The sequence below is a fragment of the Cryptomeria japonica genome, chromosome 7 (genome assembly GCF_030272615.1).
Source record: "Cryptomeria japonica chromosome 7, Sugi_1.0, whole genome shotgun sequence".
Taxonomy (NCBI): domain Eukaryota; kingdom Viridiplantae; phylum Streptophyta; class Pinopsida; order Cupressales; family Cupressaceae; genus Cryptomeria; species Cryptomeria japonica.
Genome location: NC_081411.1, coordinates 218,323,114 through 218,395,202, shown reverse-complemented (window position 1 = coordinate 218,395,202; position 72,089 = coordinate 218,323,114).

Here is a 72,089-nt window from a genome sequence, read left to right as displayed (position 1 = left end):
AAAGGGCAAAAAGGCATAAAAATGAAAGGTAAATAAAAGCCAAGTAGTGGCTATTCAAGGACAGCTTGCCTACCTGCCATCTTTAGTTTAAACTTCATTTAACAAAAGAATTCAAGAACGCTAATTCTCAATTGACTGTTTTGCAGGTGACTCATCCGCTGCAAAAAACAAACCATAAACGGCGCTTAAAACTTAACGTAACCGTGTGTGGTAGAATTGTTTGGGATATTATGGGATGGTACTGTTTGTTCTATATCTAATAGTGTTGTCCTAGTGGCTTTGTTTTGTCAGTTCTCATATGGTTTGGGTGGTTATAGTATGGGATGGTTTATGTTACCTTTCCTTCATGTTCTTCTCATATGGTTTGGATAGTTATGTTATCAAAACGTTTTATAAAAGTCATATTGTTATGAATGTAATAAAATCATTCCAGTGATTCATATCCCGAACAACTTAATATTATGATTATTATTTGTGTTAATATTGTTTGATCATAGTTTAGCTTTCATCATTTTGAATGCTCTTTTATTTTCCACCAGGTGTAGCATAATCTTCCAGGCTCTGTTCATTTTCTCGTTTCAATGTCCTCTACAACAGATTTTATGTTATATTCCTTTCAAAACAATTTTTTATTTTCTTGTGGGTTGGGCTATATAAGTTATTATCTACATATCTAGCAATTTGAAAGTAATAGATGGTATGTGGTTACTACAATCTATATAGTAGAATATTACAAATTACATAAGGTGTCATTTTGGTTAACACCTACAAGGCATGTAGGTGTAGGTGTAGGGTGGGACAGATGAGATGAAGCCAAGATTGAGGATAGATAGGATGACACAAGGTTGACGTAGTTGTAGAAGACTGGGGGAAGATGGGGGATGATAGGATAATGAGGATCTATGGTGATGGATGTGGAGAGAGTGGAACGATATTGTGTTCATTCTAAGGAAAGAGATCATCCAAAGATTGTGAAGTAAGAGGAAGTGGTGGTGGGTGAGATGCGTTGGAAGTGTTATAGGTGCATCTCAATACAACAATATCAAAATTTGATAAGGCTTGTGCGAAGAGGGATGGTGGAAGAAAGCATACAAATAAAACATGAGCCCAAAGAGATAGCCTACAAGCATAGATTAGTAGGTTATAGGTGGAGTTGATACAAAGGACAATGTAGAAATATGCCCTCCAAGTGGAGACAGATGTGGTGGTGGTGTGACAAAAGTGAGCAGAGGCTTTGACTCTTAATCAAAGATAAATAGTAGAGGGTCTTATGGGTCTAGCTATGCTATAGATTTCTAGGGAACCTCAGGAGAATGTGTACTATAGATTGCTATATAAGGGGTAGTGCCTAAATAGAGATAATCCCCTAGCTATACTCTAAGTAAATCAAGTAGGTCACAATCATAGAAGTCAAATAGTGAGGGTGTCATCTTGCCATGGCCACCATGAACATCACAAACAAGATCATAAAAATAGACAAGGGCACTTGAGACAATCAATAGGTGCAAGACAACAGTCAGCCATCAATTTAGAGGGTATGCGATCCTCTTAGTATTTTGTTTATATTTTATAGATATTGCATCATATTGTCTATGGGCTTGCATATATATTTCTATGTCTCATGAACGGTTCTACATACATTTGTGATGTACCCTAACATGTTTTTATTATGTAAACAAGAAGAGATCATACTTTTAATGACAATATGCATGTTTATTTTTCAAGATCATGATTATTCTATGATAATGAATATATATATATATATATATATATATATATGCATTCTTTATCATGTTTTTCTTATATGATTGTTATGATGTTTATATATGTACATGTATGTTTGAAAAAAAAAAATTAATAGTGATGCATATTTTACTGATGTTGTTATGCTATGAATCATGTTTATGAGAATGATGTGGTATTGTGATGTAAAATATTTTGAACTAATATTTTAATTCTATGGATGATGCTCCATGCGTTATGATTCTTATATCTATTTCAAATGTGATCTATATATAAAGGATTAATATGATTCATAAATATGATAGATATGTGTATATACAATTGGTCATTATGAAATCAATAAGTATGACACTGATAGATATATAAACGATTAATATTGTGCTTTATTATTATGTTGATAAATATGTAGAGAAAAGTCCTTATTTTAATATAGAAAATATATATTATGGAATAAGGTATCAGGAACCAAGATGAATTTTTATCCATTGCATAGGAAATTAATCTACAAATGAAAGAGTTGTCCTTATTTATACTAGATGGAAAAGAAAATTATCTAAATATTTGAGAAAGTTGGTCTTAAAGCATGATAGTCCTAGAGTAAAAAAGTTATGAATGCCCTTATATGCAAAAGAAAAAATAGTATGCTAGAATACATTTCAAGACACATAAAGAATGGATTTTTCACAGAAATGTTATGAGAACATTCACAAATATGACATAGGAAAATAATGACCATTCCATATTTTCATTTTTTCTTAAAATACTAAGATATACCGAAGTCAAGAGGGCCTTGATTTATCATTAGAATGAGATAGAAAGATTAAGAAAAAAATAATGAATGACCAAAAACAATCAATGGTTGTTGGATAAGGATAATGTACTCAGGTGTATAATATTCTCAATTTTATTGAATGGTACCCCTTTTAGATTCTTTTCTTTCACACATGGAATTAGACAATATGATCTAATTTATCCTTCTCTTTCCCTAATTATTGATAAATATTTATGTTGATCTAATGTTGTCCTTAAATTAAACTTGAAATGCTAGTGTAAAAAGGATAAGTTCTTTTGTGAATTACAACACTTATAATATTTTATAGCTTATATGCTTCTATTTGGCCAAGAAAGATTTGATGAATCCAAGGAAAGGGAAGATTTTATTTATTCTTATGATCTTACCTTAAGGAAAGATATAAATAACTCAAAAGAAAACATATTTTTTCTCAGTATTATGCATAGTATCAAAACTAGAAATTCAAAAATTTGGGGTTATTCTTAAAATTGTCTTCCATACAAATACTTAGCCATCCATCTCTTCTCTAGTATAAATAGTTCCACCCTTTAGAATAATGTTATTTCCTCAATAAGAAATGGGATTTACCAATGGAGGAGTAACTAGCTTACAATTGTAGGCAAAACAACCATGTAGAAATGATTTTTAGATGTTATACAAATATACATGATGTCAATTTTAAAAACTTCTAAAGGGAGACTATGATGGAAATTGAGAATCAACTAAGACTATTTGTCTAATTAGACAACCTACATAACTAAAAAATATCTCTATCATGGAAAGAAATTTAGACCTAAAACATATTTGGAATAGGTCATAATAGCCTAGAAGTCTAGAATAGAGTTCTTGATGAAAAGTTGATATGAGGAATATAGTCAAATACATATGATAAATGGTATAAAATTATGAGACATAACTATTTAAGTCTTGTGCAGAGAGAAATAATCTTCACATTATCTATCCTTCCAAATGGCTCAAAATATTTGAAATTTCTATTGTAATATTATGAAATGATTATCCTACATGTATCTTAGGTAATTTATAATGTTCAAACTAGAGATTGGAATTAAGAAAAAAAGGTATATTTAAAATAGTACATGTGTTAAAAATTCAAGGATTATTTCCTTGTATATTTATCTATATTTCTTCCCAAAAGTCGATGGAAATTAATGAATTCTCTTCCTTTACCTCAACCATAAAGAGATCACTTTAAAAAAGATAAATAAAAGTCATGTTTTCCTCTCTATAGCCAAAAATAAAACAATGATAAAAAAAGGAGCCTATTTTGTGTGCTCAAATTGGTCTTCCCAATTCCAATTTCCTCTCATTATGAGTCAACATACTAGGAAGAGCACATAACTCTTGGAATCATTCTTTCCACCCATAAACATTTTCCCTCTATTTTGAACTATTTAAAATTGTTACAAGATGCTTTTGTAAACCATTCTTATTCATCATAAACTATTCAAAATCCTACTTACATACCCTTGCAAGTTCACTTTGTATGCCCCTTTTGCATGGTACCACATGTCATGGTTTCTCATATAGATATTGCAGTGTCAAAGATGCTCTTACATGCCTTAAATGACCTAGATACTATTACACATACCATACTATAATATTCAAGTGGTATTGCTATCAAAAAAGTTTGCACCCTTGTTGAGCACTAATGCTCAACAACCTCATGAAACATGAAAAAAAACTCTGAGTGTGGGACCTTGAACATGTGAGGTCGAATCTTTGAAGAATGTTGGCTTCCTTTCCCACCAGGGTGCAGTGTTAGACCAACCCAACACTTGTAAAGCCTAATCTAATAATTGATAGTGGAAAAGGGAATAAGGAATTCTAAAAGGAAAATGAGAGGTGATGCACGTAGATTAAAATGTGTTTGTTTCCCTCACTTGTGAATGCACAAGACATCAATAAACCACCCAAAAGTACACACAAACCTCAATCTAACAACTATCTCCAAAGAAAACTAAAAGGTTAGAACCTAGCTAGATGTTGAGAGGGACTGAGAGATATCCATAGATAACACATACAAGCAAAATTTAACACAAATTGAAATCAAGAGAGAAAAGGAGAAAGATTATAGAAGAAATGGTGAATAACACACAATGTATTCAAGAATAGAGATAAGGTAAAATAGATAGTTTATTAACATAAGGGAAAGGAAATTACAGTTGCAAAAATCATAGAATTCTGTAAGAGAAAAGGGAAAAGAACCCCTATAATATGTTACAACTTTTATAGATCAAGCATAGATCAGATGGAACATTCCATTTGAAACCCTAAGCTTACTAGGGTTAGGTCATAGAGGAATGAGGATCATATCTAAATAATTGATCTAATGTTGCATGCCTAAATATATTGTGCATAGAATTGGGGAAGAAAAACAATACTCAAATTTGCAGTGAATCCCTGCACTAGGATGGCATATGATGTCTTTGTCAGGCCCAAAAGTATTTTGTAGGTAATAAATGTGCATGAGCAGCTGAGAGAAATGTCTGTAGTGGCCATGTAAAGTAATGACAATCATCCATTAGCCTCCTGAAGTGGTTGAAATCACATCCGATTTGGGTCGCCGAAGAAGTCAGAAACTGATTTTCAACCTATTAAGTTGGTAACCATTCTCGAGAACTAATTTGAATTTCAATGCTCACTTTAGGTTTAAATTAGGGCCACCCCATCATCCTCATGCACAACTAGTTGTCCGAGATTGCACCACAATAAACAAGCTGGCCCTACTAGCTCAACAAGCTTTACCACAATATTATAGTCAAGGATAAAACCTTCTCTTTAACCATTGTGATACAGCGATGTGGCTTTACCTTGATCATCACCAAGGTTACCATAATCTCATAGGGGGAAGAAAATATCATCCCCAAACTATCACAGCAGTGTAGTAACAAACCTTCACACCACCAAAATCTAATCACCATATCGCAGGGGTCAAGTGGTGGTTAGTCACAACTATTGTGACCCCAAGATAACATAGCTAATCTTTCCACTGTTCATCTATTGCAACACCGCAAAGGTCACCTCATGACTACTTCAGATGGTTGTAGTAGTGCGATAACATCCAATAGTCAACAACAATGGTCACTGCCATATTGCAAAGAGAACCTAGCAATCTCTTTTTAATGTAATGATATTGCGATGAATAACTAGTAGTTATCAAAAAATCATAGTCATGGGTCAATCTCTTGCTATCATTGTGTTGTCATTGATGTGAACTGGTATGGGATTACTACCACTAGTAGAGATATATGTGCAACACTATTATGAAGGAGTACAGGATGTGATATCTTGGATATCACCGTGTGCTGCAGAACACCAGTAAAGAAAGAAAAGGATGTCAATGGATAAGTGTTGTGTTGACAGTCTATGGTTACCAAGGATGGGCAAGCAGGAAGGGCAGGATGCTTGGATGGTGTTTGTGATGAAGAGACAGAATGTTACCTGAATCACATCAACATCGGAAGAGAAGATTGAATAGGTCACCAGTATGATGTGATGTTGCAGAAAAATAGGACTCCCACCGGATGAAGATGCAGTCATCATGAGAAACAATGATTGACAGTGAAGGTGCTCTCATCAGATCACATGTGCCTATTTGAAGAGATGTTGCACAAATAGAGAAGTCACATGAAGAGCATTGCAGGATGCAGAAGACAAGGTGTTACTCCACCAAGTAAGTGGAGATTATCTCCTATTATGAATTAAGGGAATGCCTTAAGTACATGAGATCAGGGTTATGCACTGGACCGACCGAGAAGGCATGATGAGATGCTAGTACAGGGAAAGTGTGAAGTGTTTGTCACCTTGACAAACCGGCTGAGGAATGAACATAATTGACTAGGGAGAAAGGAAAGGCTAAGAAGATGTAGTCAGAAGTAGAAAGACCTAATTGAGGATGGAGTCTTGTGAAGTTTGATGACATGGTGTCATCAAGAGTGGTAATTGGTATGTAATTCCACTAGTTATATAAGCAAGGTGCAGATGCAGAAGACTTCCCACTTGTGGGAATGAGAATACTTTAGATATACATGTCTGGAGACTAGTTTGGAAGTTCCACAGGTAGTTTAGTAGAGCACATTCATAAGGAGGTAACCAGTAGAATTGTTGAGACCGAAAGGATTAGCAAACCAATAGAGAAAAGGAACTGGTATAGTGTTTCGGTTGGTGATCCTGTCTAGACCGACTGAAAAAGTCAAGTTAATAGTTGGATGATGTGGATGCCACAAGGAGTCAAGGTGGCAAGCTTGCAAAGGTTGGTGAAGTGTTGTGTGGAGTTAGGTATCTTGACAGGTGTGGACTGAATGTGGATCTTGTGATTTGTGGATCGAGTCAGGAGCATGTGGCTCGAGGAAGAATGAACCACAGAGAAGAATCAGGGAGTTGTTGGTGCCTAAATCAAAGGAAGAAGATCAGACTGTAAGACAACCTCAAGAAGGAAACAATAGAGGCATTAATGGTGCTTAGATAGATACAGGTCGAGGTAGAGGATCATGTTTCCTATATTTGGAAAAGATGTATTAGAAGGTGCATCAATGGCAGAGATGAATAGATGGATGTCACGGAGATTACATAGAGCAAGTTCTGATTGGATTTGGTTTGCCTCGAGGATGGTGAGGAAACCCTAACCGCCCAAATTTTGAATTGGTTTTTGGTGGGAAGTATGGGCTATAAGTATGAAGGCCAAAGAGATTGTTTATTGCTACTGAAGAGAAGAATATTGTGCTATTGTGAAGTGGAAGACTTCTGCAAGTAAGGGGAAATCAACCAAGTGCTCAACGAGCATTTTTGAAGAGAGTGGGCATGAGAGAGAACCTAATTGAAGCATTCAACCTATTGGAGAGAAGAACCGGTAGTTCTCATACTGGTAGAACAAAAGTGAAGGAGGCTGCAGAGAAGGTAGATAGAGAACCGGTAGAGAATAGTGGGGAGGAGATTCAGTGAGAGTAGAACAGAAGAGAGATGAACTGGTAGGGCTTACCGGTAGAGAAGCAGTAGGTGAAGAGTAGCAGAAGAGTGAGTCAGTGTAGTAGAGAAAGTCTCTCACTGACAAAGTAAGATGTATGAAAAGGTTGCAAGATTCACTTGTAACAAGAAAAATAATTTTGTAATTGAAGTTATCTTTGTGTTCACTGAGTTGTAGCTCAGTGCAGGGGTTGTAGCTCCTTTGGGTTGTAGCCCATAAAGTCAAAGGTTTGTGCTCCTTAGGTTGGTGCTCTAAATTCAGGGGTTGGTGCCCTCAACTTTGTAACTGTGTTTTCATTGTGAGGCTAGATTGGAGAAGTAGACTCTAGCAGCATTGCTCACCGAGGTTTTTCCCATCTTGGGTTTTCCTCATATATTCTAGTGTTATGTGATGTCCTCACTAACCGGTAATTCTGCATTGAGTTAAATATATCAACCAGTATGCTCACATAGGATTGATAAAGGGAAAAGATTTGAGAACCACTGATTCACCCCCTCCCCCTCTCAGTGGTGCATTGTGTCTAACATCTCTAGCTCCAACCACTGCGATACTACGATAAGGTAGTTATATTATTATAAGCACTTTGTCTGCTAGTACTGGGTAAAAGGGGTTGATAGAAGAATGAATAAGCCCTCCTCTAGCTAGTGGGCCTTAAGTGAAATGACTACCCCAACCGATCAATGCAGAAAAAGAATAAGGGCAAAAAATCTAAGGAAAGAAGCCTTAAAGGGTTTAGGTTTTAGGCCCTTGGGAAAGTAACAGGGTTTTAGCTAGTAGTTTATTTGAGACCACTTATATGCATGGCTAAGGGTGACACAAAAATGGTTAACATTTCTGGTGATTCAGAGGAGATGACAAACCTACTTGGCATATGATCAATAGCTTGGTAGAAACTGTAGTCACACAAATCTGTCCAGCTTAATTAAATAAATATTTGCTATTTATTTGATTAAAAATCCACTAGCCATCAGTTAATTAAATTAATATTTAATTAATTCATCCCCAAACATTCTTCTATTAATTAAACAAATTATTCAATTTATTTTAATTAATTCATTAAATCAAATTCCAATAAATTAAATGAATAAAATCTATTTATTTAATTAAAATCCCGCTTTTCCTCTTTTAAATAAATTAACATTTATTTAAATCATTTAAAACCCCCCCCCCACTTCCATTTTCCTACAAATGCAACTTGCACACATTTATTGAAATAAATGAATTTTTATTTTAATAAAATCCTATTTTCCCTCACCCACCAAATCCACTTGCAAATCTAATCCCCTTCTAGATTCTTCTAACCCCTTCCTAATTAGCCTAATCCATCCCCTAATTATTGTCACATTCCTAAGCAAAATGAAGTCACTTCTCAAAGACTCCAAAGTCTTTGAAAAGCATTTAATGCTTTGTGTGTTCAACAAATTAACCCCCAAAGTCTTCCAAGACCACTAATGGCTCTTACATGACCATTTATGGCTCTTACATAACCATTTATGGTTATTTCAAACTTGTCTCCCCAAACATTTATTGTTTTGACCATATTCATCCATTTCACATTTGCACAAGAATTTATCCATTGGATAAAAGATTTATTCTTTGAATAAAGAGTTTATTCATTCAACCAACCTTGACTTTAAACTCCCAAGGTCATGTCAAGCATTTAATGCTTATTCCCTCTCCTCTCAACCTATCTCACATTGACACTTGTCATCCTGGGATTGGGTTGAAAGCCCTCACATGGATTTGAAATCATTCAATCCTGACCCTTGTTGAGATTGCTCAATCTCAACCATCCATTGCTCCACTTTTCCTATAAATAGAGCCCATTTCTTCATAATCCAGATCCTGAAAACTTGTATTCATTTAACCTATAGGCATTTTAAGAGAGCATTTAGCATAGCAAACTCATGTATTGTCATTTTGGTTAAAATAAATCATTTTAGCATCAATAGCTTAAATATTAGCTTTTCATTTTACATTTAGAGCAATATTACAATCTCAATCCTCCATAAGCATCTATAGTGCAAAAAGCTGCTGAGAGCTACACTATTTTGGAACTTGGAGAGGAGAGGAACAAGGGAGAAAGAAACTAAGAGCATGTTAGGAGGTATTTTGAGATGCCTCATCATATTTGCTTCTTTAGTTAAATATGCTTTCATGTTTTTAGTGTCTCTCTTGATATGCCTGTTTAGATTAGTTTTTGATTGACTAACACTAACGATTTTCTAGTTTCTTGTGTTGTTTATCATTGACTAACCTTGTCCATTTAGGAGGGCATCATTTGGTGAACCTGACGTGAATCGAACCACCAAAAATATCATTTTTAGCAAACTAACATGTCTGAATGTTGAAAGTGTCACACAGGTTACGCATTGGCACCATTGAACATGTTCTAGCGCTACCGACACTTATATTTTTAGCACTGTTTTTCTTACAATAGCGCTATTGTAAAAATTTCAGCGCTTTTGAACCTATTTTGGTGCTTTTGTAGTTCTTTTGGCACTATTGATAATATTTCAGCGCTTTTGCCTCTCTGTCTATTCCATTCTTTCAGTACTTTTGTGTTAAATAGTGCCTCTGTTCCAAACACAGACTAGCGCTATTGTAACAGAATGTCGTAAAAATCATCTTGTAACCAAAATCAGAATTTAGGCTTGTGTAAGCCCACACTAACATTTGATCATTGACTGTGTGCAGGTTCTAATCTTTTTTTTGTGCAAGGGAAGGAGTTAGTTTAGATGCTTTAAGTTTTTTTTTTTTTACTTTCTTTCAAGAAAAGTTGGTTAAAAAGAATCCATTCTCCCTTCTTGTACAAGTTAAAATAAACCTCACATTTTATTTTGGAGTGCATAAAATGAACCTCAAACTTGTTTTTGGTGCTTAAAAGAAAATTCATATTTCTTTATTGCAAGGTAAAAAGAACAACAACTTCAAATTTGCTTTCATTGCAAGTTAGGACTAATTTTCTTTTGGTTCTTAAATTCCACAAACAAATTTGATTTCCTTGCATCAAACTAAAAGATTTACAATCCACACTTCAAATTTTGGTGCACATAAAATACACAATCCATTTGTTTTTATTTTTGCAAAGCAAATTTTACTTCAAGCAAATGTGTTTTTCATTAAGTTGACCAGGATTTTCAAATTCTAGATTACACAACACATTGCTTTTGAAGTTAAAAAGAACACCATGGCTGTTGGAGCAACATCTCCAAATAGTTATATCACATTGCGATGATGGATTAAAAAGAACAAGTGTCTTTCATACTTGGCACACTTGTGCAAAAAGTCAGTCGAGTGGTCCTACCTGTAACACACACTATCCTCTCCCTTGGCTTTCGTGGTCCTAGGTGCAAGAGAAAAGTGTTAGTAAGACTCAAATTTTATCTTTTTAAGAGAGGCCTACCAAGGGATCGATACTCTTGGGAATGACCTCAAGTGGTAAATCCTTCGAGCCGCTATAGAAATCAGGTGAGAGCAAAAGTTGTAGCCTTGGGTATAGCTGTTCCTACAGTGTAACTGGTTGAAAGGACAAATGGGCCCCACCACCAGTTACAAAGCTCTTAAGTGAGTCATTGCAGAATGAACTTATGTCAAAAAACATCGAACATGACTAAACACCTTTAAGTAGTAGCCCACCCGTTCTATTGATTGAGGATATTTGCGATATAATTTAGTGCAAGAGCATAGATGGTTTTGCTCCCAAGATACTCACCATACATATTTCCTTGAGTAGAAACATAGCTTTTTGAAAAGTCACTTGTGACTTGATAAAAGTGGTGACTCCCCCATCATAGGGATCATCTATTTGTTATGCTCGTGCAAGACTTAGTATATCACATCCTTGCCACAGCGGGATTCATAAGGTATGCAGTACCAAAGTCGAAGAAATATCAAGATGTGGGCTAAATTTATCACAACTGGCCATTTGACCTTAGGGATAAAAAGTGTTTGAAGTGTGTTCGTTTTAAAGACCAAGTGCAAATTGAGCCGACTTCAGGCTTTGGAAATACACCTTAAAATACATCTAAAGGAAGGGTCATATACAAGTCCAAGGATTGGGTTGATCTAGACCCATACTCATTTGTGCCTTTTAGGCAACATTCTTCTGTTTGTGTGCTTGCTTTGTTTTCTTGTCAAAGAAAAATCAGAAAATCAATCCCAAAAACAAAGTATTCATCCAACATTTCTCAAAAAACAACCAAAACACATAAAAAAAAAAGTGCAAACAATGAAGACTCAAATTTTATGACCATTCTTCACATCTTGTGAAAGAAGAAGCATCCTCAGAATATCGACTTGGAAAGAAGACCATTGAGCTCAAAGGCTTTGATCAAAAGGAGGAAATTCTTCTATATAAATAGACAAATCTTTATCTCACATAGAGTCTTTCTGCGTCACATGCGTCTCTACCTTCAAGGAAAAACAAACGAATTTGATTCCGAATCATTGAACCGTAGAGTTTTTATGCAATATAGAGCTCTGAGTTATCACAAAAACCAAGGAGTAAAGATTAATCCCAACTTTTTCCCAAATGTCTGTATCACATACAACATAGCTTGAGAAATACCACCAACACCCGAAAGGGAAGAGATAGAGTTTGTCCCATTTGTGACACAAAGTTTTTATTGAAGTTGAAAACATTTTCATCCATCATCTTACTCATACATCATCATTTCATTATCAATCCGTTCCAACTCTCAAAACATTAAGAGGTTCTTGTCCCAAGATTCCTTTTAGATATTGCTTGCATCAAACACATCACATCACTTTTTAGATTATTTCTACATCTAGGATAAGCTCATCCTAAGAGACACATCTACGCAGGTTAAAACTAGTTCATGAGTGAATCCTCTCATTACTAGGTAGTTCAATCTATAACACATCTCAGATTGTTCTACACCTTATCACATCAAAACTTATCAAACAAGCAAGCAATTCAAAGAAGGAATTTCGGTTACATCTACCTTAAAAGTGCTAGAGATCTACATGCAACACAAATCACCAACCATCAATCTTTCATTTCATCAAACAACTCATCATCATCTTCAATCAACTTCAACAAAAGCTTGCAAGCAAAATGGCTTAAACCCGATCACAGTCAAGGCAATGAGAAATAGAAATAGAAGAAGAAGAAGAGGAAAATCTCAATGAATTTCAAGAAGCACTTGGAGGAAATGTGAATGACGAAAACCCAAGTATTCCTACTCCTGCAACAATAGAAAGGGCCCAGCATAACCCTCTCTTTAACAGACTATTTGATGAAATACTCAGGAGCAATGCAGATGCTCACTTCTTAAAGCTCACTCAAGAAGGAGCAAAACTCCCCCCTGACTTTGATCTTGCCCAATTAAGACAAGCATCAGAAAGACAAAGTCACCATGAAGAGGAAAGAGGTAGAGATCCCATCAGATATAACATTCCTTGAGGTAACCCACCACCTCCTCCTCCAAATGAAATAGAGATGTTGCGGCAACAAGTCGAGAATCTCGCCCAACAGCTTCATAGTGGTGTTAAGACCAATCAATTCTCACTCAACGACATTTGTCCCTATCCTTTTGATAGGAATCTTTATATGCCACCCTTTCCACGAGGATTTGAAACACCCAAATTTTAAAAATATAGAGGAAAGAGGGATCCCCGTGATCATGTTCGAGAATTTCATTCTGCTTGTCTTGAAGTGGCATATTAAGACACATACCTAATGCACCTTTTCCCCCAAAGCTTGGGAGGAACAACCACATCATGGTTTTCCCGACTACTAGGTGGCATTAGAACATTTGAGGAACTCATCCAGAAGTTCCTAGCTCATTACTCTCATAACATTGAACGCGACATCACCATGGCTGATCTGTGCAACACCAAAAAAAAACTAGGTGAACTATTCTTAGTATTACTGCAACAATGGCGCCAAATGTCTAGCAGATGTTCTCTTCAGTTACCTGAACGAGAACTAGTGGAAATATTCATTTCCAACTTAAACGAAGAAATGGAATTTCACTTGGATGTCAAAGACATGGACTCTTTTAATGATATGATAACCAAGGGTTTGAAATGTGAACGGGCACTCATCAAGAAAGGACTCATCAAAATCTTTAATGAACCAAAAGATGGTCCTTGCCCACACTTCAATAGTGATAAACCGAGCTTTTGGAACAAAAACAAGAATATCATCAACGATGGGGTTGTGGATGCCCGGACTATCCAAAATGCACAACCTGTGGTTCGGTTTGCAGGACAAAATCCTCCACCTCAGAATAACACAAATGTTCCTTTTAATCAAGGTCGCATCACATCTCATGATGAACCAAGACCTCGTTAGCAAAAATAGAAACGAACATACACTCCCTTAGAGGAACCTATTGAAATAGTATTGCGACAACTCATTTCTCAAAATTTGGTCACTCTACCTAAACTATCAAACTATGAGCCTCAGGTCAAACTGGCATGGTGGAGAGATACTGAACACTGTGAATTCCATCAAGGAAGAGGACACAAGACAAGTAATTGTCACCGATTGAAAGATCTCATCCAAGATCTTATTGATCGAGGAGAAATTGAAATTGAAGGACATGACCCAAAAACAACAAATAATGATCATTTGATGTTCAAAAATCCACTTCCATCACAAGATCAAAGGGGTCCTTCCACTTCTAGGTGAGGCACTGATACCACTGATTATACACAAGCTGCGTATAATTACACTATAAATCATCTGTATGATGCCAATGAACAAGTTGCAACTATAACCTTCAAAAATCCCAACTCAAATTGCAATGTTGTTACATGTCGTCGCAAGGTCACCATCAAAGCAGCTCCACAAAGTACCACCTCCATCCCAAAGTAGTACAATCTTATGGAACAATTAGACAAAACCCGTGCGCTTATATCCATTTTAGAGCTATTGCGCCTATCACCATCTCATAAAACTATCTTGGATCAAGCACTCCAAGAGGCGTCAGTCCCTGCAAACCTGAATACAGACCAATTTCAAGCCATGGTTGGAAGTCTAGAGTCATCACCTTGTCTCACTTTTTCCGAAAGTGACAACTTTTCCTTCCAGCAACCTCATAACGCCTCACTCCACATCGAAGGATTTATTAACTAGCATAGGATCAAGTGAGTCTTGATCGATAATGGAGCAGGCCTGAACATTTGTACACTATAGTTGGTCACAACATTGGGATATGCGATAGAATCAGTGGATCCTCGTAAGAAGATCACAATCAAAGCCTATGATGATGCAGAGTGTTCATCCAAAGGAGCTATGGTACTACCAATCCACGTGGGCCCTGTGGTAAAGCACATCATCTGTCAGGTTCTGGACCTTCCTCTACCATACAATCTATTGTTAGGGAGACCTTGGATACATGCCATGCAAGCAGTTCCATCTACCTACCATCAATGTATCAAGTTCCCACATAACGGTGTAGAGATCACAATCCTGGGCGATGCAAATCCCTTTACATTTTGCCATAATATCAGTCATCAACCAGAGATTACTATTCCCTAATAATAGAGAAGCCATTTCCTCCACATCATATATAAGTCTAGCCTCTCTTGCTAGTTCAAACACCACTATACCAAAGCAAGAAAAGCTTAAGATGAAAGTAGCAGAGGAAGGTCCTGGGGAATACAACTTGAGTCAACTCTTTTGTGTGGGACAAACGCCCACTTCTCCTCGAACACATGGTAAACCATAGCAGTTACTTTAGCAACCACTAATCACGCCAGCATGTGCTTTGATGCCTTTCATCCTTGGAAAGAGTCAAGAGGAAGAAACCCAAGATGAGGACCTAGCAGAATGGATCTATAAAGATCCCATCACCACTGATATACCACAAGTTAAACTTCCTACGGATCAGTATGGAAAAGGTCTCCTCATTATGCAAAGAATGGGGTATGATGGTCAGAGTGCTTTGGGATATTGCAAACAAGGATGACATGAACCTCTGCTACCAGAATTAAAGCCCAAAGGTAATACAGGCCTAGGCTTTGAGAAAGAAATATTTTCTAAACTCAGATTCAAAGGAAAACCGAGCAAACCATTATGTCAGCCTACTGCAAAAAGGACACCTTTCATTATCAAAGCAGCATCAAGCACCATCACAACTGCTCCACCGAGGCTCACAAACCCAACGCAACCATCACCAATGCCATTCATTCGACCAAGCAAACCAGTAATCCCATCAATAACACCAGTAGCAGCAATAACTGTATCAGAACCCGCAGCAGCATCTATGGCACCAACCATTCCAGCAAAAGTAACTGAGTCAATATTACCGATACTCCCTGTACCAGATTCTTTAAACCCCATCAACCTTCCTGCAGCACCGATCACTACAAAGGTACATCAACCAATCACACCTGTAGTATTTAACTCAAAGGACATCCCAGTATGGTATAGTAATCAGATGCTGGAAAGTGACTTAGAGAATGACTCACATGAATGAGAATTTGATTTTGTACAACTTAACACTTCAGATGAGGAAGACACATCACCACTTCCGCCACACAAAGACATCCCTGTTTACAGAGAAGCACAGATAAAGACCACTTGGGTTCCTGAACTGGAAACATCTTCCACAGACCCTACGTCTCATCCTATGCCTGATTCTGATAGGGAGAGTACCATCAATGACCTTCACCATAATGTCTTGACCCTCACTGATACATCTAACACACTTAACCTAATCGATGAAGTAATGCCTATTATCCACCCTGAACTCATCGAATGGAACCAACAAAATCCCCCATGTCTTGAGTTCTTCCAAAATGATGAGGCCATCATTGACTTTTTGGAATTAAGGGATAACCTAGCTGGATTCGCCATTGAACTTAATAGCGCAGCATACTTCGGGGTGGATGCCAAACCTTTCAGCTGCAAAAATATAACAATAAAACATGGATCTTCCTGTGAAAACCACACTGTGGGACTGTTTGATCCCACAAAAGTAAAAAGAAAGAGTGTATCCAATGGTGAAAACCTCTCTGAGGTGCTTGAGGATGAAGGGTTTGACATTCTCCCTACTAGTATACAACAGGAACGATCAACGATTCTAGTCGAGGAAACCAAAGAATACAATGTGGGGACTCCTGAAAATCCTCATCTCATACATTTGGCATCTCTTCTCACTCCAGAGGAATAGCCTAAATTTATAGAGTTCTTCCAGAAGCGTCAGATCAACTTTGCATGGTCATATGCAGACATGCCTGGGCTTGATCCTGATTTAGTCATGCATCACCTCACTGTAGCAGAAGGAGCCAAACCTGTCAAGTAGAAGCTTCGTAAGATGCATCCCTAGATTGCAGTGCTAGTCAAAACAGAACTCAAGAAACTCCTAGATGTTGGTTTCATTAGGCCAATTGACTATGCAGAATGGATCTCCAACATTGTGCCTATCAACAAACCCAAAGGGGGCATCTGCATTTGTACTGACTTCAGAGATCTGAATAAGGCCTGTCCTAAGGATGACTTCCCCCTTCCAAATATCGACATCATAGTGGATCTGACAGCAGGACATGCCATGCTTTCACTCATGGATGGCTTTTCAGGATACAATCAAATAAAGATCGCACCAGAAGATCAACATAAGATAGCCTTCACATGTCCATGGGGCACATATTGCTGGAATGTAATGCCTTTTGGTCTAAAGAATGCAGGAGCAACCTATCAAAGAGTAATGACCACCATCCTCCATGACATGATGCATACCATGATGGAAGATTATGTTGATGACTTACTAGCAAAATCACTCACTAGAGAAGGGCATCTCCACATCTTAGATAAAATCTTTGATAAACTGGAACAATACCATGTTTGACTCAACCCAAAGAAATGTGTCTTTGGAGTGACCTTCAGGAAGCTTCTAGGATACATTGTCTCAAGCAAAGGTATTGAGGTCGATCCAGTAAAGGTAAAGGCTATCATGGACATGCCACCACCAAAGAATATTAATCAGCTAAGGACATTGCAAGGGTGGCTTCAATCCATCCGAAGATTCATTGCACAATTGGCTGATAAGTGTCACCCATTCACACACCTGCTACACAAGAACATCTGCTTTTAGTGGGATGGCCGATGCTAACAAGCATTTCGGATGCTTAAAGACTATCTCATGAATCCACCATTGCTACTGCCACCAGATCCAAGTTGACCATTGTTACTATATATCTCAGTAACAAGTACAGCATTGGGTGTATTACTGGAACAACATAATACAGAAGGAAAAGAGTGTGCTGTTTACTACATCTCTCGTACACTGGTGGGCTATGAACTCAATTACACACCTATTGAGCGAGCTTGCCTAGCAGTAATCCTGGCAGCTACTAAACTGAGGCACTATCTGTTAACGCATAAAGTACAACTCATTGCAAAAATTGATCCACTCAAGTATTTACTCAGCAAAGCAACATTGACAGGCCGCTTGGCCAAATGGGTGATGATTCTAAGTGAATTTGACATTGAGTACGTGGATTGTAAAGCTATCAAAGGTCAAGTTATTGCAGATCAGTTGGCCGATGCACCACTCATAGGCGATCATCCTCTCATTTCCAATTTTCTAGATGAAGAGATATTCATGATCACAATAGCACAACCATGGAAACTATATTTTGATGGTTCATACACTAGGCATGGCTCGGGGGCAGGCATTCTGTTTATCACACCTCAAGGTGATAGCATCCCAAAGTCTTACAGGCTCACATTTCCGTGCACCAACAACATAGCAGAGTATGAGGCCTTGATCACATGACTCAAGCTAGCCGTACAATGGAAATTACAAGAACTACAAGTATATGGTGACTCCCAACTAGTCATTCGACAAGCAACTGATGAATATTAGACCAAGGATGATAAACTCATGCCATATAAGCAAATGGTGGACACTCTAAAGACATCATTTATTACTATCACTTTTGAGCAGATACCAAGAGATCAGAATCGAGCTGCTGATGCTATGGCTACTATCGCATCTCTCCTAGATCTTCCATAGAATTCTACACGCTACGAGTTCTTGGTAGAACAGCTTTGGATTCCCACTTATGATATCCCCGAATCAAAATGATATGTCGCCTTGTCAGTTCTGAATCCCCATGGTACGGTGAATTCTACACCTATCTCCATGATCACACCCTTCCTTCCAACCAATCAAATAACCAACGTAAAACCTTCATTTTCCAAACTGCTCGATATACCATTATTGCTGAAACCCTATACCGACGTAGTCTTGATGGTACTCTCCTTCGATGTTTGGAACAGGATGAGATAACAAAGGCCTTAGAAGAGGTACGTGAAGGAATATGTGGAACTCATGCAAGTGGTCCTTCACTAGCCAAGAAACTCATGCGAACTGGATACTATTGGCCATCTATGGAAAAAGACTCCTACTACTTTGTCAGGAAGTGCAAGAAGTGTCAAGTTCATGGTGACCTGATACATGCACTAGCCCAGGAACTACAACCAATCACAACATCATGGCCTTTCTGTCAATGGGGTCTTGACCTTGTGGGTAAAATTCATCCATCTTCATCTAACGACCATAAATTCATTATTACCGCCACCGAATATTTCACAAAGTGGATCGAAGCTATTCCACTTACCCAAGTCACCGACAAGCAGATCGCCTCGTTCATCCTCAACAACATCATCTGCCGGTATGGTGTGCCCATGTCCATCATCACAGATAACAGTCTTCTTTTCAAAAATCAAGATGTCCATGAACTTTGTGAGAAATTTCATATCCAACACCGCTTTTCCACTCCCTACTACCCACAAGGCAATGGTCAGGTCGAAGCGTCCAATAAAAACATATTGAGGATCCTAAAGAAGACAGTCAATGATGTCGGCCGCGATTGGCATGTTCAACTGAATCCAGCACTATGGGCATATAGAACTAGCATTCAAACCCCTACAGGCGCAACTCCCTACTCATTGGTCTATGGCACCGAAGCTATCTTACCTATTGAGGTAGAGATACCATCACTACGGGTTTCCTTGCACATTATCATCGACGATGAAGCATACATAGTCTCACGTCTTCAGGACTTAGAGTTACTTGATGAGAAGCGACAAGCTACATACAATCATCTCAAAGCCTATCAGCAGCGCATGAGCAGAAGCTACAATCACCGAGTTAGACCTCGTACATTTGAGGTAGGTGATCTTGTTCTACAAGAGAATCCTTGCAACCAACCAAACAAAGAACATCAGGGCAAGTTTGAATCAAACTGGCTGGGCCCATATGTTGTCACTGCTGTATTTGGGTCCGGGGCATATCAGTTGGCTACATCAGAAGGAGAACCACTTGCAGATCCAATCAACAGCATGCATCTCAAATGGTTTTATACCTAAGTGGCACAAAGCATTAGGCTCCCCTGCATACCATAAAATACCAAAAACATTCAGGAAAATGTCCTGAAGAAATACAAAAACATTAAAAAAATAAAATAAAGAAAAATCATGCATCCAAATGGTGAACAACCACTCCGGTGGCACCTTGGGTAGGTGCGATGGTGAAACCCTGGCAAACAGGCGCCACTCATAAAGACAATGGCTCCAGTATCTTTCAGGCTCATTGCGATCACATTCATACATACACACATCCATCCATCTAACCATGGCTTGTTATTTGATATGTAATCAAAGAAAGTACTTCATGCCTCTGGCATCCCACTTTTTCATAAATCATGTCCAACTTGGGGGCAATGCCCTTACAATCGAGATGATGGAAGTGGATTCTACATTACTAGTGATTCATTGGCAAAAACATTCAAAAATGTCTCACAAAATCCAAAAACATTCAAACGTCTCACAAAATACCAAAAACATTCAAAAAACAATACAAAGTCCAAAAACATAGAAAAACCATCAAAAATCAAACAAAAACATGGCAACACTTTGTACATATTCATTCGCATAGATGCAAAACAAACATTGACACAATACTCACACAATGACCACTTATCAATTAACCAAACAATCAACATCAACAATCAAACTGTCTTCAACAAGGATGCATCCTTCCTTATCAAAACAAAGACAAAAATGATGTTTTCTTTGACAAGAAAATTATGTTAAGCTATCAAATACTTGATTGATTTGTGAGTACAATCATTTGTTTATCTGTATTGGGATCTTTCAGCATTTTTTTGTATCAATTGCACATTATTTCTGATGAAGTACTGGGGCATGTCCTAATGGTGTCTATGTGGGAAGTTCACCAGGCTACGTGATCTTATGCTAAATGCAGTCATAGATCACTATGGCTTGCTGACTACAGCGTATACCTCAACCATATGAGCATGAACCATTACCAAGGATCCTTATTCTTTATTCTTTATGTATATACTGTTTGTTTGCAGGTACAATGCTCATCCTTTGGTTCCTCCCCCATCCAAATTGGATAAAGATTTTATTTCTTAGTACGGTATGCACTTATCTCAGGATATGATTAGCCTAAGATCAAGGAGGACGATCCAAGTCATGCATGAAAGGAGATAATCCTTGTCTGTTCTGCAAGCAATACTCTAGTCGACTTGACCCTTATATCAAGTCGTTTGTATTAACTTGCTATATAAAATCCATGTAAGGAATACTCAGGTCATCTTGAATCATTATGTCAAGATGCTTGTATTCTCTTCCAACATTTTAAAGCTCAATGATGAAAATAGAGCACTATGGATTGTCATTCCATCTCATCTGTGTATATATTGCATTCCGTTGCATATCACCCATCCATTCACTCATTCATATGTATGATTTACATGCAAAAGTGACCAATAAAGTTGGTCTTGGATACAAATCACGACCGAGTACTCTGATACATCATCAATGCATCATGCAAAGTCTTAAAATCCTTGCATTTCTCATGGTCATATCATCATCGCATTTAGGTGCATCTTGCATTAAGTCCATTCATGTCATTTTTAACTTAATATTGCATATAGTTCATGTGTGACATTAGTTTTCATTATCCATTTGCATCATTGCATCAATCATAATTAGATTCGTTCGTGGGATCAAAATTGTCTTTGATTGTTTTAAATCATTTGCTAGACATTCATTTAGTGTCAATTATCCATCATCATTTCAAATATCCTTTATCTTTTATCATTACATACATTCATTTATAGTAAAAAGATGCATTCATTCATCCATTATTAAGTATCTTATTATGCTCATTCTAGGATTCATTTGACATTGCATTCATTATCCTCCTTTTTAAATTGCATTAAGGTGCAATTATTAAAGCCATAAGTTATAGTATCATCACATTATCATTTTTACTTAAACATATTTAAAACATTTAGAATCATAAATCCATTTGTTTTTCAAACCATTGGTCCATACCATTACATATATCCATTATACATATACATTCATTTAGGCATTATCATATAACCATTTGTACTTTACATTTTGTTTATCCCTATTACATTCATCTAAAAACATCTAGATGCCTATCCATACATAAAATCAATCATTCAACCATTACATTAACATCATCGCATAAATTATCTCATCATTATCATTACATAGGAAACACCAAAATTCTGTTCATGAATCATCATAAGCATATATCATCATCATGGCATTACATACATAAAGCATTACATCAAAAATAAAAAACAAATCATACATATATAAACCTGCATTCATATGTTAGTGTCCCACATCATAAATCATCATAAAAACATGCATATAAGAAACATCTCATCAAATGCATACATGTACACATATCCATCTAAGCAATAAACTCATCATCCTACATAAACATCCATAAAAATCAAATGCATATCATCACAATATGGGATCTTCTCATATATATCATATCATATATCAGAGTACAATGAAGTCTACAAAATCGGCTACCAAGAGCCCTCCAAGATACAGTCCAACAAATAAACAATGATACAATACATATATGCAAAAATGCTCTCTCAAATGCCACTCTGGCTAGATGTTGTACCACCACCACCATCGCCACCTGCTCTCCCACTGGTGCCTACACCACCTGATCCATCTCTCCAAGGAGACCTCATCGAACCCCCACTCCCTCCTGCATCCCCTGATCACTCTCGCCGTAGAGCACCCATCACACCCCCACTGCTCTGCGCCCTCTGCAATCGCTCTGATCTGGTCTATCGCATCTAAGAATAGCTGAGAGCTCGCTGGCTAACTGGCACAACCTGCTCATACAAACCCCGCCAGTACTCTATCTCTGCCTGTGCTTGTCGCATCTCCCTCATCACCTCCCCTATAGGACCCTGTGCCCCTACTCCAACCTGAACTCTCTCCTGCAGCTCAGCCAATCTCTCCACTGCACTATCCCTCTCCCGCAGCACCACTGCTAGCTCTGACTCCCATGCAAATAGCTGCACATCCCTAGCTGCCACCTCCTCCTCCAAATCCTCTATCCGGGTCTGCAAACGTACTATCATGTGATCCCACAGATCTCTAGTGGCTCCCTCCCTGGTGTCCATCGCCGCCTCACTTGTACCACCCTCTCCAATAGTCCCCTCCCTTCTGTCCATCGGGATCTCTCTCTCCATCCGCCTCCCACTCAGCTACACCCCTCCCTGTATCAATGGTCCCTGTGATATCTGTAGAGGCAGTCCACATCTCCCTCTCCGCTGACTCCGCAACCCCAACCCACCTCCTCCTCCTCCTCCACCTCCTCCACCTCCTCCTCCTCCATCTCCTCCACCTACCTTGGGTCCTTGACCTCCTGCTCTCCTCCATCTTCGTCCTCTCTCATCCTCAAAATCTGGGATCAGCTAGGCTGGATCCGATATCCATAGGATTGGGTGCGCTGCCCGGTACTGCGTGTACTCATTTGTCACACCTGCATCCACGATCCTCAGTCATATATCTCATGGTCTCGCCTACAAGGTCCGAAACTCTGCTAGTGCTTGATCATATGGTAGCACTGGACCCCATGCATACCTCTCTCTAATAACCCGAGCATACTCTCCTGATTTGCTGGGCAGTCCCTGCTGCCGTCAAAACTGTCTCAGCACTCTCCCAGGCACCTGTCTCTCTACATGGTATGTGGTCCTCCCAATGAGGAATCGAGTCATAAAAACATATGGCAGTGCCTCTGCATCATCATCCCATAGCTCACACTCCAAGTATGGTCGCCATATAACTGCATCTAGATCATCCAGTGCCCGCCGCCACCACTCTAACTTCCCCAGGTGGGGCTGACTCATCATACCGCTATACATGAACATGTATGGCTGGTCTACTACCCAGAATCTCAGACTCATCAGTCGAGTCACTGGTAGGTGCTCCCAAGCCCAAATATGTAGCAGCATCATGCCCACTGCTAAGGACCCCCTCTCCCAATACACCACCTCATGGAGCTCCTGGTACATATGCACCAGCACGCGTGACCCCCACGCAAATCGGGTCCCCTCAGTAACCATCATCTCGATCACCTATCCCCACCCCACGGCCAACCCATGTGATCGCCTGTCTGGACAGAGTAGTCCTCCTATGATACCTGCTAAAACTGCTAGCAGAGGCTCATATAATGCCGCTATCTCCTCCCATGCAATCGAGCCATCATCAATGAAAACATCCTCATCAAAAATCTTCTGAACTGCAAGAGTCCCCCAGGATCTATCATATGTGACCAGCTCCCCTCGAATCGGAATCTGTAGGATGTGCCACACATCCTCCAGGGTCACTATCATCTCCCCCTGTGCCAAATGGAAGGTGCACGTCTCGCTATGCCACCGCTCTGCTAGTGCTGTGATCAAACCATGATTCATATGAATCACGGGCATGTGCATCACCTCATATAGTCCCATCGAGGCAATGCAATTGATTTCTACCTTTGTCAATCGATCCCGCAACTCCTATGTCGCAGGATGGCACTCGCGTAACTACAACACGTGTAGCTCCTCCTGCACATGGACATTCATCAATCACCATCAGTTGTTTTGTTTTCAAACTTTCTCAAGTTTAAACCTAGACTATCATCAGATACTTTGATCAAGTATCTTCGAGTCTCAACAGGTAAGCAATCATGGCCACCTAGACTTCAACAGACATTTATTCTAACAAATGACCTAAGTCTCATCAGACTACTATGGTTCAAAATAACTCCCACTCCACATCACCATCCACCCATCATTGGCATCAGGAGATTCTCTTCATCCAAACTGGGCTATATCTTTATCCTAATGCAAAAGCACTACTTTACCATCAAACGCGCTAGTTTCCCAACAATAGCGTTATAACCCTGACAAAAGTGCTCAATCAGCTATCCGATAGCGCTAAACCTACAAATGCGCTCAAACAACTATGCAGTAGCACTAATAAAGATTAATAGCATTCAAACAAGCCTTCAATAGCGCTTATTAATCAATAGCGCCTAAACTTGCCTACAATACCGCTAAAGAAAATCAAAAGCACTCAAACAAAGGGACAATAGCGCCATTGAGGCACAATAGCACTAGTTAATGGATCAAAAGTGCTACAACCGTAGTTCTAGTGCTCTTGCTCTGACCTGACTTGGACTCAGCTAAAAACACATCAAAAAAGCCTAAAAATTAAAAATTCACATTTGTGTACCGCTGGTCCGTAGTCATCTGGGCGCTGGAACCATCAGACTCACTCAAATTTGTGCTCGGCTATCGGTATCGGCATCCTAACTGCTGCTCGCTCCTCCAAATGTCCCTATCAGAGCTCTGCTTTCACACTGGTCGCAGTCACAAATGATCCTATTTTCACCCCTTTCACCCCATTTATACCCTTTGCCATCACCGTAACTTCCACCCGCTCACTGCCATGGTCCCCGTGAACTTCCCAAGGCCCCCATTTCTCCATTTTTTCCCCGTTTTCTTCTATTTTTCACCCGTATGGCTAACTTCTTTTCTTCTAACACCCTGCCAATTTTCATTCTTTTTCGAGAGATCGCCCGATTTTTTGAAATTTTTCGGCCCATCTCTCAAGGGGCTATACCACCCATTAAATTTACATTTTATGGGGCATTTCTTCACACCAATTTTTCTTTCTTTGAAATGTCGCGATAAACTGCACCATCTCAAAGAGGGGCAAATGTAGTCACACAAATCTGTCTAGCTTAATTAAATAAATATTCGTTATTTATTTGATTAAAAATCCACTAGCCATCAGTTAATTAAATTAATATTTAATTAATTCATCCCCAAACATTCTTCTATTAATTAAATAAATTATTCAATTTATTTTAATTAATTCATTAAATCAAATTCCAATCAATTAAATGAATAAAATCTATTTATTTAATTAAAATCCCCATTTTCCTCTTTTAAATAAATTAACATTTATTTAAATCATTTAAAAAACCCCCCCCACTTGCATTTTCCTACAAATGAAACTTGCACACATTTATTGAAATAAATGAATTTTTATTTTAATAAAATCCTATTTTCCTTCACCCACCAAATCCACTTGCAAATCTAATCCCCTTCTAGATTCTTCTAACCCCTTTCTAATTAGCCTAATCCATCCCCTAATTATTGTCACATTCCTAAGCAAAATGAAGTCACTTCTCAAAGACTCCAAAGTCTTTGAAAAACATTTAATGCTTTGTGTGTTCAACAAATTAACCCCCAAAGTCTTCCAAGACCACTAATGGCTCTTACATGACCATTTATGGCTCTTACATAACCATTTATGGTTATTTCAAACTTGTCTCCCCAAACATTTATTGTTTTGACCATATTCATCCATTTGACATTTGCACAAGAATTTATCCATTGGATAAAAGCTTTATTCTTTGAATAAAGAGTTTATTCATTCAACCAACCTTGACTTTAAACTCCCAAGGTCATGTCAAGCATTTAATGCTTATTCCCTCTCCTCTCAACCTATCTCACATTGACACTTGTCATCCTGGGATTGGGTTGAAAGCCCTCACATGGATTTGAAATCATTCAATCCTGACCCTTGTTGAGATTGCTCAATCTCAACCATCCATTGCTCCACTTTTCCTATAAATAGAGCCCATTTCTTCATAATCCAGATCCTGAAAACTTGTATGCATTTAACCTATAGGCATTTTAAGAGAGCATTTAGCATAGCAAACTCATGTATTGTCATTTTGGTTAAAATAAATCATTTTAGCATCAATAGCTTAAATATTAGCTTTTCATTTTACATTTAGAGCAATATTACAATCTCAATCCTCCATAAGCATCTATAGTGCAAAAAGCTGCTGAGAGCTACACTATTTTGGAACTTGGAGAGGAGAGGAACAAGGGAGAAAGAAGCTAAGAGCATGTTAGGAGGTATTTTGAGATGCCTCATCATATTTGCTTCTTTAGTTAAATATGCTTTCATGTTTTTAGTGTCTCTCTCGATATGCCTGTTTAGATTAGTTTTTGATTGACTAACACTAATGATTTTTTGGTTTCTTATGTTGTTTATCATTGACTAACCTTGTCCATTTAGGAAGGCATCAGAAACCATTGGGCATAGATTCAAGACAGCAACAAAATGAAAAACCTCTACCTCCACAACCTACAAAAAATCAGAACTCTGCTATTGCAGGGGAGAATATATTATGCTCATGGAATTTTTTGAAAGCTAAAAGCTAACTAATATTTATATGGGCCAAAAATCACCTCAAAAATGAGCCTTAAGGTGGATGCCATTGACTTCAATGGGGAGGGCATCACCGCTAAGTCTAGATAGATGGAATGAATTGACCTCCTTGTAGCTAGTGATGACATCTGGGTGAATCTAAATGTCATGAAATTTGGAGTGCCTACCTAGCTTGGCTTAGTCAAAATCTCACTTTAGGACAATATCACCAACCTTGAAGGTCCTATCAGTGGATTTTTTGTTAAAATTCCTTTGGCCTATCCCTGATGACTATTGAGGGTCTGCATGGCCCTACTCTTGATTTCTTCTAGCTCCATCAACTCTGCAAATCTGACTGTCATGACATCATTTTTCCTAGCTTTTACTGGTGTGCCAAGTCAAGAGGGAAACTCAAGAGATAAAGGAAGTCTTGCTTCTCTTTCATACACTAACATAAAAGGAGAATTACCAAATGCTCTCTTAGGTGTAATCTTGTCAACCCATAAAGTTGTCCCCAACTTCAAATCCCAAGACCTCTGGTTTTCATATAGAGTCCTTTGGATGATTTTGATAAGGTTCTTATTGAAGGACTCAACTAGACCATTCCCCTGGTGGTAGTAGTTTGATGATGTCTTCAAATATACATCATGCCTAACTTCCCATAAACTGATTTGAGCTCTGACAAAAGCCTTGGAATTGTCAAATATGATGGTGCAAGGGGCACCAATTATAGTTACAATTCCCTCCATGAATTTAACCATTGAACGTTCAATAGCATCTTTCAAGGAAACTACCTCCATCCACCTTGTGAAGTAATTTGTGGTGGCCAAAATACAGTTATGGCCAGCGTTTGATAGAGGGTTAATTGGGCCAATAAAATCTAGGCCCCATTGAGTGAATAGTTGATCAATCTATATAGGCTGAAGAGGAAAGGCAACCAACCTATGTTTATCTACGAACACATCAATCTCCTTACACGTCCTCATCAACTTATGTGAATACTTGAATAGGTAAGGCCAATAATAGCCCACCTTGATTATTTTCATCGAAGTAGTCTTTGCAAAGGAATGGCCACCTGAGGAACCATCATGAAACTCTTCTAATAGTCTACTAACCTAATCTTGTTTGATGCATCTCAATAAGACTCCATTAAGGTCCTTTTTGAACTGAATGGGATCCACTAATACATAAGGGATAGGATAAAGCCTAAAGTGTCTTCTCTTAGTTCTGTCAAAATTAGGAGGGTAATTATCATCCCTTAAGAAGATGTTCATATCTTCAATCCAACTAGTTTGTCCATATTCATTGTTGGCCAGTCGTTCCTCTTCTTGTAACGCAAGGTTGGTCTCTGGGTCTTTTTCAAAAGATGAAATAAACTACTCACATAGGCCCTTGCCTCTTAGAAGCTTGGTTATTTTGATGTTGAGGTCATATTCCATAACCTTGGTGATCCATCTAGATCTCTTCTCACTAGTATCCTTGCTTATGATAAAATTCTTCACACTTGCATGTGGGACTAGGAGTTGAATCTGATTATTGGATAACATGTGTTTGAACTTCTTCAATGCCTTAACCAAAGTGATGACCTACTTCTCCACATAGTTGTATTTAAGCTCATAATCTTTTAGACCTTCACTGAAAAAGGCAATGGGCCACTCTAATTCATCTTCATTTAGCTGTGTTAAAATAGCTAAGATACTTGCTTCTCCTTCCAATGTATAGAGGATGAAGTCTTTGCAATAAATGGGATTTACCAGGGTTGGCCCCTAAGAAATTGCTAATTTGAACCATTCAAAACCATATTTTCCCTCCCTAGTCCATCTAATAATAACTATATCCTTTTTAACATGGTCATCAGATATTTAACCATATAGCGACTAGGTTTGGAATAAATATCCTTATAAAGTTGATCCTACCAAGGAAACTTTGCAAACCCCTTTTGTGACTTGGGATTGGGAGAGACAAAATGGCCTCCACCCTTTTTGGATCTATGGCAAAACCTTCCTTTGATATGATGTGGTATAACAAATTGCCCTGATCAGTAGCAAATACACACGTATTAGGATTTAAATACACACCATATTCTTTGCATCTCTTGAATGCCTACTCAAGGTGGCTGAAGTGGTCGGTTGTGTGCCTGGAGTACATAGTTATATCATCTTGGTATACCAACATAAATTATACTAATACTCTCCTAAAGGCCATATCCATATCTATTTGAAAAGTGGCACTTGCACTGGTTAGTCCAAAAGTCATCTTACAATAGGCATAGGTGCCCCAACAGTAGTAAATGTAGTCTTGAATTGGTCTAATTTTCAGAGTAGGATCTCATTATATCTTGAATATCCATTCAAGAATGAAAATCTCTCTCAACCACTTAGTTTATCCAATATTTTTTCCATGGAGGGAAGGGGATAATGATCTTTAATGGAGGCCCTATTGAAATCCCTAAAGTGTACACATAACCTGATTTCTCCATTATTTTTCCTAACCAGAACATGATAAGCTACCCAAGAAGAATGTTTTATTCAAAAAATTATATTAGATTCTATGAGCTTCGACAACTCCTTTCTCATTAAGGGTTCAACCTTGGAATTTATAGGTCTTTTCTTTTATCTACTAGGCCTTGCATTTTGATCTATCTCTATGGTATGTTGGGCCAGACTAGAATCAAACCCTTTCAAATCTTCACAAGTAAAAGAAAATATATCTATAGACGTATAAATCTGACCACTTTCCTAAATGAATATTTAATATTTATTGTAACCCCATCCCTCCTATTAATTAAATTCTATTTAATTAATTCCTTCACATTCATCTATTTGATTAAATGAATTACTTTATTTATTTATTTTAGTTCACCTAAGCCTTTTCTAGCCTTTGATTAAACAAACCACTTTATTTAATTAAATCCCCTTTCTCCCCTTTTAATTAAATTTACATTTAATTTAATTGATTCTTGCAAATAAATAAATCTAATTTATTTATTTAAATCTCCAACTTGTATTTATGCAAGTTGCATCTATTTGATTGAAATAAAGTAATTTTATTTTAATTAAAATCCTCCTCCACCCACTTGCATTTTCCTACATCTCCCACTTGCCTCCTAAACCCCCTTCTAAATTCTTCTAATCAATTCTAATTTAGCCTAATCCATCTCCTAAATATTGTCACATTCCTAAGCAAAGAGAAGTCACTTCTCAAAGCCTCCAAAGTCTTTGAAAACCATTAAAGGCTTAATGTCCTCAACAAGTTAACCCTCAAAGTCTTCCAAATCATTTAAGGCTCTTACATAACCATTATTGGTTAACTCAACGTTCGTGCATGATTAGAAACTTTCTCTCTAACTCAACCCTCATCTAACCCAAGGGTCTCATCAAGAATTCATGGCTTTAACCTTGGTTATCCCTTTAACCCTTGCACAAGAGTTTATGCTTTGGGTAAAAGCTTTATCCAATGGATAACCCTAACCTAACCTTAACCCTCACCTCCTAAGGTAACCTTCATGTATTCTCAAGAATTTAATGCTTCTTGCATCTCCTCTCAAGAAATCTCTTGTTGAAAATTGTCACCATTTCATTGGTGAGAATTGTAAACATGGATTGATTAACTTTCAATCTTGGTCCTTGATGAGATTATCCAATCTTGACCCTGCATTGCCCTATTTTCCCTATAAATAGAGCTCTCATTCTCTCATTTTGAGATATCCAAGTCTTTCAAGCATAGAACTTATAGTCAGTTTGTTAGGTCCCGGAGACAACTGAGAGGGGGGGGGGGTGAATCAGTTGTCCAATAAATTCAAACCAAAAACAACTTAACAAAAGTTTAATGCTTTATACTGATAAACCAAACTTTATGCCGCTAGATAGTTTATTAGTTAATTGCAGTACCGGTAAAGATTCATGCGTGAAACAAAAAGACAATAACATCCACAACACATAACACCAATATTTATATGTGGAAACCTTGTAAGGAGAAAAACCATAGTGGGAAGCCTTAACCACAATCAGATGATACTACTGCAGATAGTATGTGTGTATAATAAGGGGTCTACACATGCAGAAAGGCCAAGCACTTAGAGCTCACTGCTCAATCACAAAATGAGAGTCACACTGACTACAATTAGGTGATTAAATCCAATGATAATGTACTGCACAAAATAGCATCTTCATATGCTGGATTCAATACCGGTTTAGCTCTGATATGCCTTCTTCAAACCTTCCTTCAATCTTGAATTATGTTTGCGTGTATAGGTCTACTAATATTTGTATATACCTTATTACAATCTTTTTTCTTGCATATAGTAATCTCACAAATAAGATCTTACATTTATACCATAACCTAAGACCAATTGAGTAGGTTGGCTCACTAAAAGATATTACAATAAAATCAATTACAAATGAAACAATATCTGATGCATTATGTTGTCTCAATGCATTTACAATAATAGAAAATCATCTCCATGACGTGTCGTGCTGATCTGGAATAGATATGCCTACCGGTGTATATCCTGGACCTATTTGCCGGTAACAACAAATATGAAAACTCGAATAAACCAATGAACAAATCACCAAGACAAGGTGTCCAAATGATGTTTTCAACATAACCAAGTAGTCTCCATGTGATTCCAAGTGTTGGTGAACAATATAATCTACTGGTGAACCAAATACCAGTGACTGTGCATAAGTCACTTGCTTGCTGGTGAACATAACCAAATCTCCAAGTGCTGATAAGTTGACAAGTGTTGATAAGTGTTGACATCAATGACAAAAGTATGTCAACATATCCAAAATACCAACAATCTCCCCCTTTGGCATTGATGGCAACATAAGATGGAAAAATCATCAAAGTGTCAAAACAAAAATGCCAAAAACCAACAATCTCCCAAAGAGATCATAACCAAAAATCAAAATACAGATATAAAGAGTAATTAATCTCTCCCCAAAGTAAAGTCTCTCCCCCAAGGCATAATGTGTTTTTCCATATCAATCTCTCCCCCTTTTACATCAAATGCCAAAGTAATACAAATACAAAATACCAACTACTCCCGCTGAGAAGTAGCTCTCCTCATCAAAGCCGGAATAAAAGATTTCTTTCTTAATTCTGCTGGTTGATGAAAAACATCAATTGTCTAAGTCTCTAGTGGTGGGGGTATAACCCCAAGTTGTTCTCTGAGATATTCAAAAGTCTCTTTAGGCGAAGGCTTGGTAAAAATATCTGCAATCTGCTCTTTAGTATTCACATAAACCAATTTCACTTCTTTTGCTTCAACATTCTCTTTCAGAAAATTTAATTTGATAGAAACATGTTTAGTTTTTGAGTGAAGTACCGGGTTCTTAGATATATCAATTGCTGCCATATTATCACAGTAAATAGTTATAGGTTCCTTGCATTTTACTGTTATGTCCTTCAAGATTTGTTTAATCCATAATACCTGTGTGCAATTAGTTGTTGTTGTAACATATTCTGATTCTACTATAGATAAAGATGTGCAACTTTGTTTCTTACTCAACTAAGAAATTAATCTGCTCCCAAGAAAAAATGCTCCATCAGTGGTGATTTTTCTATCATCTACATCTCCTGCCCAATTTGCGTTTGTGTATGCACATAAATCAAAGTTTTCATCTCTATGATACCAGAAGCCAAGATTTGTATTGCCTTGTAGGTACCGGAAAATCCTTTTTACTGTTGATTCATGATTTTCTTTAGGATTACTCTGAAATCTTGAAACAATACATACTGCATTCATAATATCAGGTCTTGTTTGTGTCAAATATAGTAAACCTCCTATCATAGACCTGTACCTAGTCGGATTAATAGGTGTTGATTCATCCCTTAATGACAATTTATCGGTTGTAGTCATAGGTGTGCTTACTGGTTTAGAGTTCTCCATGCCAAATTTCTTTAGTAACTCCTTCAAATATATATATTGACTCAAGAATATACCTTTATCAGTCTTTGAAATCTGCAATCCTACAAAGAATTTTATCTCCCCAATCATGGACATTTCAAATTCTTGCTGCATTTCATTAGAAAAGTCTTTACATAATCCATCTTTTCCTCCAAAGATTATATCATCGACAAAAACTTCTATAACCAAGATGTCATCATTAGTCACTTTGTAGTAGAAGTTGTTGTTAGCATTACCTTTAGTAAAACCAATCTTCAAAAGATATTTATCCAATCTAGCATACCAAGCTCTAGGAGCTTGTTTTAGTCCATACAAAGCTTTCCTTAACCGGCAAACCATATCTTTGTTGTCTGTCAAAGAAAATCCATCAGGTTGTTCAATATAAACTTCTTCCTCAAGATCTTCATTTAGAAATGCACATTTAATATCCATTTGATATACTGTATAGTTCTTGTGTGCTGCAAAAGCCAAGAATAATCTTATTGCCTCAATTCTAGCTACCACTGCAAAGGTTTCATTATAATCAATTCCTTCTTTTTGTGAATATCCCTTACACACTAGTCTTGCTTTATTTCTGATTACCTTACCATCTTCATTAAATTTGTTTCTGAAAACCCATTTTGTTCCAATTACATTTTTGTCTTTAGGCCGGGGAACTAATGTCCATGTGTTATTATTTTCATTTTGTTCAAATTCATCTTCCATAGCTTTAATCCAGTATTTATCTTCACATGCCTCATTCACTGATGCTGGTTCAATTTGAGAAATAAGACATACCTCTTCATTTGCCAATCTTCCTCTAGTCATAACACCTTGATACTTGTTCCCAATTATCTGATCTTCAGAGTGGTTCAATCTTACATATCGGAGTGTCTTTGTTTGCTGTTGATCCTCAGTTATTGTGGATTTTTTAGATGTTGCTGGTGTAACTGGGTAATCATTCTGTACCGGTGTATTCATTGTAGGTTCATTTGATATTATCTCTATTACTAGTTCAGAGTCCATATACCTTGAATTTCCTCTAAACTGTTCATCAATCTTCACATTTGTGATCTCAATAATTTTCTACAATCTCTTGTTAAAACATCTATATGCTTTGCTGTTAGATGAAAAACCAAGAAATATTCCTTCATCACTTCTAGGATCAAATTTTCCAATATACTCATCTCTTCTAATATAGCATTTACTTCCAAATATTCTGAAATATTTAAGAGTAGGAGAAATACCAAACCATAGTTCACTAGGGGTTTTACCGGTTTCACCTTTGATGTGAACTTTGTTAAATGTGTAAACCTCTATACTTACACCTTCTCTCCAATATACATGAGGTAGATTTGCTTTTGATAACATACTTCTAGCTGCATCTAAGATAGTTCTATTTTTCCTTTCTACAACTCCATTCTGCTAGGGTGTCTGGGGTGCTGATAACTATCTTCTGATCCCATTTACTTCATAGAATGTATTAAATTCCTTAGATGTGAATTCACCTCCTTGATTTGATCTCAGACATTTGATTTTCTTACCAGTTTCATTCTTGACCATCACCTTGAATAGCTTGAATTTCCCAAGCACTTCTGATTTCTCCCTGAGAAAAGTAACCCAACACATTCTAAAATAGTCATCAATGATTAGCATAAAATAACTATCTCCTTGTAAGCTTCTAGTTCTTGCTCAACCACATAAATTAGTATGAATCAATTCAAGAACATTATTGGACTTTTCTAGAATACTCTTAAAAGATGCTCTAACCTGCTTTCCAATTTGACATTCCTTACATACTGGATTGTGTGGTTCGACAATTCTAGGCAAATCCCTTACTGCCTTAGTTGTACTAATTTTGACAATGCAATCAAAATTTACATGATGAAGTCTCTTATGCCATAGCCAACTTTCATCAATATGTGCAATCTAGCATGTCTTTTCATTGTTGTTCAAATAAAAGATATTACCTCTAGTCTGATTACCAGTTGCAATTTCCAAACTAGTTCTGTTCACGATTTTGCATTTACCATTCTTGAATTGTAACTGAAATCCTTTTTCAACTAATTGACCAACACTCAAAAGATTATGCTTTAAACCTTCAACATAGTAAACATTATTAGTATTGTGCTTACCATCCAAAGATATAGTGCCTTTTCCTTTGATCAAGCAAGCTTTCTCATCTCCAAATCTCACTAGACCTCAATTGTATTCCTGAAAGGTTAAGAATTTACTCTTATCACCAGTCATATGATGTGAACATCCTGAGTAAACAATCCATTCATCCTTATCTTCAATTCTAGCTACCAAGGCCTTCTCTACAGGTTGAGCAGTAGGTTTCGGTTGATCTTCTATTATAGCAAGAAAAACCCATCCATTGTCTGCCAGATCCTCATCAAAATCATTAGTGACTCCTTCATCAGCAACATAACAAGATTTGTCTCTATTCTTGTTAAATCTGTATCTTTGATATTTAGGGTTAGGCTTATATGTTCTTTTAGCTTCTTCTTTCAATCTTGCATGTCTATTAGGACACCTAGATGCCATATGACCAATCTTACTACAGTTAAAACATTTAAAGGGTGCTTTACCTTCATACTTACTTCCAACTAGACCTTTAGGCATTTTCCTTGCAAATAGTGCTTTAAGTTCTTCTAGTTCTTCATTTTCTCTCGTACTTTCTTCAAGTTCTCTTGCATAAAAGGCTTTCCAATCAGATTTGTTAAATGATGATGATGATGATGTTGATGCCTTAAAAGCTAAATCTGTCTTTATAGTAGCAACATGACCAAATTCCTCAAGTTCAAATGATGAAAGTTTTCCAATCAGAGTGTCTCTAGTTATTGATGTATTGGGCATTGTTCTCAGCTCATTTATAGCTGTCACTTTCATTTTATATGCTAGTGGAAATCCTCTTAAAACTTTTGAAACAATTTCATCTTCACTTAAGGTCCCTCCACAACATTTAATACCCAAAACAATTTCATTTACTATTTCCATAAAAGCAGAAATCCTTTCATCTTCTTCCATTTTTAGATTTTCATACCTGACCTGGAAGCATTCAAGTTTTGCAATTTTGACTGTGGAATCTCCTTCATTCAATGTTTCCAAATGGTCCCAAATAGCTTTAGCAGTAGACTTATTTGATAATCCCATGATTTTCTGATCTGACAATGTGCTCAAAAGTGCTTCTCTTACTTTGTAGTCATTTTCCTCATCTTTAGCTAAGGTTAGTGGATTAGGTTGACCTAGAGTAGCAGCAGTGTAACCATTCTTTGTAACTTCCCATATGTCCTTTTCAATGCAATTCAAGTGTGTCTCCATCCTGATCTTCCATATGCCATAGTTGGTTCCATCAAGTTTAGGGTTGTCCTTCCTGAAATAGTTTGAAGACATTGGATCTCCTCATGCTGTTAAACTTTTGCAAAAAGAGGACTATTTTCTAATACCAATTGTTAGGTCCCTGGAGACAACTGAGAGGGGGGGTGAATCAGTTGTCCAATAAATTCAAACTAAAAACAACTTAACCAAACTTTAATGCTTTATACCGGTAAACCAAACTTTATGCTAGTAGACAGTTTATCAGTTACTTGCAGTACCGATAAAGATTAATGCATGAAATGGAAAGACAATAACATCCACAACACATAACACCAATATTTGTACGTGGAAACCCTTTAAGGGGAAAAACCATAGTGGGAAGCCTTACCCACAATCAGATGATACTACTACAGATAGTATGTGTGTACAATAAGGGGTCTGCACATGTAGAAAGGCCAAGCACCTAGAGCTCACTGCTCAATCACAAAATAAGAGTCACACTGACTACAATTAGATGATTAAATCCAATGATAATGTACTACACAAAATAGCATCTTCATATGTGGGATTCAGTACCGGTTTAGCTCTAATATGCCTTCTTCAAACCTTCCTTCAATCTTGAATGATGTCTGCATGTATAGCTCTACTAATATTTGCATATACCTTATTACAATCTCTTTTCTTGCATACATTAATCTCAAAAATGAGATCTTACATTTATACCATAACCTAAGACCAATTGAGTAGGTCGGCTCACTAAAATATATTACAATAAAATCAATTACAAATGAAATAATATCCGATGCATGATGTTGGCTCAATGCATTTACAATAATAGCAAATCATCTCCATGATGTGTTGTGCTGATCTGGAATAGATATGCCTGCCGGTGTATATCCTGGACCTATTTGCCAGTAAAAACAAATATCCAAACTCAAATAATGAACAAATCACCAAGACAAGGTGTCCAAATGATGTTTTCAACATAACCAAGTAGTCTCCAAGTGATTCCAAGTGCTGGTGAACAATATAACCTATCAGTGAACCAAATATCAGTGACTGTACATAAGTCACTTGCTTGCCAGTGAACATAACCAAATCTCCAAATGTTGATAAGTTGACAAGTGTTGATAAGTATTAACATCAATGACAAAACCATATCAACATATCCAAAATACCAACACAGTTTACTAAGGATTTAGCCTCTCTTTGATAAAAATCATGTTAATAGCATTTTAGAAATAATTTTAAATATCATAAGCATATCTATGTTAATCTAGTATATCATGCTAGGATAAGTTTACTAATCCTTTATCTTATCATCATATTTATGCTAGTTTAAATCATCATAGATTTAATATCATACCTATCTAGGAATCCATTCATGCTAAATTAATCAAACATCACTCATTCTTGGAGTTGTCATTCGCAAGTCACTTTGCTCAGTGATCTGAGAGAAAAGGCATTGACTTTAGGGATCTTATGAAATAGAGAACAATGGGACACCCCTTGGGAAGTTGAGATATTCAATATAGCTCCTATAACTTGCACCAAGAGTCTCATTGGTGTGTGGACACAGTTTTGAAACTAATTTTCACATTTCAGTAGCCCACTTTTCCCACACACATTTTAGGTGCCCAACGTGGGGCAAGACCCCAGTAATCTTATAATTTTTGATATAGGAGCAAGATTGCAAACACATAGAAAAGTTGTTTTAGCATGTTGTAACTTTTCGTTAGCACTTTAAAACCTTTTATTAGCGCTTTTGGTACATTGTTTAGCGCATTAGACCCCTTTTCTAGCACATTTAGATTTTTTGTTAGCGCATAGCATTTTGGCTTTATTCTATATCATCATAGTGCATTTGGTAGCCAGAGTAGCACATTTGGTAAACAACATAGCACACTAGGTAGCCAGTGTAGTGCATTTGCACTTTTTTGTAGTGTATACGTGCAACAGTCTAGTGCATAGCTGTAATAGAGGAATAGGCAAAATTGTAACCAAACAAGAAAATTTTAGGCTTGTGAAGCCCACCATCATCACTTGATTGTTTTTACTAACTGATTGTGTGTAGGTTCTAACATTTTATTTTTTTGTGTAGGAACAAAAAGAGTTAGTTTAAGTTTTCTTTGCTTTCCTTCAAAGTTAGTAAAAAGAAATCACCTTTCTTATTTTGCAAAATCTTAAAACAAACCTCATAATTTCTTTGGGATGCATAAAATGAACTTCATTCTTTCCTTTTGTGTTTAAAAAAAAACTCATTCTTTTCTTTATTGCATGGATAAAAAGAACAACAAAGCAAATTTTTTCATTCTTGCAAGTTAGGAAAACACTTTAATTTGGGTTTAAAAGAAACAAAACAAATTTCCTTTTCAATTTGCAAAGGTAAAAAGAACTTCACCTTCCTTTGGTGCATAAAAGGATTCATTTTTTATTTATTGCAAAAAGTAAAAGAACCTCATCTTTATTTTTGTGCAAGGAAAAGGGAAAATTTTCACTTATCGACTTTACTTTTGTTGACCAGAATCGCAATTTCTTTTGTTGACCAAGATTTCCATTTTTAGATAGAAAATAATTACTATACAAAGTTAAAAAGAACACCATTCTTTTTGGAGAAAAATCTCCAAGTAGAAGTTAGCAAATAATTGCCTTGAAGGATGAAAAGACTCTTGTTTGCCGTGTCTCGAAAGTGGAAGGTATATGCTCTCCCCTTAACTGGGTAACCAAAAATCCAAACCACTCTTTCATGCTTTCTTCATTTCAAGCAACTAAATTCTTTAGTAGGCCTGCCCTCTTGATTTTCTCTTAGAGCGCCATTAATCATCTGTGAGAGGGGAACAACTTAAGTGGGAAACGACTTTATGGCCAAGTGTTCCAACCCACTATAATCAAAAGTGGAGGCTAATGAACGTCCTCTTCAATAGTTTAATTCAGCGGTTATCCTTTCGTCAGTATCTTTAAGATATGTAAAGCCTTTGTTCTAAAGGTTGGGAAGCCTCTCGAGAGAGTTTATCATCGAAGACCAAACAAAAGCCAGATTAAAAACCTTAGCACTAGAAACTTTGAGCCGAGTAAGTATCCAAACATCTTCAATATTATAGCGCAAGGGTGGGGAATAATCCGCCCCCAAGATCACTCACCATATATCTCCCAAGATAACTACTCAATTGTGAAGTAATTCACTTTGAGTTAATTTCTAGCAAAAGGTAAAAAAAGGGGCTCCCCCTAGGGGGTGACATGGCTGTTTGAGCTGATGGAGTATCGAGACTAGTGGGATATTATATTGTTGATGACCCTTGAATAAAGAGTCTATTTGATGTATCTTACTTGTTATCTAAACTTGTGAAAGCATCAGGGATTTGAACACATCCTCATAGAAAATGCACTATTTGTCTAGCACAGGTAAAATTTATTATCTCTTTTGTGTGTCGTGTTCCCAATTCATTTTTCAAAAAATCATCCATAAAAAACACAAGTGTTAAAAAATCCTAAAATGATAGAAACAAAGGAATCAGGACAACTTAGCGCATAGGAACAATTTCCTAGCACGTATCAACCATTTTGTAGCACATCTCAATCAAGACATACCGCTCTCAGCCTTCACATTAGCACATAACCAGTTTTAGACTAAGTAAACTTTAAATAGCACTTTGCAATACTAGCCTAGTGCATTTAACTATCAGCTTAGCATGTAAGAGGCATATCTTAGCGCTTTCAGCTCAAACACTACCATTTTTAGCTCAAACACTAGCGCTTTAAAGGGACAAATTAGCATGTAACCTTTCCAATCAAAATAGTTTCAAGCAATTAGAGTTAGCACATAGAAGAGGTATCTTAGCGCATAGAGAACCTTTTGTGGCTCATCCAGATCATTTGTTAGCGCATACAGTCCCTGTCTTAGTGCGTGGTAAAAAACCAGAAAAAATAGAGAGCAAACTAGGCATTTCAGGAAAATTTTATCACCAGTTGTGAGTACCCTTTTTGGTCCTTTGTCAAACCCAGCAATCAAAGTTCAAATCCGATTATCAGGGAAAACAATTTCTAAATCAACAAGGCATCCTTATAACAAAATTTTTCAAATCCTAAACTAGCTGGAGATAAGACTTCATCCAACCAAAATCAGGTAGTATCATAACATTGATCAAAGTTTCACCATCTAATGGATTCTATGAAAAATAAATACCTAGTTAAATTCTTAAGTTGTCAAATCAAGTTTCCATATTGGGAGACTTTATCCATATCATTTGACACCCTTTGTCGTGAACGTGAATCTAAACCTCTACTTGATAAAGTAAAATTAAGTATTCAAATGAAGTATCAAAATCCAAACATCAATGTTAACCTTTAATCATTCGTGTGTTAGGTCCCGATGACAACTGAGAGGGGGGGGGGTGAATCAGTTGTCTTAATAATATTAACCAAAAATAATTTAACCAAATTACTGCTTAATACCGGTGAGACAGTCAATTATATCGGTGGACAGATTTAACTGATAAATGCAATACCAGTAAAGATTAATGCATGAAATTAAAAGACAAAGTCATCCACAAAACATAACACAAATATTTGTACATGGAAACCCTGTAAGGGGAAAAACCACGTTGGGAAATCTTACCCACAATCAGATGATACTACTGCAAATAGTAAGTGTACATGAATGGGATCTACACATGCAGAAAGGCCAAGCACCTAGAGCTAACTGCTCAAACACATAGGGGAAGTTACACTAACTTACAGTTGGATGATTAAATCCAATAATAATGTATTGCACAAAATAGCATCTCCATATGCTGGATTCAGTACTGATGTAGTTCTGATATGCTTTCACAAAAACCTAGCTTTATCTTCAAATGATGTTTATGTGTGTAGCTCTGCTTAATCTCACATATACCTTCGCACAAAACCTTTTCACATTCCTACAACAATCTTACAATTAAGATCTTACATTTATACCATACCCTAAGACCAATTTTAGTAGGTCGGCTCTACAAGATATTACAATAAAATCATTTTACAAACAATACAATATCTGATGCAATAACCGATTGAATATGTCGGCTTAATGCATTTACAACATTAATAAATCATCTTCATAACTTTCCATGTTGATTTGGAAAGGTTAAGCCTGCCGGTGAAACCCTGGACCTATTTGCCGGTAAGAGCAAATATGCTAATATGAATAAACTGATAAACAACTTTCCAACATGTGATGTCCAAACAATGTCTTCAACATTACCAAGTATCTTTCATGCCATTCCAAGTGCCGATGATCATTATTTCCTGTTGGTGAGCCATGTACCAGTGACTGTGCAAGAATTACTTGCTTGCCGGTGAATGATGCTGGATCTCTAGAGTGCTAGAGTTTTAGTAGGTGTTGACATCAATGACAAAACCATACCAAAATACCAACAATCTCCCCCTTTAGCATTGATTGCAACACAAGATGGAAAAACCATCAAAGTGCTAAAAATAGAAATGCCAAATATAAAAACCAATAATCTTCCCAAAGTAACAATCTCTCCCCCTGAGAGTAACATGAGTTTCTTTATGTTTTTCTGTACCAATATTTTCAAAAGATAATGTGTTTTTCCAATAGATATCTCTCCCCCTTTGACATCAAATGCCAAAGTTACAAAACCAAGTCCATATACAAAATACCAAACAATTTCAATATACCAACTACTCCCCCTAAGAAGTAGCTTCCTCATCAAAGCCGAAGTGAAAGATTTCTTCTCTTTGTTCTGCCAGTTGATGACAATCATTAACTATCTAAGTGTTTACTAGTGGGGGTATGACCCCAAGCTGATCTCTTAGATACTCAAAAGTCTCCTTAGGTAGAGGTTTAGTGAAAATATCTGCAATCTACTCTTTAGTATTGACATAAACCATTTTGACTATTTTTGCTTCAACATTTTCTTTGAGAAAGTTCAATTTGATAGAAACATGTTTAGTTTTAGAATGTTGTACCAGATTCTTTGATATGTCAATTGCTGTAGTGTTATAATAGTAGATAGTTATAGGCTCTTTGCAATTTATCTTTATGTCTTGTAACATTTGTTTAAGTCATAGTACATGTGTATAATATTCTGATTCTACTATTGATAAAGATGTGCAACTCTTTTTCTTACTTAACCAAGAAATTAATCTTCTTCCAAGGAAAAATGCTACACTGGTGGTGCTTTTCATGTCATCTACATCTCCTGCCCAATTTGCATCTGTGTATGCACATAATTCAAAGTTTTTATCTCTAGGATACTATAAGCCACGATTTGTAGTGCCTTGTAAGTATCGAAAAATCTTTTTTACTGCTGATTCATGATTTTCTCTAGGATTACTTTAAAATCTTGAAACAATACATACTGCATTCATAATATCTGGTCTTGTTTGTGTTAAATAAAGTAAACCTCCTATCATAGATTTGTACCTGGTTGTATTAATAGGTGTTGATTCATCTCTTAGTGATAATTTGTCATTTGTAGTCATAGGTGTACTTATCGGTTTATTGTTCTCCATCCCAAATTTCTTTAGGAGCTCTTTTAAGTATTTTGATTGACTCAAGAATATACCTTTGTCAGTCTGTGAGATTTGTAATCCTAAAAATAATTTTACTTCTCCAATCATAGACATTTCAAATTCTTGCTACATTTGGATAGAGAAATCATTACATAACTCATCTTCTCCTCCAAATATTATATCATCAACAAAAACTTCTATAACCAAGATGTCACCATTAGTTATTTTATAGTATAGATTACTGTCTACATTTCCTTTAGAAAAACCAATCTTCAAAAGATACTTATCTAATCTTGCATACCAAGCTCTTGGAGCTTGCTTCAACCCATATAAAGCTTTCCTTAACCTGCAAACCTTATTTTTGTTTTCTGTCAAAGAAAATCCATTAGGTTGTTCAATGTAAACTTCTTCTTCAAGAATTCCATTAAAAAATGCACATTTAATATCCATGTGATATACTTTATAGTTCTTATGAGCTACAAAAGCCAAGAATAATCTAACTACCTCAATTCTAGCTACTAGTGAAAAGGTTTCATTGTAATCAATTCCTTCTTTCTAAGAATATCCCTTACACACTAGTCTTGCTTTGTTTCTGATTACTTCACCATTTTCATTAAGTTTGTTTCTAAATACCCATTTGGTTCCAATAATATTTTTATCTTTAGGCCGGGGAACTAATGTCCATGTGTCATTCTTTTCAATCTGTTCTATTTCTTCTTCCATAGCTTTAATCCAAAAATTTTCTTGACATGCCTCATTAATTGATGATGGTTCAATTTGAGAAATAAGACATACCTCTTCATTTGCCAATCTTCCTCTTGTCATAACTCCTCTATATTTGTTTCCTATTATCTAATCTTTAGAATGATTCAATCTTACATATCGGGGTGTCTTTTTTTGTTGTTGTTCCTCAGTTACTGTGGAATTTTCAAATGATACCGGTGTAATAGGATCTTCATTCTGTACCGATGGATTCAATGTGGGTTCATTTGTCAGAATTTCAGTTGCCGATTCATAATCCATGTACCTTGAAGTTCCTCTGAATTGTTCATCAATATTTACATTTGTGTTTTCAACAATTTTCTGCAATCTCTTGTTAAAACATCTATATACTTTACTCTTAGATGAGTAACCTAAAAAATATTCCTTCATCACTTCTAGGATCAAATTTCCCAATGTACTGATCTCTTCTAATATAGCATTTACTTCCAAAAATTTTGAAATATTTAAGAGTAGGAGTAATACCAAACCATAGTTCATGAGGGGTCTTATCGGTATCAGCTTTGATATGAACTTTGTTGAATGTATAGACTGTTGTACTTACTACTTCTCTCCAATATACATGTGGTAGATTTGATTCAGATAACATACTTCTTGCTGCATCTAAGATAGTTCTGTTCTTTCTTTCTACAACTCCATTCTGCTGTGGTGTCTGGGGTGTTGATAGTTGTCTTCTGATTCCATTCACTTCATAGTAGGTGTTGAATTCCTTAGATGTAAACTCACCTCCTTGATCTGATCTTAAACATTTTATTTTCTTACCAGTTTCATTTTCAACCATTGCTTTGAATAATTTGAACTTTCCAAGTGCTTCTGATTTTTTTTTGAGAAAAGTAACCCAACACATTCTAGAGTAGTCATCAATGATTAGCATGAAATATCTATCACCTTGCAAACTTTTAGTTCTAGCTGGACCACATAAATTAGTATGAATTAAATCAAGAGCATTATTTGATTTTTTTGGAATACTTTTGAAACTAGCTCTAGCCTATTTTCCAAATTGACATTCCTTACATACTGTGTTGTGAGGTTTGACAATTTTAGGTAAATCTCTAACTACCTTAGTAGTACTGATTTTTACCATGCAATCAAAATTTACATGACAGAGTCTCTTATGCCATAACCAACTTTCATCAATATGAGGAATCAAGCATGTCTTTTCACTATTATTCAAATGAAAGATATTACCTTTAGTTTGATTACCGGTTGCAATTTCTAAACCAGTTCTGTTCATGATTTTGCATTTGCCATTTTTAAATTGTAACTGAAATTCTTTCTCAACTAATTGACCAACACTTAAGAGATTATGCTTTAATCCTTCAACATAGTAAACATTGTTAGTGTTATGCTTACCATTAAGAGATATTGAACCCTTACCTTTGATTGAACAAAATTTGTCATCTCCAAATCTTACTAGACCTCCATTGTACTCTTGAAAAGTTAAGAATTTACTTTTGTCACTAGTCATGTGATGTGAGCATCCAAAATCAATGATCCATTCATCCTTAGTTTCAATTCTAGCAACCAAGGCCTGTTCTATTGGTTGCTCTGCAGGTACCGGTTGATCTTCTGTTATAGCAACAAAAGCCCATCCATTGTCTATTGGATCCTCATCAGAATTATCAGTGACTCCTTCATCAGCAACATAGCAAGATTTGTCCTTATTTTTCTTGAAGTTGTATCTCTGATATTTAGGGTTAGGTTTGTATGTCCTTCTAGCTTCTTCTCTTAACCTAGCATATCTATTAGGGCATCTTGAAGCCATGTGACCAATCTTATTATAGTTAAAACATTTAAAGGGTGCTTTACCTTTATACTTACTTCCAACTGGACCTTTAGGCATTTTTCTTGCGAATAGTGCTTCAAGTTGTTAAAGTTATTCATTTTCTCTCCTGCTTTCTTCAAGTTCTCTTGCATAAAAGGCTTTCCAATCAGATTTGTCAAAAGATGGTGTAGATGATGTTGATGCCTTAAAAGCTAAATCTATTTTTATAGTAGTAGCAAGACCAAATTCCTCAATTTCAAAGGATGATAGTTTTCCAATCAATGTATCCCTAGTTACTGAAGTGTTAGGCATTGTTCTCAGTTCATTTATTGCAGTAACCTTCATTTTATATGCCGATGGAAATCCTCTCAAAAAATTTGAAACAATTTCATCTTCACTTAAGGTTCCTCCACAACATTTAATACCCAAAACAATTTCATTTACTCTTTCCATAAAAGCAGAAATTCTTTCATCTTCTTCCATTTTCAAACTTTCATACCTGACCCGGAAGCTTTCAAGTTTTGAAATCTTGATTATTAAATCTCCTTCATTCAGTGTTTCCAAGTGATCCCAAATATCTTTAGTAGTAGACCTATCTGATAATCCCATGATTTGTTGATCTGATAGAGTGCTTAAGAGTGCTTCTCTTGCTTTGCAATCATTTTCTTCATCCTTAGTCTGATTTGGTGGATTAGTTTGACTTGCAGTAGGAGCAATATATCCATTTTTTGTTACTTCCCAAATATCCTTTCCAATGCAATTCAAATGTGTCTCCATCCTGATCTTCCATATGCCATAGTTGGTTCCATCAAGTTTAGGACTGTCCTTCCTGAAATTGTTAGTAGACATTGGATCTCCTCAAGCTGCTAAACTTCTGCAAAAGAGGACTAGGCTCTGATACCAATTGTTAGGTCTCGGTGACAATTGAGAGTGGGGGGGTGAATTAGTTGTCTTAATAATATTAACCAAAAACAATTTAACCAAATTACTGCTTAATACCAGTGAGACAGTTTGTTATACCGGTGGATAGATTTCACTGATAAATGCAATACCAGTAAAGATTAATGCATGAAATTAAAAGACAAAGTCATTCACAACACATAACACAAATATTTGTACGTGGAAACCCTATAAGGGAAAAAACCATGGTGGGAAACCTTACCCACAATCAGATGATACTACTACAGATAGTAAGTGTACATGAATGGGGTCTTCTTATGCAGAAAGGCCAAGCGCCTAGACCTCACTGCTCAAACACATAAGGGAAGTCACACTGACTTACAGTTGGATGATTAAATCCAATAATAATGTACTGCACAAAATAACATCTCCATATGCTGGATTCAGTACCAGTGTAGTTCTGATATGCTTTCACAAAAACCTAGCTTTATCTTCAAATGATGTCTACGTGTGTAGCTTTGCTTAATCTCACATATACCTTGGCACAAAACCTTTTCACATTCCTACAACAATCTTACAATTAAGATCTTACATTTATACCATACCCTAAGACCAATTTTAGTAGGTCGGCTCTATAAGATATTACAATAAAATCATTTTACAAATATTACAATATCCGATGCAATAAACGATTGAATATGTCAGCTTAATGCATTTACAACATTAATAAATCATCTTCATAACTTGCCATGCTGATCTAGAAAGGTTAAGCCTATTGGTGAAACCTTGGATAACCCTGGACCTATTTGCTGGTAAGAGAAAATATGCTAATACGAATAAACTGATAAACAACTTTCCAACATGTGATGTCCAAACAATGTCTTTGACATTACCAAGTATCTTTCATGCCATTCCAAGTGTCGGTGATCATTATTTCCTGCCGGTGAGCCATGTAGCAGTGACTGTGCAAGAATTACTTGCTTGTCGGTGAATGATGCTGGATCACCAAAGTGCTAGAGTTTTAGTAGGTGTTGACATCAATGACAAAACCATACCAAAATACCAACATCATGTATGACCACTCATATTTTGATAAGAACAAATCTTCATCACAAAACTAAGTTGAAGAAGAGACAACCTAGTTCTAAGGCAATTGCGAGAAGAAATAAATTTCTCTATATTAATCATCAACTCTTTGTATCACATCATGCATTCTTGCATTGTATGTGATTATATATCCAAGGAAAAAAAACAAGTTTGAGAAGAAACCTATGAGAAGTAGATATTACATCCAAAAAGTGGCATTCAACCAACGTCTAAATCGTGGAGGAAAGATCAACCCCACTTTGTTCCCACAGATCTTTATCACCTATAACGAAGCTTGGCCTGAACCACCAGCACCACTCAGAACTTCAATCGAAAACAAAGAATTCATCCCAATAGAAATCTACTAGATTCTCATTGAAACTCGATCTCAGAAAAACAAACAAAAGGAATCACAACCAGAATCAAGTTTGGGTCGTAGATTATCCAAGCCTTTTGATGGGTATGCTAATATGGGGGAAACAAAGATTACATAAGAGCTTATCCAAGAGTGCCAAGATAATCCATCATTCCAAAAACTCATGGAATCTAGATGAAAGAGTTTTAAGAATGAGGTCTAGAAACTGTGCCTATCAAGACCAACAAAGAGAAGAAGAAACACATGACCCGAAAAACATACCCGAGCAAGACAACACCCATGAACACAACTATGCCCGCACTTGGGATAATATTAACGAAAGAGGGGAAGCTTTCCCTTAGAATACAAATGTGTCAATGGTTGCTCTTACACAATAAATTCAAATGCTGCAAAGAGAAATGCAAAACATGCAATAGCGTTCCACAATACGATACTCCTTAGATGAAATTTGTCCTTATCCTTTCGATAGAAGATTAAACATGGTATCGTTCCCTCCCAATTCAAATATACCAAAGTATGAAAAGTATGATGGTAAAAGTGATCCTCGTGATCATGTTAGGGAATTTTGTACCATGATCCTATAGTTTTCTCACGATGACACTTATTTAATGAGACTATTCCCAAGAAGTTTGGGAGGGAAACTATGGAGTGGTTGTCTAAACTCACACCTCCCAACAGATCATTTGATGAGTTGGTCAACAAATTTATCATGCAATACTCCTATAATATTAAACATGGAATCACCATGTTGGATCTGTGTAACATAAAACAAAAGAGCAATCAAACATTCAGGGTGTTTCTTCAACGTTGGAGACGCATGGTTTCAAGGTACCCTCGAGAGGTACCTGAGAAAGAAAAGATGGAAATCTTCATTGATAATCTAAATAGTGAGATGAGTTATCAACTCAAACTCCAATGCATACCATATTTTTCCAAATTGATAGAGAACTAAATCCAAGTGGAGGAAGCTTGCATCAAGAAAGGAACATTGAAGTTCTTTAAGGAAGGAACTAATTCATCAAGCACTAACCCCTTTAACAACCAAACCAACAACAAATATTTAGACAAAACCAAATTTTGGACAAGGAACAAAAATGTTGTTAATGATGGGGTAGTTGATGCTAATAGTGTGACATCCAAACAACCAGTGTTAACTTTATCAGGTAATTCTCCATCCAACAAAAATCAGAAAAGTGTTACTCAAGGCACTAACAATTATCCTCAAACTACCAATCAAGGGACTTCAGCATCAAACACCAATAAAAATAATCCCAACAACATCAACCAAGGCAATTACAATAACCAAGGCACCAACACCTACCGAGGGAATAATGTAAACTAGAGAGGCAACATCAACAACTTCCCATATAGATGCATTTATACACCATTAGGGAAGACTTTAGAATCGGCGTTTCAAGAACTCTTGGCAAACAAGATTATCACATTACCAGCCATGAACAACTTTGAACCCTAGGTTAAACCACCTTGGTGGAATGACTCACATTTTTGTGATTTTCATCGAAACAAGGGACATCACACAAAGGATTGCATGAGGCTAAAGAATATCGTTCAGGACATGATTGATAGAAGTGATTTAATAGTTTATGGTTTACAAACAAATGGTGACCATGACGCCTTTAAAAACCCTCTTCCAAATTACAATAAGGGAGGAGCTTCAACATCAAGCCATACCAGAGGAGCTCACATAAATCATTTATATAATAACACCATCAATCACATATCAATAGATGACAACCAAGTAAATGCCATAAAAAAAAAGATAAACAAGACCATGCATTGATCAATGTGACAACCAAAGCACAAAATACATCTTGAAGGGGAACACATCAACATCTATAACTATCCCCAAGACCCAATATAACTTGGTTGATCAACTATGGAGAACTCCTGCTCAAATATCTATACTAGAATTGCTCAAACTCTTGCCAAAACACAAAGATATCTTGAAACAAGAACTTATTGAAACAAACATTCCCAAGGATCTGGACATTGATCAATTCTGAGCCATGGTGGCTCATATGAAAGGGCCTCATAACCTTACTTTTTCTGAACACGATGATGTCTCCTTGAATCATCTGCACAACACTCCACTCCATATCAAAGTATTAGTCTATAAAAATTGAGTAAAAAGTGTGTTAATAGATGGAGGAGCCAGTCTCAATATTTGTACTTTAAAGCTTATCCATGAATTGGGCTTCTTTGAGCACTCTATAGATCCAAACAAAAATATCACCATCAAGGCCTATGATGATGAAGAAAGGTCTTCCAAAGGAATAGTAATACTACCTATTTAGGTAGGACCCATACAAAAAGACACCATGTGCCAAGTCTTGGACATAGACAACATACAATATTCTATTGGGTCGTCTATGGATACATGAAATGTAAGAAGTGCCTTCAACCTACCATCAGTGTATCAAGTTCTCATACAATGAAAAGGAAATCTCCATACCGACAGATAATAACCCTTTTCAGCATTGCAATACTATGGGGGCAGCTCAAGGCAGCCTGGTTCCACACAACAACGAGTCCCAAGCTTGCTTAGCATACAATCATCATCAAGAAAAAATCAAGTCTTTATCCATGGACTTCAAACAAAAGATGAAAATCAAAGATCAAGGCATGGGGGAATAGTCTTTTGAACCCTTGTGTCTATCAAAATTGCCCACATTGCCAAAATCTTATGGACAACCTTCAACATCAACACATCAAGCAACAACACCCATCACCAAGTTTGATGTTAAATTTATCCAATGAGGCACACTGGCCAATGAATCGGAAGAGAAGGACATCCTTAGTTGGTTATACAAGGATGAAGAAGAAGTCAGAGGTGCTACCATAGAGGTGGCCATATCAACACAACAATATGGAAAAGGATTCCAGACCATGCAATAGATGGGATACAACGACAAAGGACCTATCGGCAAGTGCCAAGAAGACATTACAGAACCTCTACAACTTCCTTCATAATTTGCAAGAGATTAAAAAGGATTAGGCTATGGATAAAATGTACCACCTTGACAAAAGAAAAATAAGTATTAGAAACCTCAGTGGAGGGCAAAGAAGAAATATAATGAAAATTCATATAAAGAAGCATTACACCAAGCAACAGAAAGAACAAGGCAAGAGAAAGAACGTCAAGAAAAAGAGAAAAAACAAGAGGAACTGGCCATTGAAAAATAAGCCTCTTACAAGAAAATACACCATGTGCAGGAACTTGTTTAGACAAGAGTAGCACCACCACCCGAAGAAATTACTATTCACCACAGAGACAGTGTATGAACAAATGTAAAGAATACAAGCAGGCTCTAATTCTGAATTAGAAGAAACTACAAAAATAGTATCAATTATCAGGGATCTGTTCTCACCATACAACATACCTGTTTGAAGAGTGAAATGGTTTGGGACAATGATTCCGAAATTGATTCTAATGAATATGAATGGGGTAGATGTTCAGATCTTACAGAGGATATTGTGGTAGATACTATGCATTCATACACACCCCTTGCTCAGGAAGGACTGAGCGTAGAGTCTCAACCATTTGAATTCGGACCGTGACATATCTATGAGGCTAGTGAGAATGAGCAGCAACAATATGAGCAAGGCTACATTCAAGATAATACCATCGAAGAGCTTGACAATAAAATAAACCTACCCAGTATCCCAAACAACTATAATGATGCCTATATCATGACACTTACCGCAACCGATCTCAACCCACCCAATGACTCTTTACCACTCGTATTTCCTAATCTCATAGACTTCGAAGAACCTAAAAACCATGACATACCAATATTCCCAGATGATGAATCCATTGTCCAGTATCTATGTTCAGTTAACCTGGAAACGTGCCCTACCAACAAACAAAGTAATGATATCTGCAATCAGGAGATTGCCAAGTCTCTCAGCCACAAAAATGAAAGAAACAAAGGATCTAATGCTGAAAGCTAATCAATGGTAGCACTAGATCACAAAAAAGTCAAAATAAAGGATGCATTTGAGGGTGAAAACCTTTTTAAGGCACTAAGGATGGGAGACTTGACACTCTTCCGAAACATTATCAAGAAAGGTCACCCATATTGATTGAGTTAACTCAATCGATCATCAATACAAAAGTAGTAGCCAAAAACATACACCTAGCAGAATCACTAATAGAAGAGGAACAACCAGAGTTTATCAGATTCTTCAAAGAAAAGAAAATCAATTTTGCTTGGTCCTATGTTGATATGCCTGTAATAGATCTGGACCTGATCATGCATCATTTATCTATTGCTCCAAGAGCTAAGGCAATCAAACAAAAATTAAGAAAGATGAATCTGCATGTCACATTATTGGTCAAAGCTGAACTAAAGAAGTTATTAGACGTCGGATTCATTCAACCTATAGACTATGCTGAATGGATTTTAAACATTATACCAATTTCAAAACTTGATGGAAGCATCAGAATATGTACAGATTTTATAGATGTCAACAAAGCATGCCCAAAGGATGACTTTCCTTTGCCTAGCATCGAAATAATTGTGGACCTCACAGCAGGCCATGCAATGCTATCATTAATGGATGGTTTCTCTAGCTATAATCAAATCAATATAGCCCCAGAGGATCAAGATAAAAAGGCATTCACCTATCCTTGGGGAATGTATTCTTGGAATGTCATGCCTTTTGGCTTGAAGAATGTTGGAGCAACTTATCAACGAGCCATGATGACAATCTTTCATGATATGATGCATACCTTCATGGAGGACTATGTGGATGATTTACTGGCTAAGTCATTCACCCGAGTAGAACATCTGGGCATATTAGATAATATCCTTCAAAGATTGGAGGAATTCCAAGTCAGGGTAAACCCTAAGAAGTGTGTCTTTAGGGTCACATCAGGAAAATTATTGTTGCTATTATGAATATGTTGCATTGGTTTTGTCATTAATGTCAACATTTATCCTTCTGGAGATCTTTAGTTATGTAGAACCGACACATTATATTCACAGACAAGTTCAGTGACTTATACATAGTCACCGGTATTTGGTTTAGTGGCAGGTAATAGCATTCACCAGCACTGAGGATGACTTGTTATCATCTGGAGATTACTTGTTTATGTCGAAGACATGGTTTGGACACTTGGTTTTGGATATTTGATTATTGGTCTAATCAGGTTGACATATTTTCTATTACCAACAAATTGGTCTACATTATGGACTAGCATGCGTTATCTATTCTAGATCAACACGACATGTTATGGAGATGGTTTAATCAATTAATATTGTTGTTGAGCCAACATGATGCATCACATATTGACTTACTTGTAATATATTTTATTGTATTATTCTTAGTAAGCCGACCTACACATTTGGTCTTAGGTTTTGGTATATATGTAAGATATCAATTGTGAGATTAATATGGTGATGGTATGTAATAAGGTATTGTAAGGTTGTGATATTCAATATATGCAAATATAAGAAGAGCTACTCATGTAGACATCATTTCAAGATTCAAGGAAGGTTTATAGGAGACAATTAGAGCTTAACCGATACTGAATCCAGCATTGGAGATGCTACTTTGAGCACTACATTATCATTGGATTATATCATCCAATTGTAGTCCGTGAGACTCCCATTTTTTGAGTCAGCAGTGAGCTCTAGGTAGTTGGCCTTTCTGCATGTGCAGACCCCATTTGTATACACATACTATCTACAGTAGTATCATTTTATTGTGGTTAAGGTTTCCCACCATGGTTTTTCTCCTTATAGGGTTTCCACATACAAATTTGTGTGTTATGTGTTGTGGATATTGTTTCTCTTTCTGTTTCATGCATTAAGTTTCATTGGTACATTTTTAACTGTTAATGTGTTTTACCGACATTAAGTTTGGTTCATCGGTATTAAGTATCAAGTTTGGTTAAGTTATATTTGGGTTGAAATTATTTGACAACTGATTCAGCCCCCCCTCTTAGCTGCCTCCGGGTCCTAACAATTGGTATCAGAGCTATGTCCTCTTTTTTGTTGAAGTTTAACAACTTGAGGAGATTCTATGGCAACTAACTATTTCAGGAAGGACAATCCGAAACTTGATAGAACTAACTATGGTATATGGAAGATTAGAATGGAGACACATCTGAATTGCATTGGAAAAGACATATGGGATGTTACACAGAATGGTTATGTTGGTCCTACACAAGGTCAACCTAAACCACCTACATTGGCTAAGGATCAAGAGAAGCACTTTTGAGCGCCTTGTTAGATCAACAAATCATGGGATTATCAGATTGATCTACTGCTAAAGCTATTTGGGATAAATTGGAGACACTGAATGAAGTTGATTCCACTGTCAAAATTGCAAAACTGGAATTCTTCCAGATCAGGTATGAAAATTTAAAAATGGAAGAAGATGAAAGAATTTTTGCTTTTATGGAAAGGGTTAATGAAATTGTTTTGGGGATACAATGTTGTGGAGGTTCCTTAAGTGAAGATGAAATTGTTTCTAAAGTTTTAAGAGCATTTCCACCGGCATACAAAATGAAAGTAACTACTATTAATGAGTTAAGAACTATGCCTAATACATCAGTATCTAGAGATACCTTGGTTGGAAAACTCTAAGCATTTGAGCTTGAGAAATTCGGTCACGTTACTACAATTAAGATAGATTTATCTTTCAAAGCATCATCATCTACAACATCTTCATCATCAGATGATAAATCTGATTGGAAAACACTTTATGCAAGAGAACTTGAAGACATCAGGAGAGAAAATGAAGAACTTGAAGAGATTGAAGCACTATTTGCAAGGAAAATGCCAAAAGGTCCTATTGGAAGTAAGTATGAAGGTAAAGAACCTTTTAAATAACTATGATAAAATTGGTCATATGGCATCTAGATGTCTAGATAGAAATGCAAAATTGAGAGAAGAAGCTGAAAGAACATATAAGCCTAACCCTGAATATCAAAGATACAGATTTAAGAAGAATAGAGACAAATAATGTTACTATGTTGATGAAGGAGTTAATGGTGATTCTAATGAAGAACTAGGAGACAATGGATGGGCTTTTGTTGCAATAACAGAGGATCAACCAGCACCTAGTGTTCCACCAATAGAGCATGTTGGCAAATGCACAGTCCAATGAGATATTGTAGGTGATTGAAGGTTTTGTCATTGATGGAAACCTTACAATCCTATGATACTGGCAAGGCATTCCACCAGCACTAGCAAGATCAGACTCTACACTGGCACTTAGACCACCGACACAGAGGCCGACAGGAATTTTGTTGTAATATATTTTGTTAATTATTGTAAAATCATTGTAAGCCAACTTGGTAAATTGTAAAATGACTCATATACATAAGAGATCATTGTAGAACAATTAGGTAAGCATGGAAGAATGTAATTAGGTGAAATAAGGCAGACCTATTATGCGAATTATAGGTTAAGGGTTTATGTAAGAAGCAGAGCAGAAACCGGTACTGGATCTGGCATAGTAGATGTTATTTTGAAGTAGTACAAGATACTGGATTTATATAATCAATTTTGTAAGTGAGTGAGGCTTCCTTTTTATATTTGAGTAGTGAGCTCTAGGCACTTGGCCTTCCTGCATGTGCAGGGCCCTATTGTAGCAGTAATATTCTCTTATTGGCCAGTAAGTGAATATTGTGGGTCACGAATCCCACCAAGGTTTTTCCCACACCGGTTTTCCTCATTCAAATATTGTGTTATGGTGTGCTTTTCATGTGGTTGTTGTTATCTTTGTTTATTGCATTAATTTCTATTTATCGGTACATAGTAATAATATGTTATGCATGTTTTAAAGTAAAAATTTATCTAACCGGTACAATACTGATTCACCCCGCCCCTCTCAGTATTGTGGGAATCCTAATAATTGGTATCAGAGCTTGGTCCTCTATTTTTAGAAGCCTAACAACTTGAGGAATATCTTGACACCGGTAGAGATGGAAAACCTAATGAAGCAACTAGAAGGAGCTCTCTCAGACTATGATACTGAAAAATTGAAAAATATCAAACTTTAAGATGATCTAAAGGCAGCTCAGCATATTATTCAAGCACTTAAAGAAAACCTTACCATTGCAAGAAACAAGAAAAGAGAACTTTGTGAAAAGATGCAGAGTGAGAATGATGAAAAAGAAATTCTTAGTGATCTGATAGGCAAGCTGAAACAAGAGAACATGGCAACAAAGAATGAGATGCAGGATATGACTGTGAGATTTTGTAAAGAAATTGAGGATAGGAAGAAGAATGAAGAGGAATTGACTAGAAGACTGAATGATGCTGAAAATACAAATACAAGACTTAGTTATGAAAATGATTTGTTGAAAATAGATCTGATGCATACACAAAATGACTCAAATGAACTCATGAGATAGAAAGAAATCTTGGAAAGAGAATTAGCTACTACAAGTCAACACAAGGATAAATTAAAGAAAAGCTTAGAAGAACTTAGTGACATTATGAGGGATCAGAAACCAAATGGTGATAGTAATGGTTTTGGCTTTGAAGTTGGTGAAAGCTCCGGTACTGCAAACACACAGGATCATAGCAAACCGGTAAGACAACCAAATGCTTATAATTTCAATGGCAAATGCTTTAACTATAACAAGTATGGTCATAGAGAAAATTAATGTAGATCTCGAAATTATCAAGATACCAATACAACCATCGGTCAATGTCCAAAATGCAACAAAGTTGGTCATAATTCTGAAAATTGAAGAATGAATGTGAGATGTTATGTTTGTGGAAGATTTGGACATCTATCAAATCAATTTAGAACACAAACCGGCATAGGAAATGGAAAGGCTATTCAGAAAAATAATGTCACTTGTTATGCTTGTAACAAGATTGGACATATTGCAAAATTCTGCAAAAGTAAGGCATCACCAACAGACAACAAAGGTTCTAGTTTGAAAGGAAAAGAAAAGGTTGAAGAATTCAAGCAAGAATTCTCAAAACAATGGATTAGAAAGTCAGACCTAAATTGTGTTGGGAATACTCCACCGATAGAACCAAGAAACATTCCACCGGCAGAATAGAGTAGCACTCCACCAGCAAGAAGTTCTTCATCTAATTGAAGAAAATTTCTTTGAGGATTTGGTAATCAAATGTAAAATATGCTATTATTACCTCAATTCATGGTGAGAAGTAGAAATCACTTCTATACCGGCAAATAAAGTTAAGTGACTACTTAACCAACAAGCATTAAATGTGGTAGTTGGCAAATTCAACATTATAAAACAATGTTTTTGGCTGCATTTTCATTTCACCGAGCATTCAAATCTTTGAAGAACGTGAATTTCCAGAGCTAAGGAATTTCGAGAAAAGAAGCAAAGCAACTCATCAAGCAATCATTCCTAAGGTAGAAAAAGGTATTTATAATCATGGCATCCTCCTCTGTACCTAAATTCATAGCAAACCCTACTGTAGTAGAAGTAATCAAGCACCCTAGGCCCGTATTTTAGTTAGTTCCCAAGATAGAAAAGAAGGATGATAATGTTGGTCCATTCTCCCAAATTCCCAAAGGAGTAGTTTTTGCAGAAGACCCTACAATGTATATCCATTGCCACATAGAAGAACTAGGTGATGAAGAAATCAAGAACATGTACAAAACTATCATATGTGATGATTTTGGTAATGTGAAACCTGAACATAAAATCATTGAAACCCTAGGATTCACTCAAATCATCAGTATTCCAGATTTCCTCAAGGAAGTTATTAGGATAGTATTGAGCAGGGTACATGGTGAATTCTTTTGGCTAGATTCAGTTCATAAAATTACCAAGGAAGCTGTGAAAGCTGTAACAGGGTTACCCTCCACCGGTAACAGACCCGACAAGACAAAGAAGGTCTCAAATGACCTGGCAATAAACCTAATAGGTGCAACATCTGACAAAAGGTCCTTAAGGGTGAATGATGTAACTGACATAAATGTGAGATTCATTAGCATGATTCTAGGTTACAAAACAACTCATGCAAACAAACTAAATTCAGTTTCCAGCTTATGCATTAAAAGTGCTCATGATATGGTCAAAGATAATGTGAAAATTGATGTATGTGAGTGGTTAAAAGATGAGCTTATTGACAATCTAGGAAAAACTAAGAAGGATAAGAAAGGGACATTTAGATTTGGAAATTTACTTGTATGTCTAATGCTACATGTAACAAAATAGGTGCTCAGTATAGATAACAAGAACCTTGGATTTGACATATTGGTAGGGAAACAATTATCTGACTTATTGAACAAAATGGGTGAAAACAAAGAGAAGAATATTAATGAATATTTTCTAGCATTGAAGGCCCAGATGAACACTAGAGTTAGACTGTCATAGGAAATTGTAAATAAATACAAGGATGAGATATGTTTTGTCATCAAAAAGGATGAGATCTAGATGGAAGCAGTTATCCCAAGAACAATTTGGGTTACTGAGATGAGTTATGAGACTGATGACCACATCATTGAAACATATGCAAAAGCCCTTCTGGAAGCACCCAAGGAACCTGAGGAAGAAGTATTTGGCAATGCAGAGAGAATTTAAAACCAAATTCAATCTAAGAAAAGAGTAAAGAAAGTAGAAGAAACTGTGAGAAGAGGTTCAAGATAGGCTAAGGATATAAAGGAAGATGTACTCAAGAAAAATGGCATCACTGAAGATGAGTTGGAAGCACTACAGCTTGAAACTCACCTTTCACCGGTAGCTACTTCTTTAGAGAGTGACATGCCTATAGCATTTAAAAGAGTTGAAAGAAAAAGGAAACCTTCACCAGTATCCACACCTTCACCCAGAAGAACTAGGCAAAAACAACAGGCAGTGAGGCCATCGGTCAAGAAGACAACTCCTAAGAAGAAGAAGTTGACACCAAAGAAAATAACTCAACAAAATATCACTCCAATTGATAGACTATTGGATGAAATCAAAAAAGAAGGAAAACTTAAAAACATCAACAAACTATATGACTCACTATCAATTGATGATAAAGATAAAGTTGAAAATAGTGTTATTTTACACCTGGATATCTACAAGAAGTTCTTGATGCAAGTTGTAGATGAACTACTAGATGAACTATTCAAGAGACTAGAAGCAAGAAGAAAAGTTGTTGTAGAGCTTCATAAGAAAATAAAAATTGAAACATTACTTGTTGTCTATCCAGTTAACTCTTTGAAAGAAATAGATGATCTAATTATTAGGATTCCCACAATACTAAGAGGGGTACCGGTTAGTTAGAATTTTTAACTTAAAACATGCAGAACATATTAATACTGTGTACCGGTAAATAGAAAGTAATGCAATAAACAAAGATAACAACAACCACACAATCACATGAAAAGCACACCATAACACAATATTTTAACAAGGAAAACCGGTGTGGGAAAAACCTCGGTGGGATTTGTGACCCACAATATTCACTTACTAGCCAATAAGAGAATATTACTACTACAATAGGGGCCTACACATGTAGGAAGGCCAAGTGCCTAGAGCTCACTCCTCAAATACAAAATAGGAAGTCTCACTGACTTAAAAAATGGATTATATAAATCCAATGTCTTGTACTGCTTCAAAATTACATCTACTACCCAGATCTAGTACCGGTTTCTACTATGCTTCTTACATAAACCCTTAACCTATAATTCGCATAATAGGTATGCCTTATTTCTCCTAATTACATTCCTCCATACATACATAATTGTTCTACAATGATCTCTTATATATATGAGTCATTTTACAATTTGCCAAGTTGGCTTACAATGATTTTATAATAATAAACAAAATTCCTGTCGGCCTTTGTGCCGGTATGCTTCCTTTCACTACTGGTGCTGGTGGTCTGAGTGCCGGTGTAGAGTTTGATCTTGCTAGTGCCGGTGGAATGCCTTGCCGATGTTATAGGATTGTAAGGTTGCCATCAATGATAAAACCTTCAATCACCTACAATGTCTCATTGGAGTGTGCATTTGCCAACAATCTTCCCCTTTGGCATTGATGGCAACACTCATGAGAAAACTTCAAAAGTGTATCCAAAAATTGAAGTCCAAAAATGTGTGCTCCCCCCGAGTAGATGATCCCTTAGTTATTTGACTTTTCTCATACCACTACTCCCCCTTGGGCATTAATGACAAAAGGTTGTCAAAGTTTTAATAGAGTGTAGTTTCCTGCTTTACCCTTGTAGCTGGTTGGCTACAATTTGAAAAAGATCCACCAAAACCAAATTTAGGCTTTCAAGAAACTTTTTATTGTCTTTTATTGCTGCCTCTATTCTTTGAACTATATCGGTGAGGTGTTGCATTTGCTTTGTCAGTGTTTTCTGTCCTTGTACTAATGCATCAGATATTTCTTTTCTTAAACATGTGAGGTAGTCCAATTTTGGACTTAATCTCCATTTCAGATCCTTAGCCTTGCTTTTTATTTTATCCTTTTCCCTTTCTAGCTTTAGTCACTCTTTCAAAAACCTGTTATCTTTTGCTCAAAAATTGATAATGAATCAGGTGAATTAATAAAATTGTCAGCTAGCTTATTAATTTCCTCCTGTATCTTGCTCATTTTCCTGTATATGTCAACTGGCAAAAAGTTTGTTTTACAAGTGTCACTGTACAAAGTTTTGAATTCCTTTAATGTTCTACATAGTTCCAGTAGAAGTGTGTCAAATCGCCTTGTACACTTCTTTATTTCTTCCTCAAAGAATTTCTATTTTTCTTTTTCTAACTTCTCTTTTAATGCTTCTTCCTTCATTTGCTCAATTGTCATTGTGTTGTCAGTAATATACTTAGAGAAAGTCTCAAGTTGACTCAAAGAATCCTTATTATCTACATTGCATTTTGGAGCTATCATCTTCAAAATTTGAATTGTGTCATCTATAGCTTTATATGCCTGTGAACTACAATCTGTTATTTTCTTTATGGATTCCAAAAGATCTTCAGTTACATTTGTTTTCTTGAATCCTACAGTTGAAGAGCCAACACTCTGAATTCTGTTGGTGGGAGAAATATCCTTGCTTGTAGTGACCTCTGGTAGGTCAATCTGTGTTTCCATTTCCTTAAGCCAAGGTTTTTGTTGCTGTCTTGTTGCCGGTGGCACTCTTTCTGCATTAACTATTGTTGTGATGGAGCCTGTTGCTCTGCTTGTTGCTCTGTTTGTTGCTTTGTTTGAGTTTCTACCTATTGCCCTATGTTATCATTTGTCGGTTTACCTTTATCTATTATCGGTGGCTCACTACCCATATCTATCTTACTGGTTATATCCTTGTCTACCACAATGTTGACTTTCTAAGTATCAACATTAACTATGTATAATACCTCAGAATTAGGATTTGTATCCTCTTGTGATACATCCATACTCTCATTTGCCAGTTGATTTTTCAGTTGTTGCTACCAGTGGAGTAACTAGAGGCGGTGGAGGTAGATTATCAATTATTTTTAAGTTGAGTGGTGCACCAACTTTACTTTTTCCCTTATCCCTTTCTTTTTGGTATACCTTTAAGTGCTACATGTCGATGTGCAGTTGAAAATACTGACTGGTTAGCCTCAGAGATCAGATCATCTATTTCTTTAGTAGAGTTTACTGGATGTATAGCAAGTAGTTTTTCAATTTTTATTTTCTTGTCAAGGTCAATGATAGCTTGCCTTCTAGCTTCAAGTCTTTTGTACAAATCTGGCAATATTTCATCCACAATTTGCATCAAAAATTTCTTATAGATATCTAAGTGTAGAATTACAATGTTTTCAACTTTCTCTTTGTCATCAACTGATAATGTATCATATAATTTGTTGATGTTTTTCAATATGCCATCCTCTGTGATTTCATTTACAAGTTCATCAACTGAAACAATGGTTTGTTGAGTTTTCTTTTTGGGTTTTACCTTCTTCTTTGGAGTTAGTTTCTTGGCTGGGTGCCTTACTGCCTATTGTTTCTATCTGGTTTTTCTAGGAGAAGGTGTGGATATTGGTGAAGGTTTCCTTTTCCTTTCAACTCTTTTAAATGATGCAGGCATGTCACTCTCTGAAGAAGTAGCTACCGGTGAAAGGTGAGTTTTAGGTTGAGGAGGTTCTAACTCACTTTCACTTATACTAGCTTGTTTTAGCACATCATCTTTTAATGATTTTGCTTGTCAGGTACCTCTTCTCATAGTTTCTTACACCTTTTTGAGCTTTTTCTTTGATTGAATTTGACTCTCTTTGGTTTCAGCATTTCCAAATACTTCTTCTTTGGGTTCCTCAGGTGCTTCTAGAAGGTCTTTTGCATATGTTTCAATGATGTGGTCATCCATCTCATAACCCATTTCAGTAACCCAAATTGTTCTTGGGATAACTGCTTCCATCCAGATCTCATCATTTTTGATGACAAAGCAGATTTCCTTTTTGTACTTGTTCACAATTTCTTGTGACAATCTGACTCTTGTCTTCATCCAAGCCTTCAATGCTAGAAAATACTCATTGATGTTCTTCTCTTTGTTTTCACCCATATTGTTCAATAAGTTAGATAACTGTTTCCCTATCGGTATGTCAAATCCAAGGTTCTTGTTACCTATACTGGGAACCTATTTTGTTATATGTAGCATTAGACATACAAGTAAATTCCCAAATCTAAATGTCCCTTTCTTATCCTTCTTAATCTTTCCCAGATTATCAATAAGCTCATCTTTTAACCACTCACATACATCAATTTTCACATTGTCTTCAACCATATCATGAGCACTTTTAATGCATAAGCTGGAAACTAAATTTAGTTTGTTTGCAAGAGTTGTTTTGTAACCTAGAATCATGCTAATGAATCTCACATTTATGTCAGTTACATCATTCACCCTTAAGGACCTTTTGTCAGATGTTGCACCTATTAGGTTTATTACCAGGTCATTTGAGACCTTTTTTATCTTGTCTGGTCTGTTACCAGTGGAGGGTAACCCTATTACAGTTTTCACAGCTTCCTTGGTAATTTTATGAACTGAATCTAGCCAAAAGAATTCACCATGTATCCTGCTCAATACTATCCTAATAACTTCATTGGGAAAATCCAGAATACTGAGGATTTCAGTGAATCCTAGGGTTTCAATGATTTTATGTTTAGGTTTCACATTATCGGAATTATCACATATGATAGTCTTGTACATGTATTTGATTTCTTCATCACCTAGTTCTTCTATGTGGCAATGGATATACATCCTAGGGTCTTCTGTAAAAACTACTCCTTTGGGAATTTGGTAGAATGCACCAACATTAGCATCCTTCTTTTCTATCTTGGGAACTAACTGAAATACGGGCCTAGGACACTTGATTACTTCCACTACAGTAGGGTTTGCTATGAATTTAGGTACAAAGGAGGATGCCATGATTATAAATACCTTTTTCTACCTTAGGAATGATTCCTTGATGAGTTGCTTTCCTTCTTTGCTCGAAATGCCTTAGCTCTAGAAATTCACTCTCTTTGAAGATTTGAATGCTTGGTGAAATGAAAATGGAGCCAAAAAAACACTATTTTATAATGTTGAATTTTCCAACTACCACATTTAATGCTTGCTAGTTAAGTTGTCACTTAACTTTATTTGCTGGTAGAGAAGTAATTTCTACTTCTCTCCATCAACCGAGGGAATAATAGCATATTTCACATTTGATTGCCAAACCCTTAAAGAAATTTCCTTCAATTAGATGAAGAAATTCCTACTGGTGGAGTGCTACTCTATTCCGCCAGTGGAGTGTTGCTTGGTTCTACCGGTGGAGGAGTATTCCCAACACCATTTAGGTCTGACTTTCTAATCCATTGTTTTGAGAGTTATAGCTTGAATTCTTCAACCTTTTCTTTTCCTTTCAAACTAGAACCTTTGTTGTCTATCGATGATGCCTTACTTCTATAGAATTTTGCAATATGTCCAAGCATAACAAGTCACATTATTTTTTTGAATATCCTTTCCTTATCCTATGCCGGTTTGTGTTCTAGATTGATTTGATAGATGTCCAAATCTTCCACAAATAGAACATCTCACATTCATTCTGCAATTTTCAGAGTTATGACCAATTTTGTTGCATTTTGAACATTGACCAGTGGGTGCATTGATATTCTGATAATCTCTAGATCTACATTAATTTTCTCTATGACCATACTTGTTACAATTAAAGAATTTGCCATTGAATTTATAAGAATTTGGTTGTCTTACCGGTTTGCTATGATCCTATGTGTTTGCATTACCAGAGCTTTCACCAACTTCAAAGCCTAAACCATTACTGTCACCATTTGGTTTCTGATTCTTCATCATGTCACTAAGTTCTTCTGAGCTTTTCTTGAATTTCTCCTTGTGTTGATTTGCAACAACCAATTCTCTTTCCAAGATTTCTTTCTGTCTCATCAGTTCATTTGAGTCATTTTGTGTATGCATCAGATCTGTTCTCAAAAAATCATTTTCATAGCTAAGTCTTGTATTTGTATTTTCTACATCATTCAGTCTTCTAGTCAATTCCTCTTCATTCTTCTTCCTATCTTCAATTTCTTTACAAAATCTCATAGTCATATCCTGCATCTAATTATTTGTTGCCATGTTCTCTTGTTTTAGCTTGCCTATCAGATCACTAAGAGTTTATTTTTCATCATTCTCACTCTACATATTTTCACAAAGTTCTCTTCTCTTGTTTCTTGCAATGGCAAGATTTTCTTGAAGTGCAAGAATAATATCCTGTGTAGCCTTTAGATCATCTTCAAGTTTGATATTTTTAAATTTTTCTGTATCATAGTCTGAGAGAGCTCCTTCTAGTTGCTTCATCAGGTTTTCCATCTCAACCCGTGTCAAGATCTTCCTCAAGTTGTTAGGCTTCTAAAAATAGAGGACCAAGCTTTGATACCAATTGTTAGGATTCCCACAATACTAAGAGTGGGGGGTGAATTAGTATTGTACTGGTTAGTTAGAATTTTTAACTTAAAACATGCAAAACATATTAATACTGTGTACTGGTGAACAGAAAGTAATGCAATAAACAGAGATAACAACAACCACATGAAAAGCACACCATAACACAATATTTTAATGAGGAGACCCGGTGTGGGAAAAACCTCGGTGGGATTTGTGACCCACAATATTCACTTACTAGCCAATAAGGGAATATTACTGCTACAATAGGGCCCTGCACATGCAAGAAGGCCAAGTGCCTAGAGCTCACTGCTCAAATACAAAATAGGAAGTCTCACTGACTTACAAAATGGATTATATAAATCCATTGTCTTGTACTGCTTCAAAATAGCATCTACTATGCTAGATCCAGTACCAGTTTCTACTCTTCTTCTTACATAGACCCTTAACCTATGATTCGCATAATAGGTCTGCCTTATTTCACCTAATTACATTCCTCCATACATACATAATTGTTCTATAATGATCTCTTATATATATGAGTCATTTTGCAATTTGCCAAGTCGGCTTACAATGATTTTACAATAATAAACAAAATAAATTATAAACAAAATTCTTGTCGGCCTCTGTGCTGGTATGCTTCCTTTCACTGCCGGTGCCGGTGGTCTAAGTGTCAGTGTAGAGTCTGATCTTGCTAGTGCCGATGGAATGCCTTGCTAGTGTCATAGGATTGTAAGGTTGCCATCAATGACAAAACCTTCAATTACCTACAATGTCTCATTGGAGTGTGCATTTGCCAACACTAATTGCAAAGGCTAACCAGTCAATATTCTCTACTACACACCAGCATATTGCACTAATGGTTGGAAGAGTAAATGAGATTGCAAAGGAAACTGCAAAATGGATGGGATATATTCCTTGTTGAGAAGGAAAAACAGGAAGAGTATAGAAAACCCAAGCCAATCAAAGTTTATCAAAAGGACAAAGACAAAGGTAAAGGCAAGGTTGGTGGACCTCCTAACATCAAATTAACAGATAATCTACCCCCACCACCTCAAAATACTCCACCGGTAGCAACAACTGAAGATCAACCAACAAATAAGAGTATGAATGTATCACAAGAGGATACAAATCCTAATTCTGAGGTATTATACACAGTTAATGTTGATACTCAAAAAGTTAACATTGTGGTAGACAAGGACACAACCAGTAAGATAGATATGGCTAGTGAGCCACCAGTAATAGATAAAGGTAAACTGACAGATGATAACATAGGGCAAAAGATAGAGACTCAAACAAATCAACAAGCTGAGCAATAGGCTCGAGAACAACAACAGGTCAATATAGAAACAGTGCCACTGGCAATAGGGCAGCAACAAAAACCCTTGCTTAAGGAAATGGAAACATAGACTGACCTACCAGAGGTCACCACATGCAAGGATATTGCTCCCACCGACAGAATTCAGAGTGTTGGCAGCTCAACTACAGGATTCAAGACAATAAATGTAACTTAAGTTCTTTTGGACTCTATAAAGAAAATAATAGATTGTAGTCCACAGGCATATAAAGCTATAGATGATACATTTCCAATTTTGAAGATGATAGCTCCAAAATGCGATGTAGATAATAAAGATTATTTGAGTCAACTTGACACCTTGTCCAAGTATATTACTAACAACACAGTGATAGTTGAACAAATAAAGGAGGAAGCATTCAAGGAGAGATTAGAAAAGGAATTCAAAACTTTATACAGAGACACTTGTAAGACAGACTTTTTGACAGTTGACATAGACAAGAAAATGAGCAAGATACAGGACGAAATTAATAAATTAGCTACAATTTTATTAATTCACCTGATTCATTATCAATTTTTGAGCAAAAGATAACAAGTTTTGAGGAAGAGTTACTAAAGCTAGAAAGAGAAAAGGAGAAAATAAAAAGGAAGGCTAAGGATCTAAAGTGGAGATTAAGTCCAAAGTTGGACTACCTTGCATGTTTAAGGAAAGAAATATCTGATGTATTAGTACAAGGACAAAAAACACCAGCAGAGCAAATACAACACCTCACTGGTACAGTTCAAAGAATAGAGGCAGCAATTAAAAAAAGTAAAAAGTTTCTTGAAAGCCTAAATTTGGTTTTGGCAGATCTTTTTCAAATAATAACCAACCGGCTACAAGGGTAAAGCAGGAAACCACACTCTATTGACACTATGACAACCTTTGTCATTGATGCCAAAGGGGGAGTAGTGGAATGAGAAAAATAATCAGCAAAAGACTTATCAACTCAGGGGGAGTACACATTCTTTTGGTACACTTTTTGGTAACATTTTTGGACTTCAATTTTTGGATAGACTTTTTGAATTTTTCTCATGAGTGTTGCCATCAATGCCAAAGGGGGAGATTGTTGGAAAATGCACACTTGAATGAGACATTGTAGGTGATTGAAGGTTTTGTCATTGATGCCAACCTTACAATCCTATGACACTGGCAAGACATTCCACCAGCACTAGCAAGATCAGACTCTACACCGGCACTCAGACCACTGGCACCGGTAGTGAAAGGAAGCATACCGGCATAGAGGCCGATAGGAATTTTGTTGTAATATATTTTGTTAATTATTGTAAAATCATTGTAAGCTGACTTGGAAAATTGTAAAATGACTCATATATATAAGAGATCATTGTAGAACAATTAGGTAAGCATGGAAGAATGTAATTAGGTGAAATAAGGTAGACCTATTATGTGAATTATAGGTTAAGGGTTTATGTAAGAAGAAGAGTAGAAACCAGTACTGGATTTGGCATAGTAGATGTTATTTTGAAGCAGTACAAGATACTAGATTTATATAATCCATTTTGTAAGTGAGTGAGACTTCCTTTTTATATTTGAGTAGTGAGCTCTAGGCACTTGGCCTTCCTGCATGTGCAGCCCCTATTGTAGTAGTAATATTCTCTTATTGGCCAGTAAGTGAATATTGTGGGTTACAAATCTCACCGAGGTTTTTCTGACACTGGGTTTCCTCGTTAAAATATTGTGTTATGGTGTTCTTTTCATGTGGTTGTTGTTATCTCTATTTATTTCATTACTTTTTGTTTACCGGTACACAGTAATAATATGTTCTATATGTTTTAAAGTAAAAATTTATCTAACTGGTACAATACTGATTCAGCCCCCCTCTCACTATTGTGGGAATCCTAATAGAGCAGGCCTCGATAGCTAAAATTGAACCAAAGGGTGAATGGATTATAGATTCCAGATGTTCACATCACATGACTAGTGATAAAAGTAAATTTTTATCTTTTCAGGAATACAATGGAGGTCTTGTAAGATTTGGAGATGACAAAGCTTGTTTGATCAGAAGAAAAGGCACTATATCTTTTGATGGTAAGAACAACACTGACAATGTTTATTATGTTGAAGGTTTGAAGCATAATCTTTTGAGTGTTGGACAATTAGTTGAAAAAGGATTTCAGTTACAATTCAAGAATGGTAAATGCAAAATCATGAATAGAACTAGTTTTGGATATTTCAACCCGTAATCAGACTAGAGGTAATATCTTTCATTTGAATAACATTGAAAAGACAAGCTTGATTGCACACATTAATCAAAGTTGGTTATGGCATAAAAGACTCTGCCATGTAAATTTTGACTGCATTGTGAAGATTAGTTCATCTAAGGCAGTAAGGGATTTACCTAAGATTGTAAAACCTTGTAATCTGGTATGTAAGGAATGTCAAATTCGAAAGCAAGTTAAAACAACTTTTAAGAGTATTTCTGATAAAACCATTGCTGTTCTTGATTTAATTCATACTGACTTATGTGGTCCGGCAAGAACAAGAAGTCTAGTGGGAGATAGATACATTATGCTAATCATTGATGATTATTCTAGAATGTGTTAGGTTACTTTTCTCAAGGAGAAATCAGAAGCTTTTGGTAAATTCAAATTATTCAAGGCACTTGTAGAGAATGAAACTGGTAAGAAAATCAAATCTTTAATATTAGATCAAGTAAGTGAATTTACATCTAAGGAGTTCAATACATTTTGTGAAGTGAATGGAATTAAAAGATAGCTATCAACACCTAGGACACCTCAGCAAAATGGAGTTGTGTAAAGGAAGAATATAACTATTATAGATGTAGCTAGAAGCATGATATTAGAAGAAAATCTACCTCATATGTATTGGAGAGAATCAGTGAATACAACGATTTACACTTTCAACAGAGTTCACATCAAAGGTGAAACCTGTAAGACACCCTATGAACTATGGTTTGGTAATATTCCTACTCTTAAGTACTTCAGAATATTTGGAAGCAAATGTTACATTAGGAGAGGTGAGTATATTGGTAAATTTGATCCTCAAAGTGATGAAGGAATATTTTTTGGGTATTCATCTAAAATCAAAGCATATAGATGTTTTAATAAGAGATTTTAGAAAATCATTGAGAGATAAAATGTGAAGATTAATGAACACTTTAGAAGAAATTCAAGGTCTATGGATTCTGAAGAGGTAGTTGAGATAATCACAAATGAACCTATATAGAATGCACCAGTACATAATGTTGATCCAGTCACACTGGCATCATCAGAGAATTCCACAGTGACTGAAGAACAATAGCAAGTGAATACACCCAGGTATGTAAGATTGAATCACTCTGAAAGTCAGATAATTGGGAATAAGTATCAAGGAGTTATGACTAGAGGAAGACTGGAAATCAAGAGGTGTGTTTAATGTCTCAAATTGAACCAACATATGTTATTGAGGCATGTGAAGATAAACATTGGATTAAGGCTATGGAAGATGAATTGGAACAAATTGAAAAGAACAATACATGGACATTGGTTCCCCGACCTAAAAATAAAAATGTAATTGGAACTAAATGGGTATTCAGAAATAAACTTAATGAAGAAGGTAAGGTAATCAAAAACAAAGCAAGATTAGTGTGTAAGGGATTTCATAGAAAGAAGGAATTGATTGCAATGAAACCTTTGCACTGGTATCTAGAATTGAGGCAGTCGGATTATTTCTTGCATTTGCAACACACAAGAACTATAAAGTTTATCAAATGGATGTTAAATGTGCATTTCTAAAGGGTGATATTGAAGAGGAAGTTTACATTGAACAACCTGATGGATTTTCATTAACACATGATAAAGATATGGTTTGTAGGTTAAGAAAAGCTTTATATGGATTGAAGCAAGCTCCTAGAGCTTGGTATGCTAGATTGGACAAATAACTTATGAAACTTGGTTACACTAAAAGTAATGCTGATAGCAACTTATATTTCAAAGTGACTAAGGAAGACATTTTGGTTATTGAAGTTTTTGTTGATGAAATCATTTTTGGAGGAGAAGATGGATTGTGTAAACACTTTTCTAATAAGATGCAGGAAGAATTTGAAATGTCTATGATTGGGGAGATAAAATTCTTTTTAGGATTGCAGATTTCATAGACTAATAAAGGTATATTCTTATGTCAATCAAAGTACTTGAAGGAATTACTGAAGAAATTTGGTATGGAAAACTCTAAATTGGTAAGTACTCCTATGACTACAACTAATAAACTATCATTGAAGGATGATTCAGCTCCTGTTAATCCGACAAGATACAAATCTATGATTGGAGGTTTACTGTATTTAACACAAACAAGACCTGATATAATGAATGCAATGTGTATTGTTTCAAGATTTCAGAGTAATCCTAGAGAAAATCATGAATCAGCAGTGAAAAGAATTCTCCGGTATTTATAAGGCACAACAAATCTTGGTTTATGGTATCCTAAAGATAAATTTTTTGAGTTATGTACATACACCAATTCTAATTGGGCAAGAGATGTAGATGACAGAAAGATCACCACTAGAGGGGCATTATTTCCTGGTAGTTGATTGATTTCATGGTTGAGAAAGAAATAAAGTTGTACATCATTATCAACAGCAGAATCAAAATATGTTGCAGAGGCAATTAATTGTACTTAGGTATTATGGCTTAAGAAAATGTTGAAGGACATAAAGTTAAAATTCAAAGAACCTATAATCATCTATTGTGATAATTCAGCAGCAATTGATATATCTAAGAATCTGGTATTTAACTCTAAAACTAAACATGTTTCTATCAAATACAATTTTCTAAAAGAGAATGTTGAAGCAAAAGAAGTGAAATTGGTTTATGTGAATACTAAAGAGCAGATTGTAGACATCTTTACTAAACCTTTGCATAAGGAAACTTTTGACTATCTTAGAGAACAACTTGGGGTTATACCCTCACTGGTACAGAGTTAGATAATTGATGCTTGGCATCAAACCGATAGAATTTATAGAAAAACCTTTTTCCAACTTTGACGGAGGAGAGCTACTTCTTAGGGGGAGTAGTTGGATAAGTTGGTATTTGTAATTGCTTCTATGAACTGGTTGAATCTGGTATTTTTATTGCTTTGGCATTTGATGTCAAAGGGGGAGAGATATCTATGGAAAAACACATTATCCTTTGAGGAGAGATTATTCATTGGTGGAGAGATTGTTATTCTCTGCATTTGGATTTTATTTTTTGGTATTGATCTATTTTGGAGATTGTTGGTTTTTCGTTTATTGGCATTTCTGCTTTGGCACTTAGATGGCTTTTCCATTTTGTGTTGCTGTCAATACCAAAGGGGGAGATTGTTGGTATTATGGATATGTTGCATTGGTTTGTCATTAATGTCAATGCTTATCAATACTTATCCTTCTGGAGATCTTTGGTTATGTTGAACCGACACATTATGTTCACTGGCAAGTTCAGTGACTTATGGGCAGTCACCGATATTCGGTTCACTGGTAGGTTATATCATTCATCGACACTGAGGATGACTTGTTATCATCTGGAGATCACTTGGTTATGTCAAAGACATGGTTTGGACACTTGGTTTTTGATATTTGGTTATTGGTCTAATCAGGTTGACATATTTTCTATTACCAGCAAATTGGTCTAGGTTATGGACCGACACGCGTTATCTATTCCAACTTAGCATGACACATTATCGAGATGGTTTTATCAATTAATATTTTTGTTGACCCAACATGATGCATCGCATCTTGACTTACTTGTAATATGTTTTATTGTATTATTATTAGTAACACAACCTACACATCTGGTCTTAGGTTTTGGTATATATGTAAGCTCTCAATTGTGAGATTAATATGGTGATGGTGTATAATAAGGTATTGTAAGGTTGTGATATTTGGTATATGTGAATATAAGCAAAGCTACTCATGTAGACATCATTTGAAGATTCAAGGAAGGTTTCAAGGAGACAATTAGAGCTTAATCGGTATTGAATCCAGCATTGGAGATGCTACTTTGAGCAGTACATTATCATTGGATTTAATCATCCAATTGTAGTCATTGAGACTCCCATTTTGTGATTGAGCAGTGAGCTCTAGGCAACTGGCCTTTTTGCATGTGCAGACTCCATTTGTATACACATACTATCTATAGTAGTATCATTTGATTGTGGGTAAGGTTTCCCACCGTGGATTTTCCCTATAGGGTTT